Here is a 72,089-nt window from a genome sequence, read left to right as displayed (position 1 = left end):
CCAAGCAGGTTAAAGCAAGAGTGATTACCCCTCAGACTGGTTGCTTGGTCCCCCTACATTCTGCAAGCCAGAAGCTGAAGCTGCCATGCAGCAGCTGCATGACTGTGGCACCTAGGCAGTTTCTCCCTCCAGGGGATAAAGGCTGGACCACACTCCCAAACTTCTGGATCCCAAAGTCCACACTGCACTGACCTCTCACTTTGTCTTTAGCCTCTATGTGTTGATAATTCTGGAAACCACCACAGGTGCTGGTGATCTGTAGTCTCTCCAGGCGGCTGCTGGTCAGGCCCCCCTAAGGCTAAAACCTCGGGCTCGCGGGGGGCTGGGTTCAGCTCCCAGAGCATTGCACTGGCCACTTCCTGCCGGCCTGCCAGGCTGTCCTCAGTGGGAACTTAGCTTCTGTCATTTTGTGGGTTCGGTAGCTCCAAAGTTTGTCTAGAGTCATTTTTTACATGAATTGGAGGAGGTGGAAGCTGGAGCCCCACGGAAGTCCTGTTTCTACCCCATCATCTTGATTCTGCCCCCGCTTTTTAATGCTTTTAATAGGAATGGGTGCTGTATTTTGTCAAAAGCTCTTTCTGCAGCTATTGAGATAATCATATGGTTTCTTCTAGTTTTGTTGTTGATATGATTGATTATACTGGTTGTTTTCCTAATACTGAACCATCCTTGCATTCCTGCAATAAGTCCTACCTTATCAAAGTGTATTATTCTCATGATAAGTTGCTGTAATGTTTTTACTAAAATTTTATTTAAAATTTTTGCATTTATATTCATGAGGGAATTTTTCTATAATTTTCTTTCTCTGTTTTGGCTGTTCCTGATTTAGTTATCACTACCATATTTGTATCATAAAAAGAATTTGGTAGGAATCCTTATCCAATTTTCCCAAATAGTTTATAAAGTATTAGAATTAATTGTTCTTTAAATGTCTGATAGAATTCACTTGTAAATCCATCTGGTCCTGGAGATTTTTTTCTAGGGAGTTCATTGATGGCTTATTCAATTTCCTTTTCTGAGATGGGGTTATTTTACTTACTCTTCAGTTAAACTGGGCAATCTATATTTTTATAAATATTCATCCATTTCACTAAGACTGTCAAATTTATGGGCATACAGTTGGGCAAAATAGCTCCTAATTATTGTTTTAATTTCCTCTTCATTGGAGGCAAATGATCATATATTTTTTCTTTTTTTCTATTTATTTTTTTGCTTTTTGAACTCAGGTCCTCCTGTCTCCAGGACTGGTACTCCATTCACTGTGCCACTTAGCCACCCCTATATACTTTTTTTTTTGCTTTTTGTAGGGCAAATGGGGTTAAGTGACTTGCCCAAGGTCACATGGCTAGTTAAGTGTTAAGTGTCTGAGGCCAGATTTGAACTCAGGTCATCCTGACTCTAGGGCCGGTGCTCTAGTCACTGCACCACCCAGATGCCTCCCCTCCTACCTCCCCCCACTGCCTACATACTTTTTAAAAAAGATATTTTTCATCACTTTGGTGCTACTATACAAAGCCCTCTTAACAATTTGGTTAAACTTATCTGTGAATTTTTTTTTGTTTTTGAGACTGGGTCTGGCTATCTCTCCCAGATTGTTAAGTACAATAGTCATTTGTATAGAAGCTGACCCCTTCTTTATTTTCTAAACCCTCTTTAGGAATCCTGGCCCTTTGCTCCCCAGGGCTCCCCATATTGGTTTTGGAATTAGTATGGACACTCAATTCACTTTAACTCTACTGAAGCTCGGATCTGAGAGCTCAAGTGATCGTTGGTCTCGGCCTCCTTTAGTAGCAAGGATTATATGTGTGCAGCTATGACATTCCAGTAACTAATCCATTTCTTACCCTCTCTTTCCTATTGAAAGTTATGAGTCTTGGGGCAACTAGATGGCTCAGTGAATAGAGCCCTGGCCCTGGAGTCGGGAGGACCTGAGTTCAAATCTAGCCCCAAACACTTAACACTTACTAGCCGTATGATATTGGGCAAGTCACTTAACCCCAACTGCCCTACCTTCCCCCCTCCTAAAAGCAAAAAAAAAAAGTTATGTATTTTTTCTACAGAACTGTGGACATCACATTATCATCTTTAGTACTCAAAGTGTGCACACTGAAACTAAATCACGTGAAACTAAAGAAACTGCTTTCAGTCACAGTTTATATTCTCAAACTGATATGGCTATTTCATAATTGAGAGAGAGCAATTTCAAAGCACTCTCAATTTACTCACTTCCCATCCACATATAGGTGATCTTCATTTATCAGAGAGCCAGTGATAAGTGCACATTAGCTAAAATAAAAACAACTTATTTGACCTGAGGTATTGCTTTCTTAAACAGGAGGATATATGGACCATAGAGTCAAAAAGTTAAACACTTTTCAACACTGAGCATACAAAAGAATAATTGACAGTGTTATTTACAATTAGCTTGAAGGAGTAGATTCCCAGAGGGCAACATTTTAATTAAGGTCATAGAGCTAGTCCTTGTAAAAACCAAAAATGACATTCCTGAAGCATCCTCTTTCATCAGACAAAAAAGGAACAAGAAGGGAAGAACTCCTTGGCTCATCCTTCAACAACTGTCCTACATTTCTATACCAAAAAAAAATCATATGCAGCAAGCTTCATCATTTCGTTACTGCTTTTCCCTTCTTAAACTCAGTTAGTTCTTTATTAAATTTTAAGATAGCATTCTATTACCATTTAGATCATGTTGAGAACAATTAATACAATCGACTTTTATTTCCTGAAAAAAGATTGTACAAATTCCCATGGAGTTTTTATAGGCCTTCTCAGATGGTATGGTGTACACCAAGATTTGTAAGAAAAGCATACTGTAGCTGATGGAGATAGATATTTATCTAGCCTTGCTATTATAATTTTCATGACTGAAATATTTCTCAGTCTTCGCTAAGTGTTGATAAAGAAAAAAACATTTCTAATGCTTGCCATCATGTCTTAACAGTTGGATTAATGAATTAATTTTTTTAAAAAGTTATTAAGTGCTTAATTTGCTATGTGGCAAGCATTTCTGGCACTGGGAATATAAAAACAAGCAAGATATTCCCTGACCTCTTGAAGCTTACGGTTTAACAGAGGATGACAATACATTAAAGGGAGCTAGAACTGGAGGAAAGGATGATTGGGGTATTTGTTGGCATCAAGGTTTGGTAGAAATGTCTGGTCAGGGACATGGTGGCCTGGCTCTGGGTAAGGTAGGGTAAAAATTTACCTAACAGAGTCAGGCTGCTGGGGACAGAGGCATAGCTCTAAGGTAAAAGAAGTATGACCACAGCGTAGGCAGAATTAGTGAGAAGTGGAGAGGTAGCCTGGTTCCAGGCAAGGCATTGGGAAAACTGACCAAATTTGAGCCTAGGGTCTCAGGGACAGATAGGCTAGCACTCCACACAAGTCCAGACACACATTCTCCTACTAACTGGCAAAAATTGTTTCTCACATTCCCCTTAACCAATTCTTTTCGGAAACGACCAGGTACAAATTAGTACTAAGTTTCCATTCAATAATGTAAATTATATATTTAAAATTTACTTCAATTTCACACTTTAGCCAGTAGGTTGCTTAACCATTATCTGTCACAAAATATTTTTTTTCTTGCATCTTACCCTGTACCTATGGATTTTTCAACTTCTTCAAAATTTATCTGTTTAAAATTTCCTCCCCTTTTAAAAGTGTTACTTTCAACTAGTAGGGGAAGAACATGCTGCTAATTATTATATGTTAGTAACATTACATAATAATATATAATATATAGCATATGCAATATATATTTTAATATACATAACAGAATAATACAACTAGCACCTTTCTCCACTTATATCCCGTTGTTAGCAATTATTTCCCCTTTTTTGCTTTTTTTTAAATGAACAATCATTTATTTTCTTTGCTTCCCACTTTCTAACTCTAGTACCACCCCCACCCCCATCCTCCAACAAAGAAAAACAAAACCCTTGCAACAAATATGCATAGTCAAATAATATAAATTCCTACATTGGCCATGCCCCAAAATTTCTCATTCTGAGTCTTGAGTCTATCAATTCTATTTCAGGAAGAGGCTACTATGCTTCATCTCTGGAGCCAACATATGCCAGGCTTTCAAAGATGTCTTTTTATTTTTTGCTTTTTGGAGTGGAAAAGACATGGTAATTGGGGTTAAGTGACTTGCCCAAGGTCACACAGCTAGTAAATGTTAAGAGTCTGAGGATGGCTTTGAACTCAGGTCCTCCTGACTCCAGGGCCAGAGCTCTATTCACTGCACCACCTAGCCAACCCTCAAAGATGTCTTTACAATGTTGTTGTTGTTGAATAAATTATTCTCCAGATTTTGCTCACTTCATTCTGCATCAGTTCTTAGAAGTCCCCAGTTTTTCTGAAGCCTTCTCTTTCATCATTTCTTATGGTGCAACAGAATTCCATTACATTTAGATAGTATAATTTGTTCATCCATTGCCCTTCTGATGGGCACCCCCTAAGTTTCCAGTTCTTTGCCACTGTGAAAAGAAGTGCTAAAAATATGTTGGTACATGGTTCCTTTTCTTCTCACTTTGATTTCTCTGGTATATAGGCTTAGTAGCTGTAGAATGGCATCAAAGAGTATGCATAGTTCAGCAGCTTTGGAGCCACAGCTACAAATCACTTTCCAGAATGGCTGGACCAATTCATAACCCCAATAGTCCATTAATAGGCCTGCTTATGTATAAACCTTCTAATATGTCATTTTCCTGTTTTATAAACTTTGCAAGTCTGATGAGGTAAAACTTCGGAACTTTAATTTGCATTTCTCTAATTAAAGAGTTCTAAAAAGCATTTTTTTAATATGGTCCTTGATATGAATAGCCAATTGGAGAAACAGGTGTTATAAATTTGAACTAGTTTCTCATATATATTGAAATAGGACTTTTTATCAGGGAACCTTGTTGTAAAGATTCTCCCCCCAGTTAACTACTTCCCTTCTAATTCTAACTGAATTGGTTTTTGTTTGCACAAAATCTTGTAAAATTTTATATAATCAGATTTGTCTACCATGTAGTTGTATCCCAGCTAGTTTCTGTGTGTGTCTTTGTAGGCAGACTCCCAAGTATTTTATAAATTCTGTAGTTATTTTAAATGGAATTTGTCTTTCTTTTACTGTAAGGTTTTGTTGCAAGTAAATAAGATTACTCATGTTGATTTATTTTATATCCTGTAATTGCTCAAGATGTTTCAACTGGTGTAGCAGCAAACACCCTAGCATACCCAGAATGGCTGCAAACACAGGTTCTTAGATCTGCTTCTCTAAAAGAAAGCAACTCAAAATGGGTTAATAATCTTGCTTTAATAAATCAAACATCATTTATCTAGCTCAGGGGAAAAAGTCAGCACCCTGCACTTCAGAGTATACAGACAGGTTACAAGCAGAAGTTACAAGAAGACAAAGAAACATTTCAGCAGACAGGCTTCCAAATGTCTGACCATTATATCCATACCTAGTCACAGTTACCAGAGAGGGAAGCACCAACATGGTTTTCAAAGCTGGGGGGCTTGATGGCTGCCCAGAGTCTCATCTGGTCAAATCACACTCTTCTCAAAGTAAGCCCTAAAACAAAGCTTCACATCAAGGTTTATATGGCCTTCTCCTGGCTCAGAGAATGTCACAACCCTCTTGACCCACTGCCCAATTACAAAGCACCAAGGTGTGAGCCCTCCTGAAAACCAATCCTCCTGCCACAGGCTCCAGGTACACTTAAGCCTATCTAAAGGCCTAGGGGCAGGGAAGATCTTAAATTCCCATTGCCATAACAATTGGCTCTTCAGTTTACTCTTTAAAGGAAATCATCATATCATCAGCAAAAAGTGACAATTTCCTTTCTTTTCTGTCTATGTTTATTCTCTCAATGTCAATGTCAATGTTTCCTTGTCTTGTAGCTAGCTACACATAGCATCTCTAGCACTATGTCACATATTACTTTTGATAATGGAGATTCTTGCTCTTAATATGGAAGAGTCTCTGGTTTATCTCCATTCCTGGGAGCTCTTGGTTTCAAATAGCAACTGCTTATCATATTAAGAAAAGATCTATTTATTCCAATTATTTCTAGGGTTAACAGAAATGGATTTTGTCAAAATGCACTGGTTGATATAATCATTATTTTTGATTACTACAATCTGTGATATTTGATTTTCCTAATATTGAACCACCCTTGTATTTATCAGTTAATTTTTAATCCCCACTCTTTTCCCCCTCCCCTCCTGCTTGAATAGAATTAACTCATGTGACTCTATTAACTTGGGTTCAATAGAAGTCTCATGTGTTCATGATTCACAGGGGTAACTTTTCAGGTTTAGGGTGCCTTGACAGTGACTTTCCTCTAGCCCTTGACTTTCTGCCATAGTTGAAAATATTATATTCGGTCTATTTAGCTTAACAGTTAAATGAGCAGTAAATTCGTTTGATCTTTCTAGCGTTTCTGTCCCTTCTCTTTTTTTTTTATCTATTTTTTGCCTTTTGGAGGGCAATTGGGGTTAAGTAACTTGCCCAAGGTTACACAGCTAGTTTGTGTGTGTGTGTGTGTGTGTGTGTGTGTGTGTGTGTTAAGTATCTGAGGCCGGAACCAAACTCAGGTCCTCCTGACTCCAGGGCCAGCACATTACTCACTGCACCATCTGTCTTTAATCTCAGAGTAAGGGAGACAGAAAAAGTTATACAGGCTATAAATGACTATGGTACTGCTGGTCTGTGTGAAAACTGATTGCCTCTTTCAGTAGTTCCATTTATTTATTATACATGTATTTGCTATACTTTTACTAATTAGATAGCATCTAATGAGCTTTTAGCAACTGAGAGGACCACCAACTTCCCTTTTTAAAAACTGCTTCCTAATTTAAAGGGCTTAGAGTTACAAATTCAAATAACACTTTACATCATTTTTAAAAACACATTTAAATTCTAAGATTTTTTTAAAAGGTAAAATGATTGCTCTATATTGAAATTTGTTTTTGGAATAAGATAATCTCATATAATTCCATTCAATTCAAAAAGCATTTGTTAAAACAGCTACTAAATTCTAGGCACTGGCCTAGGCACACAAAGGCAAAAATGAAAATAATCATTTCTTTCAAGTGATTTACATTCTATTGTGGGTTCACATACTCAAATGTTATACACATATATTTTATAGATATAGATATGTATACTGTTGAATAGTAATTTAGATACATGTATGTCTAGATATATACATATATCAAAGGGACTTTTGGTAGGGGTAGGTAGGTGAAGTGGTAATAACTAATTGTTGTTACTGTTCAGTCGTTTCATTGTGCCTGATTCTTTGGGACCCCATGGACACCAGGCCCATCTCTGGAAAGTGTATCTAAGTTCATGTTAAGGAAAGGTAGCACTTGAGCTGAGCCTAGAGTAGAGCTAGGGCTTCCAAGAGACAGAGGTAAGGAGAAAGGACATTCCAGGCATAGGGGACAACCTTTGCAAAGACATGTAAATGAACAGATGGGATGTATGTAGATCAGCTAAGTAGGTCATAGAATACAGAAAATACATGAAATCACTATGGAAAGATAGGTTGGAAGCAGATTATGCAGGGCATTAAATGTGAGAAAAATTTTTATCTTATTCTAGAGGATATATGGAGTCATTGAAGCTTATCTTTGCTTTAGGGATATCAATTTGTCAGCTGGGTACACAATAGAAAAGGCAGATACTTGAGGCTACTGCCATAATCCAGGTCAGAGATGAGAACTAGGGTGGTAGCTGTCCAAGAAGTTTTGGCTCCTAAACTGAGATTGTTCACATGCATAACTACAGTTGATTACAAAGTATTTGCTAACAGAGGGGATTCATGCGGTAAAAAATACAAAATATGGGGCAGGTAGGTGGCACAGTGAATAGAGCACGGGCCCTGGAGTTAGGAGGACGTGAGTTCAAATCCAGCCTCAGACACTTAACACTTACTAGCCGTGTGGCCTTGGGCAAGTCACTTAAGCCCAACTGTCATGCCTTCCCCCCTCCAAAAAGCAAAAAAAAAAAAAAAATACAAAATATTTCCAAATAGCCCTACTGACATTGAAGGGGAAAGAATCTGATAATAGCTCAAAGACCTTCCAATTCTGCTATAGCCATAGGTGTGCTTCTCACCATTCGTTGTTTATTTCTTTTTTGCTTACAGCTTAGGATCCATGACTGGAGTTTTCTTTTTCTCATAACCCTGAGTTTGCTTCATTCAGGCAGGGGGAACTTGGGGCAGGCAGCAGCAGGTAGTCTAGAGTTTGTTTCTATTTCTACCTAAGAACAAAAGAAAAAAGAGGGGCAGATATTGAGGAAGGATTATAAGGGGGGCAGGGCATGGAGGTGGTAGAACATAAAGGGATAAAGCAATAAAATTTTAAAAAGTCCATTCTGATGTAATAACTATAAATATGAGTTTTGAGAGAGACATACACAATGATGGAGACAGAGATGCAGTGAATCAATAAGCATTTATTAAGTGCCTACTATGTGCCAAATACTATATAAAGAAAGGCCCTAAAGGAGCTTGCATTCTAATGGGGATGACAACATGTAGCCAGGTTATCAAGAGTTAAATGCCCAAGAGTTTATATTTGATCTTGGAAGTATAAGGGAGCCACTTAAGCTCCTGGAGCAGGAAGGTGATATGGTCATATCTATACTTCACCAAAATCATGGAGAAACTATCTGCAGCCTAGCTGATTAGAAATAAATATGGTGGTAATGTCAACTATCCAAATAATTAAAGATAAAAGGAAAGTAAAATTACACTCCAGTTATAAATTTTGCTTAATTGTTGTACTAGTAGAATTAATTTTTCTTTAAAATAAATTTATTGATCTATTGTTTTTAGTTACCGACATTTCCCAGTGACTTGCCTTTCTCCATCTCAACGAGCATAAGCTACACATTTCTTGAAAGTCTCCTTGATGAAAATGAGAAACAGACTTTCACAAATCATTTTCTATAGCAAACCACATATTCATTCACAGAAATGACTAAAAAGTACTATGAATACAAAATTTCACATTAATTTATAATTTTATAAAAGGATATCTGATATAGCAGAGCAAAAAGCCTGCGTATACATTGAAATCATGTAAGATTCTTTGAAAGATGAACAGAGACAAACTTAGTGTGATGCTCTAATTATCAGCATAAATCAAGTTATAAAAGAAAGTACACTCACCAAATGTGTTTTCATAATCATGAAGGATGTCCAGTGCGTCAAAATGGAAAAAAAAGGATTCCCTTTAGATAAGGCACTTCAGATGTTCCTTTGTTCTTGTGTTGATTGCATCAAGCCCTAAAACATTACAATCTCCTTAATGATATACAACCACTCAAGAGCTTAGCCAAATGATCCACACAGGGGAAAAAAAGATGAAAAGCTATTGTCCAGATTATAATATGTAAGAGTGTTAGACACTCAATTGAACTTGTCTACCCATAACCAATTGTTGGATAGATACTACAGGTAGACAGTATCCTGGGCTCAGAATTAAGAAGGAAGAAAATGAAAATGTGGGCAGAGGCATGGAAGATGACCCTGGGCAGCACAGAGGTGGCACAGAGGTCCGAAAGATGACCCCAGGTGGCGCAGAGGCCCAGAAGACCACCTTGGGCGGCACAGAGGCCTGGACACCTCAGCGTGCAGAAACCCAGACGAGGCCTGATCAACCTGGCGGCAAGTTGATCCACCAACCACAAGGGCCACTGCCAGGCCTATCACTGCAGGGCTGGGACTGGACAGAGCAGGGTAAGAGTCAAATGCACGGCCCCTGCCAGGGGCAGCAGCTACTCCTGGGACTACCAATCCACAGCCTAGAAATTTACAAAGCCCCTTTCTGGACCTCCAGGGACCAGAATGGCAGAGTGAACTCCAGCTGCTCCAATCCCCCCCTCTGACTCTGAAAACAGTAATTATTGCCCTAGGGCAAAACTTTAAACAGTAAATGTTTGGGAACCCTAGAAGAAGGGTGTGACTAGGACCCTGCCATAAAATGGGTAGAAAGCAGACTACAAAGACAAAGACTCTGGAGTCCTACAATTGTGAGAGGGAGGAACCAAATTCAGAGGGAGAGTGTGGACTCCACACCCACAGCTGAATCCTCAACAGGGAACTGGTCTCAGGCATAGAAAACTTTCTTAGATGAGCTCAAAAGGAACTTCGAAAACCAAATGAGAGAGATAGAAGATAAAATGAATAATTCTTTTAAAATCAAAACTGTAAAATTAGAAAAACATTGCAATGAAGAAAACAGCTCCTTAAAAAGAAAAAATGTGTGATATGGAAAAGGAGCTCCAAAAACTAACCGAGGAAAATAATTCACTAAAAACTAGAATCAACCAAATTGAATTAGATAAACAAAACATCAAGAAAAAGAGGTAAAATATCTCAATGGAAAAATAACTAACCTGGAAAACAGATCCAGGAGAGAAAATCTGAGAACCATAAGCCTACTGGAAAATCATGATGAAAAAAATGAGCCTGGACAACATCTTCCAAAAGCGCATCAAGGAAAACTGCCCTGAGATACTAGAACCAGAGGGTAAAATAGAATCAAGAGAATCCACTGGTCACCTCCTGAAAGAAAATTGAAAAGTCCATGAAATGTTGTGGCCAAATTCCAGAACTACCAGGTAAAGGAAAAAATACTATAAGCGGCCAGAAGGAAACAATTCAAATATTGAGGAACCACAATGAGGATTGTACAGGATCTGGCAGCCTCTACACTGAAAGACTGGAGGAAGTGGAATACAATTTTCTGCAAGGCAAAAGAGCTTGGGTTACAACCAAGGATGACCTACCCAGCAAAACTGAACATATTCTTCCAGGAAAGTGGATGGTCATTCAATGATATAATGGATTTCCGGACCTTCCTGATGAAAAAGCCAGAGCTCAATGGAAAATTCAACCTCCAGTTATGAAACGAAAGAGAGACATAGAAAGGTAACAAGGAAAACACACACACACACACACACACACACACACACACACACACACACCCTGTTATTTAATAAGAGTAAACTGTTTATAGACAAGTAGAGGATATGAGTATAAATTATACAAAATGACGATAAAAAATAATCCTTATTAAGGGCTACAAAGTGACTGCAATAGAAGAAGAGGAAAGAATGAAGTGGAAAAGGATAAATTATGCCACACAAGAGGCATAAAAACAATATAGTAGAGGGGAAGAAGGGAGGGAGATGAGCATTATGAGCTTTTCCCTCATTGGTTCTGGTGCAAGGAGGGAATAACACAACCAGTTAAGCTAGGAAGAAGAGACACAAAATGTATCATAATAGAGGGAAAGAGGTGAGGGAGAGGAGCTTTTCATGAGATCTGTTCCTGTTGATCTTGGTTCGAAGAAGAAATAACATACTACATTAAGTATAAAAATCTATCATATCCTACAGGTAGTAGAAGGGGGGAAGGGCTACGAAAGTGGGGGGGGTTAGAATGGAGGGAAGAAGTAAGGGGGAAGGGGAGGTAAAGAGAGGGGGCTGATAAGAAGGGAATACTGAGGGAGGTAGTGGTCAAAAGGAAAACTCTTAAGGAGGGGAAGGAAGAAGGGAGGAAAATTAAAACCATAAACAGGGGAGGGAATAGGATGGAGGGAAAGAGACAGATAGTGTGAACATGAATGGGATGAACTCTCCCATAAAACGGAGGTGGATAGCAGAATGGATTAAAAACAATAATCCTACAATATGCTGTTTACAAGAAACACATCTGAAAGAGAGGGTAAAGGTAAAAGGCTGGAGCAAAATATATCAAAAAAGCAGGGGTAGCAATCCTTATCTCAGATAAAGAAAAAGCAAAAATTGATATAATTAAAAGAGATAAGGAAACTATATTCTGCTAAAAGGCACCATCAAGAATGAAGCAATATCATTACTTAACATATATGCACCAAATGGTATAGCATTCAAATTCCTAGAGGACAAGGTAAGGGAATTAGAGGAAGAAATAGATAGCAAAACTATACTAGTGGGGGACCTTAAAATCCCCCTCTCTGAATTTGATAAATCCAACCTCAAAATACACAAGAAGTTAAGGAGATGAATAGAATTTTAGAGACGCTACATATGATAGATCTCTGGAGACAACTGAATGGAGATAAAAAGGAATATACCTTCTTCTCAGCAGTACATGGCACATACACAAAAATCAATCACGTACTAGGACATAAAACCCTCAAATTTCAGTGCAGAAAGGCAGAAATATTAAATGCATCATTCTCAGATCATGATGCAATAAAAATCATATGCAATAAAGGGCCATGGAAAGATAGACTAAAAACTAATTGGAAACTAAACAATTTAATCCTAAAGAATGAGTGGGTCAAACAAGAAATTATAGAAACAATCAGTAACTTCATTCAAGAGAATGACAATAATGAGACAATATACCAAAATCTGTGAGACGCAACAAAGGCAGTTCTTCGGGGAAGTTTTATATCCCTGAGTGCATACACGAATAAATTAGAGAAAAGGGAGGTCAATGAGTTGGACATGCAATTGAAAAAGCTAGAAAAAGAACAAATGGAAAATCCACAATTAAATACTAAATTAGAAATAATGAAAACCAAAGGAGAGCTTAATAAAACTGAAATTAAGAAAATTATTGAATAAATAAAACTGAGTTAGTTTTATGAGAAAAACAATAAAATTGATAGACCCTAAGTGAACATGATAAAAAAAGAAAGAAGAAAACCAAATTATGAGTATCAAAGATGTAAAGGGTGAATCTACCTCCAATGAAGAAGAAATTAAAACAGTAATTAGGAATTATTTTGTCAAATTATATGCACATAAATTTGACAATCTTAGTGAAATGGATCAATGTTTACAAAAATATAAGCTGCCCAGATTAACTGAAGAGGAAGTAAATTACTTAAATAACCCCATTATTAGAAAAACATATTGAACAAGCCATCAGTCAACGCCCTAGGAAAAAATCTCCAGGGTCATATGGACTTACTAGTGAATTCTATCAAACATTTAAAGAACAATTGATTCAAATACTCTACAAACTATTTGGGAAAATTAGTGAAGGAGTCCTACCAAATTCTTTTTATGACATAAACATGGCATGGATACTTAAATCAGGAAGAGATAAAATGGAAAAAGAAAATTATAGACCAATTTCCCTCATGAATATTGATGCAAAAATTTTAAATAAAATATTAGCAAAAAGACTACAGCAACTTATCACAAGAATAATACACTTTGATCAGGTAGCATTTATTCCAGGAATGCAAGGATTGTTTAATACTAGGAAAAGCATCAGTATAATTGATAAAACATCCATTCCTATTAAAAACACTAGAAGGTATAGTAGTAAATGGAGCTTTCCTTAAAATAATAAGTAGCATCTATTTAAAGCCATCAGCAAATATTATATGTAATGGGGATAAACTAGAAGCATTTCCAATAAGATCAGGGGTGAAACAAGGATGTCCACTATCACCCCTCTTATTCAATCTGGTACTAGAAATGTTAGCAGTAGCATTTAGAAAGGAAAAGGAAAGCAAAGGAATTAAGTTAGGCAAAGAAGAGACCAAATTATCACTCTTTGTGGATATGATGATATACTTAGAGAATCCTAAAGAATCAAGTAAAAAACTATTTGAAACAATAAATAAATTTGGCAAAGTTGCAGGATATAAAATAAACCCACATAAATCCTCGGCATTCCTGTATATTTCTAATGAATTCCAACAGCAAGTGATAGAAAGAGAAATCCCATTTAAAGTTACTGTAGACATTATAAAATATTTGGGAATCTACCTGCCAAAACAAACCCAGGACCTGTATGAACACAACTATAAAACACTTTTCACATAAATAGTCAGACTTAACTAATTGGAAAAACATCAATTGCTCATGGCTGGGCCAAGCTTATATAATAAAAATTACAATTTTACCTAAATTAAATTACATATTTAATGCCATACCAAATTACAAAAAAATTACTTTATAGAACTACAAAAAGTAGTAACAAAATTCATTTGGAAGAACAAAAGGCCCAGAATATTGAGGGAATTAATGAAAAGAAATGCTAGGGAAGGTGGCCTAGCTATACCAGATTTTAATCTGTATTATAAAGCAGCAGTCATCAAAACTACTTGGTACTGGCTGAGGAATAGAGCAGTGGATCAATGGAATAGATTGGGTACACAAGACTCAGCAGTCAATGACTATAATAATCTATTCTGATAAACCCAAAGACCCTAGTTTTTGGGATAAGAACTATTTGACAAAAACTACTGGGAAAACTGGGATATAGTATGGCAGACAATGGGCATAGACCATTATCTAACACTGTATACTGTAAGCAATCTGGGAAAGCAAGGAATAGTTTACCTGTCAGATTTATGGAAAGGGGAAGATTTCATGACCAAACAAGAATTAGAGAGCAATATAAAATACAAAATGGATAACTTTGATTACATGAAATTGAAAAGCTTCTGTATAAACAAAGCCAATGTAACCAAGATTAAGAGGGAAGTGGGAAATTGGGAATGAATTTTTACAACCAATGTCTCTGATAAAGCCCTCATTTCTAAAATATACAGAGAATTGAGTCAAATTTATAAGGATACAAGTCACTCCCCAATTGATAAATGGTCAAAGGATACAAATATGCATTTCTCAGAGGAAGAAATTAAAACTATCTATAAGCATATGAAGAAATGCTCTAAATCACTATTGATTAGAGAAATGCAAATCAAAACAACTCTGAGATACCACATCTCACCAGTCAGATTGGCTAAGATGAAAAAACAGAAAAATGATAAATGCTGGAGAGGATATGGAAAAATTGGAAGTTAACACATTGTTGGTGGAGTTGTGAACTGATCCTACCATTCTGGAGAGCAATCTGGGAACTATGCCCAAATGGCTATAAGTAATTTCATATCCTTTGACCCGACAATACCACTTCTAGGGTTTGTATCCCAAAGAAATCTTAGAAGCGGGAGGAAGACCCATATGTACAAAAATATTTATAGCAGTTCTTTTTGTGGTGGCAAAGAATTGGAAATTAAGGGGATTCCCATCAATTGGGGAATAGCTAAACAAGTTACGGTAGATGAATGCAATGGAATACTATTGCACCATAAGAAATGAAGAGCAGATAGGCTTCATATTTATCTGGAGGCTTATATGAACTGATGCTGAGTGAGAAGAGCAGAACCAGGAAAAATTTGTATACAATTACAGATACAGTGCGTGACGACCAAATTTGATAGACTGAACTCTTCTCATAAATGCAGGGCTATAAGTAATCTCCAAAAGACTCATGATTGAGAGAGATGTCTATGTTTAGAGAAAGAACTAGAAAGAACTGAGTTTGAATGCAGATTGAAGCAAGTTACCTGCTCTCTTTAGACTTTTTCTTGTTTGGTTTTGTTTCCTCTTTCTCATTGTTCATTCCATCTGATACAATCCTTTATAACCTGACCAATGACTAATGTGAAAGTATCTGTAGATCCTACACCTGAATGTATGCTGCCATGGAGGGTGTGTGTGTGTGGGGGGGGGGGGGAGGAGGGAGGGGAAGAAAATTTGAAACTCAAAGAAATGGGGAACTGAAAATTATAAACTAAAAGTAAATGAACAAATTAATAAAGACAAAAAAGAAGAAAAACAAAGAAAAAAAGAAAATGAAAATGTGGGACCTCCAAGCTGTTAACAGCTATCTAGTCTAGGGTATTATCTAGTCTATTAACCTGAGGTCCAAGAAAAGATTTCAGGGAGTTTGATAACTTGGGCCCTTCAATACTTTTATACTTATTTCAATACAATTTGTTTCCTTTGTAATCACATTTTAAAAGTTTTATGCGGGGATGGCTAGTTGGTGCAATGAAAAGAGCACAGGCCCTGGAGTCAGGAAGACCTGAGTTCAAATTCGGCCTCAGACACTTTACACAAAAACTAGTCTTGTGACCTTGGGTAAGTCACTTAACCCCAATTGCCCTACCTTTCCCCCTCTAAAAAGCCTCCCCCCAAAGCCATCTGTATAATAATGTCACTAATAAAAAAAATAACGTACATCACTATAAAAATGCCTTTGATTAAAAAAAAAAACTTTATGCCTACTACTAAAAGGAAGCAATTTATTATAATAGTGAATACAAAGAACATGGGGCTGCTGGCCCCTGTTCTGCTTGTTAGCAAGCTTTGAGTAGCTATGAGTCTTGGGCACTTGCCACTTATCATCTCTGGGTCTCATTTTCTCTTTGGGTCAGATGATCTCTTTGTCTCCCTTCCAGTTCTAACCATCTTTGAACAAAATTATTTTGGGCTTTCTTAATGCCAAATGCATACAGACTCTTAATAAATATTAAGTATAAGTTTTATTAACTTGAAACTGCATTTGTGGTAAAGAAGATCCAGGAGGCACATAAAAAATAGGAAAGTCATGGAAATTTATCAGATTCAGGGTCTCTGTACATTATGTGTGTACATACATATGTATGTATATACATAAATATGTGTGTGATTGTGTGTATATGCATGTATGTAACTCCCTTAAACTAAATTTAAAAGCTCTTAAAATGCAGGTTTTGAAACTCAATTCATTATTATATTCAGATTTCTGATATACAATAGATGATAAATTGTAATAGCTAATAGTGTTTCAAAATATACAAAAGTCAACTAAGTTTAAGTACCCACTATATGTGCCAGGCACTGTGCTAAACACTGAAGATATATCCTTAATATAGTCTGAGGATGTAAGAGCATGACATACTCTCATTTCACAGATAAGGAAAATGGGACATGCCAGGATTGATGACACATATCACACAAAATCACACACAGCTACTAAATGTCTGTGATCACATTTGAACTCAGGTCTTTCTGACTCCAGGTTCCATCGAGCTATCTAGCTGCCCTAACATAATTTTTGTAGACTAACATATTGGATTTCATACTAAAACTCTAGGTAAAACAAACAAAAAAAAAATACAGGCAATAATTCTTTAAAAAAAAAAGTCTCAGAGATAAGTTTTGATTGTATTCAAAATTTTATTTTTTTCAACAAAAAACTAAAGACAATGATTTTAAATAATAAAACATGGTAAAGTGTATTCTAGACATTTGTTGGTATCTTTAAAGATAGCTTATTAAATTAAATTTGGACTCCTGCAGTTCTGTTGTGATGCTCTCTATAGCATTTGTATTAATTCTTTCCATTTCATAATCAATTCATACTTCCTAAACAACCTGTATGTTTAAGTGAAGCTTTGCTTTTGTGAGCTAGACTCCACTACTGCAAAAAGCACACATGTAGAACAGTAATTTTCCATATCTACAAAACATAAGAAGTCTGTTCAGCCTTTTTTGGTTTTGTTACATTGCCCACACTGAGATCAGCATAAAGCTAAATTTAAGCAAGGCATGGCATCAACCAAACTTCATTAAACACAAACCAAATATAAACACAGTCAGCAAAATTAAGCTGTGTAATAGTGATGAAAAAAGAAACATTTAGTGGGTCACAACTAGACTGGTTTTCATTGTGCAACTCTCCTCAGGAAACATCACTACCTGATTCACATAAGAAATGGAACACGCATCAAAGCCTTTGTTCATGTAGAAAATGCCCTTCAAACAAATTCAGTGATATCATAAGGCAATAGAATATTAAACAAAGTGAAAGCAATTTGGCCCAGAGAAATGCTTGTATATAGTTTATACACAAGATACACACACATATAGTACATTTTAAACTGTGTGTATATTCATCATTAGACAATTAAATGGATTGGCTCAGTGAGGTGAAAAAAGTATCCATTTTCTATAAATACATGTAGTTATTGCTAATATGCTACACATTACACCTTGACAAAGAAACTGTAATAACTTGAAAATTAAAGCTGCCATATTGCCATTGCTAGCCCTGCAATTAGCCAGTAGACATTCATTGTGACATGCCATCTAATTGTGAAGAAAAAGCATAAATATCATTATAAAAACAAAAGGCTTATGCACCGTCCCTTAAATGTTTGCCCATTAAACAAAAAAGTCCAGTTCACCACAAGTTAACAACAGCCTGACAAGAGAGAAAGGCAAGTTTAAGGGTGTGATGGGAAGGGAAGGATGAAGTACAGCATGCATTTACAACTTACATTAATCTAGTCTATTTAGTTATACAAAAATTCAATTTAAATAAGACTAGACTAACTGTAGTAGGCACAAAAGAAAAGCTAACAGTAGACTTAGTTTGATACTGATTAAATTTAACAATAAACTCATCCTGCCCTTCTTAATACTCTACTGCAGTTTTAATTTATTGATGACTAGAATATTTGCTTACTTAAAAAAAGATATCAAATACCTGCATCATGAAATTACATTCTTATTAACAATAAGACATACTGTGTAAGAAAATAGGTCATGTGTGAAATGTTTCTGAAATGCATTTTTTTCTCACAACTATCAAAACATTCACTCATACTAAAACAAAACCAACCCCCCTGAAAAAAGTTAAGGAAAAGTAGAATAAGGATTAGGGGTACAGGGAAGGAAGGGTTAAGCTACACTAATTACAGCACAGTGATTAACAATGGTTCAAGACAGAACCAACAAGAGTTGGCCAAAAAGATGCCTTCGATACATGGCTACCATTAAAAACCAAACAGTCCACTTTTGGTTCATTGCAGTGAGACGAAAAAAAAAAAACCCAATTCTCTCATATATACATATAAATACAAGACTCCAGCTCTTTTTAAATTTTTTTCAGGTTTGTTTTTTGCAAGGTCTAGTTTCCTAATACAATTTATATTTGCTCTGCAGCAACTACAAGAGGTAGTCATAAAACATGAAAAAGTTTCTCCACTAGTTCCTCATAGTCTGCACAATCATATTAGACATTCCATATAGATAGGCATAAAATGACTATCTAGTCCTTTGGTAGCCATTAGGCCAAAGATGATTCCATTCCACAAATTTACCAGACTAGCTTATTGTCAAATCTGAAATTTTCTCTACTGAAGGGTACTGTCATAATGTTTGCTGCAGAGCAATTATATGTTCCTTTCTTTTTTTTTAAGGGTCCTAGAACCAATTCTCTTGATTCTCTATTTGTACAAAACAAGGTACCAGTTGGCCAAGATGACACGTATTTTTTTTCCTTTTTCACAGATGCAAGTGCCATGCAAAATAAATTAAAGAACAGATACCAAAACATACAAGTAATAAAACTATTGAAGGTAGATTTTTAAAGCATTTATATAAACATAATTTATAATACTTCTTTCTCTTTTTTTCTTTTTATTTTCTTAAATACAGTCACAAAGCTGTGGTTATACGTCAAGGATTTCCTCTGCCGTGCCTCCACAGCGTAATCTGTAGCGTCCTGTTCGCCAGCTTATAGTAGGGTCCCACAGTGCCGATAGGAAAATGTATATTGTCATGGATTCTCGGATGAACCAAGCTACTGCATAATCAAGTTTTGAAAAACATAGAGCGCCACCCTAGGAATTACAAAAATTAACATTTAATATTTCCTTTCTTTATTGCATTACATATCAAGAATTATATTAGAAACAAATCTCTGTTTTTATCATTACAAGTATACTTTAAGTTGTAATTTAATTCTGTGTAATTAAAAATTTTTAAACATAAATTTCTCATACTCTCTAATAATTGCTTCTCAAATTTAAAAAAATTAAGTACAAAAGAAAATCATGGGATACTGAAGAAACTGTCATTGGTCCTTCCATCTATCAAATACTATATATATTATTATATACTATATATAATGTACTTCCCACAGTCCACATTTCATTTACAAGGAATTGAAATAATTCTAAATTTAACACTCAGACTCAGCAGAAAACTGATGAGTGTTTCTAACCAAAGAGTATAGAATTTGTTCAATTCCTTAAGCTTAAAAAAAAATTGTCTTGCTCAACTACATACCTGGACACCCCTGAGTTGAATATAGTCAAATATAAACCAGGCCAGGCAATGACACATGAAAAATACCATGATATCCCATCGAAATACATGGTGAGCTGCCCATCCAATAATTAAACTGGCAACAAAACATTCAGAAATTGGTTCACAAATTATTGTTGCAGGAAGCATATTGATTCGTAGTTTGGTCCACCTAAAAGAAAAAGACTTCTTTAAAAAATAAACAACAGCTCAATTTCAAGATTAATCAATTTAATGTCTAGTCAGACCATTTTTTGGAAATTCTACTCCTTTTAGAATTACAAGATTTTTCTCTCATATTATGTAGCAACACAAACTAAAAAAAAAAAAAAACATCAAACTAGATTAACTATAATGGTCCACACTCTGACAAATAATATATAATATCTAAATAAAGTTTTTTAACTGAATATTTTTAGGTGTTGAAAAGATCAGAGCATTTATTTTTCAAAGGACACAGACATACATACAGGTATATGTATATATGTATGTGTGTGTGGCGGGGGGGAAGAAGGGGGGATGTCCATCCCTCTCAAGGAGAATTAAACTATATATCTGGCAAAAGAAAAAAATTTAACTACATCACAGTGTAGAAAAATAAGCACAGAAGGTGGTTTTATTTACCTGATCATTCTGGACTGAAACTGAGAAATCGAATAGGACCCAGAATTTTGCATTGCAACTTGAGTGGCCATTGCAAACTTCCAACCTCTGGAAATTAATATAATTATTAAATGAAAATTACTTGTGGCTCCTTATATTAAAATATAATTGGTTACATATTTATCCACAATAATTTGATATCAGTTGTAGTTCAGAAATCTTTTGTAAAACTGATATTGAAGAAGACTAGTAAACCAGAAAGAATAACCTAATTGAGGCATAGTATTATCTATGAGTTGTTTTAGTTAAGCAAATGTTTCTGTTTGCTATACTTAATTTAGCATGTGAAATATAAACTACAGTTATGTAAGTACAGTAAGCTACACATACACAAACAATTATGATCTGAACTTGTAGGACATAAAGCTAGATGAGACCTTGGAAATCACTTAGTTCAATTCCCCTCAATTTTACAGATGAAGAAATTAAGGCCACAAGAAGGTAATCTGATTTGCCTATAGTCACACAGCTAGGACTCAAACTCAAGTGCTCTGATTCCATATGAAGTGTTCTTTCCATTGTGCTGTTAAACGAGAAACTGTCACTAAGTCAACAATATAGCCTATGAATTGAGGTTTGGGGCACCAGGTTTGAAAAAACGTAATTAGACAACACATTAATTTCTGTGGTAAAATTAGAGGCAGTTAAGTGGATAGAGTGCTACACCTGAAGAGACTGAAAATTCAGATTTGGCGTAAGACAGTTACTAGCTCTGTTGCCCTAGGCAAGTTGTTTGTTTCCTTCATCTGTAAAATGGATATTATAATGATAGAATACTACCCCCCGCCCCAGCATTATGGTGGAGAAAATGAGATATTTGTAAAGTATTTTACAAATCTTAAAAAATGATATCTAAATGATAGCTATTGTTAATAAGCGGCATCTCATAGCATAAAAATTTAAGGTCAGCTACATAAAAAAACTTCATATAAGGGGCGGCCAGGTGGCTCAGCGAGTAAGAGCACCGACTCCAGGGTCGGGATGACCTGGATCAAATCCGGGCTCAGATACTCAGCACCACACCCAGAAACAACTGGCCATGTAACCTTGAGCAAGTTACTTAACCCCGACTGCTTTAAAAAAAAAAAACTTCATGTAACTTTTAAAAAATAAAAACATCAAATAAACTATGGATCATTTCTGAAATCACACTCTATACATTTTCATCTAAATTCTAAAAGGTCAAAACATTAAGGCTATAAAGTTACAGTTAATGTTACAAATATTCTTTTAAATACACTAGTAACTGAACTCATACTTTTTCTTTTTTCTTTTTTGGAGGGGGGCAAGACAAGGCAGGTTAACTGACTTGCCCAAGGTCACACAGTAACATCAAGTGTCTGAGGCCGAATTTGAACTCAGGTTCTCCTGACTCCAGGGCCATATTTACTGCACCACCTAGTTGCCCCACTATGCATTTTCTTAAAAGAAGATAAGTAGGAGAGAATAGGCTACAATGAGGTAACATAAAAAACAGCTTACGTCTTATATACGTTATTTTGCAACTTTTAAGTCATGTCATGCACAAATTTTAGGAGAAGAGTAGCATATTTTAGGGTTTGATGAAAAAAGAAACCAGAAGCTCAACTTCTACCACAGACATATTAATTTAGCATTTTAAATTGCTTCCCATTTAAAAAAAAATAAAATGCCCTCTCCTATGGTTCCCTAATCAAAGGCAAACAAAAATTTCTTTAGAAGACTCATTTATTTCTTCACTTTAATAATTTGAAAGATCCTTGATTTTGGTAGCATGAGCATTCCCTCCACTAACAAATCTATCCAAAATGAATGCCACAAATGGAGTTCAGTCCCTGATGGCCAACCTTGTGCAGATAAACCTCACTAAATAAAAAAAGATGAATCCTTGGACAATAAACACTAAGTCCCTCTCTGGAACTTTTCTCAAAGCCTTCCAGTTTGGTTAGGCCTTGCCAGAGCTTGTGTCCTACTAGAATAGTCTTTAAGAATCCAGGAATAGCAACTGAGTAAAATTCTGGTGGGAAGAAATGTGTGTACTCATTTATAATCTTTTTTAGAAATTATTTTTCTATGTCAAATACAAATACTACTTTGTGCTGCTAATAAAAACACTGATTTAAATTAGTTATCTTACCGGTCAGCTATTGCTTTAGCCATAAAATAATCTTCAGCAATGTATTGAGCAAAAGCTATAAGCCCTCCAGCTTGATCTAATACATCCTTCCTCATCAAACATGACATTCCTGTCACACATTTGAACCCAGTAACATTAGCTGAGATATAAGACCTTGGATGTGAAGTTCCAAAATAAACCTGTAAAATAAAAACCAAAATTAATGTTTTATGGTACTGAAACAGGAAGTGTAAACAATTTTCCAAATAAATTATCTGTAAACATACATTCTATCATTTTTTTGTAGGCAAATATTTAGGCTCAAAATGGAAGACACAGGTATTTAGACATTTACTCAGTCTTATCCTTCTTGATCTTTATGCTTCATCTGACACAGCTGACCAACTCTCTCCTAAACAACTTTTTTCCTCTCTGGGTTTTCACTGATATTCCTCTGTCTTGATTCTCCTCCCACCTATCTAGTCAAAACTTCTCCATCTCCTTTACTGGATTATAATCCATGTCCTACACCCTCAAACAATGGGTGCATCCTAATGCTCTATCCTAGACCCCTTTGGGTTTCTCTCAACACCCCCTATGACCTTATCAGATGCCACAGACTCAGTTATCATCTATTTAACAATGATTCCTAAATCTTTATGGCAAGCTGAAGTCTCTCCCCTGAGCTCCAGTTATACATTCCCAACTAGTTAATATAGGTTATGAATTTAATGTCCTGGGAGTATCCTCAAGATTAACACACCTAAAATAGATTTTATTATCTTTTCCCCAAAATCTACTCCTCTTATAAACTTCCCTATAATTCCAATCAAGCAAGTTTCCAACTTTGAATCACTCCTAGCTATTCATTTTCCCTCACCCCATATATCCAATGAGTTCTACTTCCACTTGCCACTCACAGAGCCATCACCTTCATTCAGGCCTAAATAACTTCTTGCTTGAAGTACTGCAATAGCTTCCTAATTAATCTCCCTGTCACAGGTGTCTCCCTTCTTGTAATGGTAATTGGATATCTTCCCTGCCCCTTAATAGGCCAAATGCAATCACATGAAGCCTGTGGTGGGAGGAGTTTGTTGAACAGGCAGAGCAGGAAGTTAGAATAGTTAGTACAGTAGGAGAAAGATGATGCAAGCTTGTGAGTAGGCTTTGGGACGGTGTTGTGCCCTGCTGTGTCTATGGTGTATTAACTTCTTTGTTGCTATGATGGATTCGATTTTCTGGTGTTGGGATTTGGCTTTCTGGTGTCTGGATAAATGTTTTGCTTCTGTCTTATATATGAAGAGTCTGTTATATTTTACAATTCAGAATTATGCCAGCATATTTATAGTCACCATATCATGTTGACATTACACTTCTCTAATTCAACTTATGCACAATTGCCAAAGTGATGTTACTAAAGCAGAAGGAAACACCCAACATTCCATGCTCTCTTTCCATGACTGTACAGGTCTATGCTTCATACATAAAATGTAATCCCTTCTCAAACCTCTTAAAATCCCTAGTTTCTTCCATAGCACTGCTTAATGTACTACTTCCTTCATGAGTCTTCCAAGATGCTAGCTAATGCCTCATAAATTTTGCAACTACTTGTTTTGTACAAACTGATATGTATCTTCTCCCACAGTACTTAAGCTCCTTGAGGGTACAACTGTTTTATTTTTATCTTTGTATCCCCAGTACCTAATACAGTATTTGAAATACAATGGGAACTTAATAAATGCTCTTGAAAGCTTGGCCCCAAAAAGGAGATATGAGAAGACTTCTGCTTCTTTGCAAGGGTCTGGGTCCATGATGTGGATAATTGTAACAACATCGTCAGATTTTTTTCAATATGATGATCCGTTTTGCTAAATTTTATTCTCTTTTTCTCTTTAAAAATTATTTATTATAGGAGATTGTTCCCTGGAAGGGGAAGAGGAAAGGTTATGGGGGAAAATTGAGGTAATGTAAAAATAAAAGCTATCAATAAAATGTATTAATAAAAATTACTCATTGAGTGGGAAATACTTGTTCTAATAGACTGCTCACTTATAGTTTCCTTTTACAGGAGGCTTGTAGGAAGGAAATAAAGAATATATTTTGTTCTCTGATCAACAAGAGCAATTTTAAAATTTTACCTATTAGTATAAATATTAATCTTTCACCAAGTATAGATCCCACACATAAAATAAGATCTCTTGGAAAGAAAAAAAAATGTACACTATATACATAAATTTGCACAGAGGTCTATATGACACAGGTTTTATGCAAACTGGATAAGGGGTAGGGAGATAATGGCCTATATTCAGCTCGAGATAGTACTTTAATATTTAATTTAAATAAAAATTAAATGGTTAAATCACATATATTTACATATGGGATACAACCTGACATCTTCAATGCTTCATGTTTTTCCAAAATTCGCATGGGGGAAAGAAAAGATAAAAGTAATATGTTATGTGCATACCCTGAACCCTTGCTTCCTTGTTACAGATCCTGTCATAATCAGACACTTCCTATCTCCCACTAATCCCCAATGTGAACTCTCTCTTACCTAATCTCATAACAATCAGTTTTATTTTCTTAATTTGTCTTTATCTTTTTCATACAAAAAATACAAAATGAAGCTTAACACAGACACATAGACAACCCATATCTTAGCTGGTTCCTCTCCATCTCCAAAAACTGTATTACATAGGTCATAAAAGATAAGTCTGTTCAGGGAGTGTCAAGAGGGAAAATATGAAATAATAAAGCTTTTTACTCTTAACCCCTTTGAGATAATCTACTTTTCATTATTTATTCAAATGAGTAGAAAACAGATTTTCTTAGAAAATCCATGCATAGTTCTGGAATTTTTATGCAAATAGGATGAATTCAAACCTCCTTCCTACACCTTATATCCAATGAATCCCAAAGTTTGGGTCTGACCTGAACTCAACTCAAAATACATTTGACAATATATTAAACAACTCAAGCAGTTACAAAGAGTAGTACATAAACCAAGCATAGCAAAAGACAATTCCCTAAACCTGCCTAAGTTTTAATAAAGACCCATCAAGGGTTCTCTGGTGACTTAGGGACAACATTCACATCAATGTCTATGAGAAGCCTTGAAGATTTGATGGAAAGAACCAACAGTCTTAGAAACAACTAAAATTTAAAGAGTTTACCTTAGAATGACAATAACACACAGTAGGCACATGCATTTTGTAGTTTCCAAAACTAGGAAAATTTGCATGGTACATAAGGATATTAAGTATTTAATTTTGCAAGAGTTCTTCAAGACTGTTTTACTAAACCAAAACCAAATACTTTTAAAATGGCTACTGTACAATTTCTTGCTGTGAGGGAAAAATGCTGCCATTCTATATTAAATGTCGCTGTCAAAATATTCTAAAATCCAAATAAAAACATGGCAGAGCAAATTTCTATCTCCATCTCCAATCTTGAGATCCGGAAGACCTAGGTTAAGTAAGTCCTGCCTCTGCCCCATGAATGAATCCTGGGCAAGTCATTTAACCTCTTGGTGCTCCCAAGTACTTTTAAGGCTCTAAATTGCAGACTAATTATGATTGTGTTGGTAGAGAAAATTTTATCACTATAAATTTTCTACACTAATGAAATGAAATCATAAGTCTCAAACATTTTTTAAAATGTTATTTTTATCCTCTCCAGTACAGTTATTTTAAATAATTCTGAGGAACTTAACTGCTACAACATTTAAAAGAACAGCTACAATTTAAAAACTATCAAACCAAATTTACTTCTTATTAAACAATGAAATGAAAGTTTCTCAGAAGAAATATTACCTATCAACACAAAAGAATTTGACAGAGTTTCTATTGATTAATATATGTCAGGAAAAATCAAGGAAGGCTTCCACAATGTTGGGCAGAGCTGTGGCAAACATGGGAATATACCATAAGAGTCACATAGAATGGACAGGCATGAAAGGGTTTTTTGATTGGAAAAAACTCAAAGGATATATGCATGAAAAGCCTTCCTTTGTCAAACAGCAATGTTTTCTTAAGACTATATTTCTAAGAACCTACTGTATCCTATAATCTTCCTTCCAACATCCTATTTATTCACAATACTGGAACCAACAAGCAAGGAGCAAAGAGAAATGAGATGCCTTTATTCAACAAGAAGAATAAGGATTCACTAAAGTTTTGAACTTAAAAAACATGTGATATGAGTGGAAAAATTGAAGAAGTGAAGTTCATTTTACAACTTTACTTCATCAAAATTACAGTCTGCTAAGAAACTGGGATTGTCAGTTATGGGTGAACCTTTTAATTCTAGTTTTACCCCAAGCTGTATTCCAAATCCCTCAGGTACTGTATGAAATCTGCAAATCAACCAAGGAGCATAGGACAGATTTTAGAGACTCTTCCCATTATCAAGGCCAGGATAAATAGTCAGAAAGGTCTCCATAGCACTTATTCAATGCACTCCAGGAGAGAAGCAAGGAGGCCAAGGAGCAAATGCAAATCCTAGAAACTCCTAGGGTGGAACAGTTTCATCCTTTCTCTAGCTAGATGATTCTGCTTTTTATCAACTGTCCTTTAAGTCCAAGTATTTACCAGATATATCAAATATCAGGGGAAGATTCAGGTGTTCTAGGTTCACCCTAATTCTAACTCATACCCTTAGAACAACCCCAAAGTACTTTAAAGAATTTTGAACCTTGGCAACATAATGTCACTCATAAATACCACACTCACCTGTTCTAATGTAGCAGCAAAACCCTGTCTGTCTGCAACATAGGGTAGACCATGAACCAAGCCCACTTTTTCTGTCATTTGATTAACCATGTCGGTTAACGTGTCTGGAATTACTAGAAAAAAAGAATGGGAAGATTATTTTTCTTTAATTAAAATGCAAAAGACACTAAAATTTTCTTTGTGAATCATAATATAAATATAAAATATTACTATATTTGCATTTAAATAAATATAAATATAACTATCAAATAAATTGGGCTGTGTGCCAAATTCCAAAGAAGTATTAAAACAAACAACAAACCTAAACATTTACAATGTGGATTTTACTAGTAACAGTGGAGTAGAGTTCACATCAACATATAATTAATGAATGCCCACTAATTGGGAGACTATATTGAGAATTATGGAAAATAGCTTTATATGAGAGTTTTAAAGCAGTAATGATAAAATTTACAGATCTGGGGGCGGCCAGGTGGTGCAGTAAGAGCTCTGGCCCCAGAGTCAGGAGACCTGGGATCGAATCCGGGCTCAGATACTTAGCACCACACCCAGAAATAACTGGCTGTGTAAACTTGAGCAAGTTACTTAACCCCAAATGCTTTTAAAAAAATTTTCAGATCTGTGGCCCTACTTTAAGAAAAACTGCCTATTAAAAACTTACAAAACAAAGTTTTCACTCTATTAAAAAACCTCACAATAGCATTTCTGAAAACAGTAAGCTTCCCAATCACATTCAAAAGGATTTGAAATTTAAAATTTTAATTTATAACTAACTTGTAAGACATTTTCCATAAAATGGGAGCACACATATTTTAAAATTAAAAATGAAAACTGAGCATAAGACAGAGATAATGAGAAGATAACCTATTTCCTTCAAAACCAATGCAAAATATATTATGACCTGTTTGCTACAGAGGAAAAAATGGGATTTAGGAAAATTTCTAAAATACCTGACCAAATAATATATGGACTTTTTCAAAGCAATAATTAAGTTTCAAATTTCACTATTACCAGCAAGTGCTTGATTAAATCATTTACATGTGTGTATGTGCATATTCTAATAAAAAAGGCATTAACATGGCATACTTGATAGAAATAAAGCCTGAGAGTATGGATGATTCAGTAGACAAATTTTTTGATGGTAAAAGTCTTCTCACAGAAGGTTGTGCACATTAATGAAATTAGAGGTCCAGACTACTACACATACACACACTCAAAAATATTCCAGTAAGAAATGTACCTATTGTCCTTAAATCTCCATGTACACAAACTATTCTTTAAATAAAAAATAAAATGGAATAAACAGATGGAAACATAAAGATCTAGACATGCAAAAGTTATTAGGTTATATAATAGTCTTTTTGTAATTAGGAACACACATTAAGGACACTGATCTTAAGATAAAGAACTGCAAGGTAATTTACACATCTTTTCAAAAGGCGAACTTCTTTGCCACCTCTATGCTATCATGTAATAACGAAGTCACTTTTCCAACTCAAAAAAGAGGAACTTGCAGTAAATTACAGTTCAATTATTTACGAACAAATAAATGTATAAGATAAAGAAAGAAACACCTCACCTTTAATTCCACTATCACAAATCCATATAAGGTCATATTTTGCAACTTCATACCCTGGCATTAAATTATTAATTTTGGGATTAATCCCAACTTTCTTGCCTCCTAAAAATTTAAAAATACAGAAATGAAAGAGATCACATGATATATACACTAACTTCTACACTTTACATCACAGTCAATGGGAGAAAAAGACACCACAGACAACCCTATAACACACTTTTCAAAATATATTTAAAAGCTGGCTTAGTTATAAAATAAAAATAAACACTGAAAATCTCAACATTAATTTTATCTTACACAATTCAGAAATAAAAGGTGACAAACTATAAGTGAATTAGGAGAGTAAGTAATAGTTTACCTGTCAGATCTATGGAGAACAGAAGAATTTATGACCAAATAAGAAATATGAAATGTATAATGGATAATTTTGATTACATTAAATTCAAAAATTTTTGCACAAAGCCAATGTAACAAGGTTAGAAGAGAAGCAGAAAGCTGGGAAACAATGTTTACAGTCAGTGTCTCTGATAAAGGCCTCATTTCTAAAATATATAAAGAACTGAGTCAAATTTATAAGAATACAAGTCATTCCCCAGCTGATAAATGGTCAAAGGATATGAACAGGTAGTTTTCAGAGGAAGAAATTAAAGCTATCTATAGTCATATGAAAAGTTCTCTAAATCACTACTGATTAAAGAAAAACAAATTAAAACAACTCTGAGGTACCATATCACACCTATCAGATTGGCTAACATGATGAAACAGGAAAATAAACAATGTTGAAAAATGGAACACTGATGCATTGTTGGTGGAGTTGTGAACTGATCTAACTATTCTGGTGAACAATTTGGAACTATGCCCAAAGGGCTATAAAACTGTGCATATCCTTTGATCTAACAATACCACTACTAAGTCTACATCCTAGAGAACATAAAAAAGGGGAAAGGACACACATGTACAAAAAACATTTATAGCAGCTCTTTTTTTGGTGGCAAAGAATTGGAAATTGAGGGGATGGTCATTGGGGAATGGTTAAACAAATGGTGAGCAGGCCAACTTCAGAAAAACCTGGAAAGACTTGCATGAACTGACTGAAGTCAGCAGGAGAACACTGTACATAGTAAAGCAACATTGTGCAATGACTGACTTCGTTACACTTTGCTCTTCTGAGCAATGCAAAGATCTAAGCCAATTCCAAAAGACTCATAATGGAAAATGCTATCCACATCCAGAGAAAGAACTGTGGAGTCTGAATGCAGATCAAAGTATACTATTTTCTATTTTTTTGTTTTGTTTTTTCCTCTTTGTTCTGATTCTTTCACAATATGACTATATAGGAAATATGTTTAACATGATTGTACATGTATAGACTATATCAGATTGCATGCCATCATGGGCAGGAGGGAGAGAAGAGAAATTTAAAAACTAAAAAAAAAAAAAAGAAAAAAAACAGATTTAGGGGGGGAAATTTTATCTTATTTTCTTCAGGATAAAAAAATTTAATGATATAGGAAGAAGACCTTTTGACCTTTGTGAACTTTGTGGCATCAAGTTTCCAGTTCTAAAGTCAGTCCTGCTTTCCTTTTATTAGTTGAATTCCTATCCATCCAGTAAAGGTCAAATTAAATAGCCTTCCTGATTATTCTATAGTATATTGGCTTAGTCCCCTAAAGACTGAATTCTCCAAGAGAAGGGACCAACTCTTATCACACTATTACCTATATACACAGTTGGTGCTTTAAAATGTCATTCAATTTGAATGGTTCCCTAAGTACATTAAATATTAATCCCAACTATCATAGCTATGAATTTAGGGGCTACAGTTGGGTTTCAGAAGCTTGTTTTTCTTCTACTGAATGACAGTGTATTCTTCCCTACTTGACACCCAATTTAAGTCTTGGCTATTCTAAATCAGTGAGATAAAGGTAAAAAGCAAACATACAAAAAACAACCTCCCACCTTTCACATATAAAGAAAAATTTTAAAATGATAGGCAAACATTTTCTTTAAATTACAAGACCATCCTATGTGAGATAATCTTACTCTTATAGCTCAAGTTTCTTTAAGAAGTTGACACATATAGGGGCGGCCAGGTGGCTCAGCGAGTAAGAGCACCGGCTCCAGTGTTGGGACGACCTGGAGATCGAATCCCGGGCTCAGACACTCAGCACCACACCCAGAAATAACTGGCCGTGTAACCTTGAGCAAGTTACTTAACCCCAATTGCTTAAAAAAAAAAAAAAAAAGAAGTTGACACATAATTCAAACTGAGCTGTGTACTTTAACAAAGAGCATAATGAGGGAAAATGGCAAAAGGTTTTTATTTGGAACAATAAGACTCCAAAATGTACTTCAGAGATTAAATTGGTATCTGTAATCTAAATACAATTCATATCTATCTACCTATATTTAGCTATCTATGACTACATAAGACTATAAAACATTATAGGTATTTTACACTACAAAGAACTTTAAAGTGGTTATACAAACAAATCAAAGAATTACTGTTACTTACCTATAAACAATCTAGCATCCACATTTGGGTACTTGCCAAGAAGCTTTTTACATACATCAATGGCTGGATCATCATGATCTTGTACACAAAGAAGTACTTCATACTAATCAAAGAAATTATTGCAAGTTAACTAGCAAACTTTAAAAATCAAGCATGTTATATCTATCATGACTAATTGATCAAAGCATAAAGAAAACAATTATATATGTTAAAATTTAAGAAATCATCATTGGAGACAGAAACAACATATGAATGAATATTAATGGAACAAAAGTACAAAGATCATGCATTTCTTCAGAATTTGACTGATATCCAAGTAGAAAATGGAAATAAATGGGCAGGCAAGACCCAAGATACTTAAGGCTTATCATTTCTATATATGCCTGGCCTGGGATCTTAAATTAAATCCTAAGAATTTCCATCTTCTTCAGTGTCACCTAAGTTCTTTTGAACAACATGATGTTGAGATTTATGATAAATAATACACAAAGTAAGCTAAGCAATAAAACCTCTATCTTGTAGAAGCTTACAATTTTAAAATTAACATTTGTTGAAGATGAAATAATTATGTCAAGTCCTGCTACAATTAATTTCAAGAAAATATTAATGATTTTATTACACTAAATACTGATTATTAAGTGAAATTTACTGAAAATGGGGCTGGAACTCATGTTTTATGAGTACTTTCACTAATGAAATTTGATGTATATAATATTCTTTGCTATAAAAAAACCACATATTCAACCTAATAATTGTGAAGACATCTACCAGGGGGGTAGCTAGATGGCACAGAAAATAGAGCACTGGAGGACCTGACTCCAAATCCAGCCTCAGACACTTATCACATGCTAGTTGTGTGACCTTGGGCAAGTCACTTAACCCCAATTGCCCTGCCTTCCCCTCTCCAAAAAGAAAAAAAAGGCATCTACTAGTACTAACCAGTACTTAAATCTACTCCTTGGTTGTAAGATAAGCCACAAAGTTATCATTTAATACATTACTAAATGTATTACTATTTTTTGTTGTGTTTTTTTAACCTTCATGCATAATGCTACTGACAAAATATTGAAGTATTATACAACTGATCTATCCACAGTCTCAGGCTCCTATGTAATCAATGTCATACATATATGACCTATTTCAAGGAGTGGGGAGGATAGCTGTGACCACAAAACTATGTTATGTGTGTGTAGGATTAGAAGTATATTATCTCACTTATTAAGAGACTGAAAGGAATTTTCTTTGCCTAATGCCTAATATTTGCTGTCATTTTTATTACCTATGTCTCACAACCACTCCCATTTACCCTATTAGTAGCTGAAAGTTATGATTAGGATTTGTTGTCCACATGAAAACTATATTAACTACTCTGATGTTCAGATAGCTAACAAAAAAACTGAGAATGGAAAAAAGACATCTATATGACAAGAATCTCTATAACTTTTTTGGAATTTATGGGCTTTTTTGGAATTTATCAGCAAACATGTGTAATTGAACCCACTAATCTTTTGTTTTCACATTAAATTCTTTCCCAATATATCCTTCCTCTCACACCCAGTGAGCCATCCCTTATAAGAATGAAAGAAAAAAGGGGCGGCCAGGTAGCACAGCAAGTAAGAGCACCAGCCCCAGTGTCGAGATGACCTGGGGAGCGAATCCAGGCTCAGACACTTAGCACCCACCCAGAAACACCTGGCCGTGTAACCTTGAACAAGTTACTTAACCCCAATTCCTTAGGGGCGGCCAGGTGGCTCAGCGAGTAAGAGCACCGGCCCCAGTGTTGGGATGACTTGGGGATCGAATCCAGGCTCAGATACTTAGCACCACACCCAGAAATAACTGGCTGTGTAACCTTGAGCAAGTTATTTAACCCCAATTGCTTTAAAAAAAAAAAAAAAAGAATGAAAGAAAAAAGAAAAGTAGTTCAGCAAAATTAACCAACATATCAACCAAGTCTGACAATTTATGCAATGTTCCATAACTACAGTCCCCAACTTTTACGAGCAAAGGAAGTACATTTTCTCAACCCCTTTTCTTAGTCTAAACTTGTGTCATTAAAATTACAAAACAGTAAGGCCCTAAAAGTACCATCTTCCCTTCCTGAGTTTCAGAAAATTTTTTTTGAGTGAGCCACAAAGTATACAAAGAATTCATAGAAAAGTTAAGAATCTTTCCTCAGAAGAAACTAAAATCATTAAGATCCTTATAGCCAAATTAAGTTGTTCAACTATAATACTCTAAAAAGTTGTAAAAATTTTCACAAACATATTATTTAAATAGATTCAAAAGCTACTGTGATACCTTTGTTATTTATGCCATGTAGCTCTGTAATTACAAAATAGCAAGAAAATATTTATAAAGCAGATCAATTTTTTAAAAAGCTACTTTTTAATAATGGCAATATAGTGCCACTAATTTCTCTACCAAAAATATTTGAGATATAAAATACTAGGAGAACAAGGAAATTTTCCTTTTTATGTAGACGCAAAGGTTTTTAAATACTATTTTCATTAACTAAAACTTCTTTGACCTACTTTTGAAAGCAAAACAATTATCAATACCTTCTGACATCTCAGATTATTACTAAAATTCAGGTTGGTATGACTAAATAATTTTAATCCTTATTATAACTCCAGTTTGATTATGTTTCTGGCACTTAAAAATGATACTAAAATCAAGGTGGCATTTCAAGTAGGTAGGTTCTAAAGAACTGATAAACAAGCATCTTCAGTTTTCAACTATGATAATCAATCATCTTTGTCTTTTAACAAACATTGGTTGCATTTTAATATTAACTTTATATTCTATTATACTAGATTCATTTGTTTTAATACTTTTTACCTTTAATATTATGAAGGCATAATACCTCTGGCTTTCTTCACTTTTCCATTTGCTCATTTCCCTACAAAACAGCTCCACCTACTCCTTTATTCCTGCGTCAACTGTCCCCTCCCTCAAAAAAAAAACCAAAAACCCAGCAATTTTTAGTCATGAAAACATTCATACTTCATTTTGGCACATAAACCATCAGGGCTGACAGAATCAGAGATTTAGTGTTGGAAAGGATCTTTTAGGTCATACAATTCAATCTCCTCATTTTGTAGATGAGAAAATACAGGATCAGAGCAGTCAACTAGCTTGTTCAAGGTTACATAAAAAATAAAAAAATCAGGATCTGAATCCTTCAAGGTAGGACCCTGGACTCAAAAATTCAGTCTCTATTATATGAGACTTGAATTCTACAAAGGATTTAACTAGTATAGAAAATACGCTCTCAAATTCTAATTTTAATGACATATAGCAGAATTACTCTAATGTAAAAAATAAGACAAAGTTGCTTTAGTGGCAGATAATTTTTATAACACCTAAAACCCCATTAAGTTTTTTGCTGTTGTTTTTAGTAAAATATAATGTCATCTGTCTTTTTTTAAAGGTCACATAGTTGGATTAAGTGAAGAAGGAAATTAACACTTTCACAGAATTTTAAGATCTACAAAACACTTTCAGATTCCACATTGCTTGTGTCCACTATAAGCCAAGATATAAGAAAACTTTAATTTGAGATATGAATGTATGCTTAATTTCAAGACTATCTGTCTTTCTCATCATAAATTAAAAGGAAAAAATTATTTTGCATTTCAGCTATTTGGCATTAGCCTGTTATTAAACTTGAGTCAAACCCCATTGTTTTTCCTTTGTAACATATTTGTTTACTTATTGTCTCTTTCTTGTGAGGTCCTTGAGGGCAAGGACTTTCTTTTGCCTCTTTTTGTATCCTCACTGTTTAGCAGTGCCTGGCATAAACTAGGCACGAAAACTTAAATGCCTAGCAACCTATTGCAAAGAGCACTGTATTTGGACTCAAAGAATATGGCTCTGAATCCTGGCTTTATCACTAGATTTCTCTGAACCTCAGCTTCCTCACCTGGAAAAGGAGAAGCTTGAATGACCTCTCCAAATCATGGAGTTTCTTTTTTATATTGTTCTACATTTAAGGACCTATCCAGAGACACCCCCATCCCCACCTTTTTAGCAGCCAGATGCTAAGATTCATAAGACATTAAAACTCTCTTTAGAGCCTATAGTTCATCCTCTTGATTTCATCTATCAATTTAAATGATTGCCTCTCAATCACCTTAACTTAATGATAAAACTATGTTGGCCCTTGTCTAAAAAAAATTCAACATGACACCAAAACATATAAATAAAAATTCTAAATTAACTCAAAAGAGATTCAAAAGAATTTCTTCTTTTCATCACTCTCCTGTACTAGCACAAAAGTCTCCTGATTGGCTTTTCACTCTTTCTGCAGGCTCTCCTCCTTCCCTAATTCTTCCTTCACACAGCTGACAAAACCTTTCCAGGACACTGCACTTATAAATCAGTCACTCCACTGTTTAAAAACTTTCTGTGACACTATAATGCTAGGAAAAAATATACAGACCCTTTCCCCTACCTAGTATTAAAAAGACCCTCTACAATTTGGCTCCAAACTAACTTTCCAGACTTATTTAACAATACTTTCCTTAATAAAATCTGTGTTTTAGTCAAACTGGTCTACTAGTTGTTCCTTAAACTCAAAATTCCATCTCCCATTCTTATGTAATCACATAGGCCATCCCATCCCTGGAATTCATCTCATTTTCAACATGTCCAAAGCAGGACTCATTATAACCCTCCTAAATCAACCTCTTCTATCAGCTTTCCTATTTCTATTGATAGCACTACCATCCTCCCAGTTAACTGAAGATCAAAATCACAGAAGCATCTTTGCCCATTCCCTTCTTAACACATATTCAAACACTGTGTCAACCATTTCTGTTCCCTTGTCCCTATTCACACTGTCACAAACCAAATTCAACCTAGTATTTTCCTTTCATTTGTCCTACTAATTTCTATGCATCTATTCTTTCTCATCTCTAATTCATCCTTCACAAAATTGCCAAAATTATCTTTTAAATGTATAGGTTTGACCACATTGCCCCATGTCTGGAATTTTCCTTTTTCTGGGTATTTCAATTCCTCCTTACATCAATAATTTCCTTTTGCAAATCTCAAACTCAACGTGTCCAAAACAGAACTCATTAACTCACCCTTCCAAAATCCACCTCTCTTCTAAACTTCCTTATTTCTCTCAAAGGTATCACCATCCTTTTAGTCTTCTAGGTCCATTACCTTAGAATTATCCTCAAATATTACTCCCTCACTGTACATGTTAATCAGTTTCTACTTATACAGTTGTCACCTTAGTTCAATTACTCATCAACTCTCATTTACATTACTGCAACAGACTCCTGAAGGGTCTTCTCAACTCAAGCCTCTCATCACTTCAGCACACTGCTGCCAAAGTAATTTTTTTTAATCAAAGATATGAACATATTACTCCTCAATTCAATAAACCAAAATAACTGACTATTATTCCTAAGATCAAATATAAACTGCTCCATTAACTTTTCAAGACTTTCACAAGGTTGTCCCAGCCTATCTTTCGAGCCTAATTACTCCTGCTCACACTCTATGTTACAGCAAAACTGGCCTTCTCTATTCCTCACACAATACTACATCTCCCGTCTCCATGCATTTTCTCATGTCTGTAATGTGATCTCTCCTTATCTCTGGCCTCACAAAAGCTTCCTCTTTAAGACACAGCTTTAAGAAACCATCTTCTATGTGAAGTCTTATCTGATCCCTGCAACTTCTAGTCCCCTTCCTTTTAAACTACATTGTATTTAACTACTTTGAATTTATTAGTATTTGTTCTCTTTATATTTATTTTATATGTACACACATATGTCTGCCTGAATGTAAGCTTCTATGGATAGGGATTATTTCATCCACTTCATTTGCATCTCTAGCACAGTGCCTAGCATATAAGAAGTATTCAGTAAATACCTGTAAACTGAATAATTGATTGATGAGCTGTTTTTGTTGTTCAATCATTTCAGTTATACCCAACTCTTCATGACCCCACATGGGGATTTCTTGGCAAAGATCCTAGAGTGGCTTGCCATTTCCTTCTCCAGTTCATTTTATAAAAAACTGAGGCAAACAGGATTAAGTGACTTACCCAGTCTCACACAGCTAGAAAGTGTCTGAGAGGTCTTCCTGACTCCAGGCCTGGTGCTCTATTACACCACCTAGATGCCCCAAGAGTTATAGCTACCACTATGTTTGTTATTGTCAAAGTATCCTTTCCTTGTGTTCTCCAAGGAGTTGGGGGAAGGGAAATATGTTTCATCCCCAACCTGATTTAAAAAAAAAAAAAAAAACAACTATAACATTGTACTTACCTTGGGATAATCCAATTCAAAAAATGTTTCTAAATTGTTGATTAAATTAGGATCGACACCTTTCAATGGTTTCAAAAGCGTAATGCCAGGAAGTTTGCTATATGGCTGTTTGTCTGTTGCCTTCTTGTTGAGATGCAAACGTCTATAAAAGGTAAAATATAAATAGAGATGTTTAATATACATTATATAAGTTCTATGATACAAGTGAATATTGAGTTATAAACAATAAGAAATGCCAAACTTGCAAATAAATTATTAAACTGGAGTTACAAGTAAATATTTTAATGTTATGATTTGTAGAAGATAAGTTAATCATAGAAGTTAGTAGCACTTTTGTTGTTTCCAGCCACAAAAACCAGTTTCAATGCTTCTTCCATCCCTTACAAAAAAAAAATTAATAAACAAATATATGCTAAGAAAATGGAAATTTTCCTGTTGAACTGTATTTTACATAAAATCAAACAAGTACTTATTATTAAGCTTTTCCAAAAATTAAGTATCTACTATAAGCCATATACTGTGTTAAGCCCTGATGTTGCAAAGACAAATATGAAAGAGTCCCTGCCCACAAGTATCTTGCAATCTATCTAAGGGAGACACAATGTAGATACAAAATATATGCATAACAGATAAAAGGTGACAGGGGAAGGAGTACTGTATAGAATAGTGGTTCTGCACTTCTTGGAGTAAAGAGATGATAAAAATGGAAAAAGGTCCCACATGTACAAAAGTATTTATAGTAGCTCTTTTCATGGAGGCCAAGAATTGGAAATTGAGGGGATTCCCATCAATTGGGGAATGGCTGAAAAAGTTGTGGTATATGAATGTAATTCCACAAGAAATGATGAGCAGACAAACTTCACGAAAACCTAGAAGACTTACATGAACTGATGTTAAGTGAAGTGAGCAGAACCAAGAGAACATTGTACATAGTAAGAGCAACATTGTGTGACAATCAACTTTGACAGACTTTGCTCTTTTCTCAACATTATAATGACAGATTGTATACAAAGACAATTCCAAAAGACTCGTGATGGAAAATGTTATCCATAATTTTTAAATTATCTCTGCTGGATCTATTTTCCAGGTCAGTGTCTGAGTTGTAGGGGTTGAATGAAAATAAAGGGAAGAGTTTATGGAGATTCTTAATTATCATTCAACAATAGGATTAAGAAGCTGAGAAAGAATGACAAAAATGAATTACAAGATCAAAACTGTTCATAAATTAAGCACCCCATTTTCTGAGTATTATTCTCAAAGTTCACATTACTTCTTGAAACTGAAGACTATTAGCAACTAAAATGATAGCTTAGCTTCAACTATATCCCAAATGTTACCCTTAGTTCTAATTAAAAGGAGTTACAGAGACTTCAAAGGTCACAAAGACCCAACCCTCTTCTTTAAAAGTAAACATCTTATTTTTTTAAATGTGCATAATTTTTATATCATGGCATGAAGTACTAAATTATATTTAATACAAATGTTTTACTGACTCTTTATAACTTACTTTTTATAATTCTCTTACCTATTCTGAGAAATAAGTCAGAGAAATATTAAAAAGTGATGGAAAATTTTTTAAAAGTATATATTAGTGAGAAAAGTAGACAAAAAATGTCATTCTGCAAGATCAGAGGAAAAGTCTATCCAGTTTAGTCCTTGAGGCTTTCTACCACATCACTACTAGAATAAAATTGTTGGCTTGCTTTTATTGATTTACTGAGAAATATATTAATGTAATATAATGTATTTATGTGGAGAAGAAGCTTAGTAGCTTTACTTAGACTGAAATAAAGCTTTCCCTTAATGCTACCTGATCAATGACTGGTGCTATCACAAGTTATGGAATTTCAGTTAAATTAAAATTCTATTCACTCAAGCTACTTCAATAAGAACAAATATTTTTACCACTCAATTCCCATCACCTAAGGCAATTTCTTCACTGGCAAGATGGTAGACTGTACTTAACCTCTAAAATTCCTTTCAGTTTACTATCATTTACAACACATTCTTGAAAAATACCATGACTACTTAATTATCTCTAGTTTCATTAAATAACTGGTGGTGTAGTAAATCAAATTTGGGAATTACTTTTTTTTTAATTTTTATGCTGTTGTTGCTGCTGCTAAGTTTGATAGAGGGATTAAAGCTTCCTCCTCCTCTCCCCCCATACTTTTTGGTGTCTAAAAAATTGAGTCAAGGAGAGGCTGTGAGTATAACATAACAAATGGTGGATATCTTTTGTGAATTTTGGACCCTCTCCAGGATCCTAGATTAATAGGGAAGAGGGTTATCGAGATAGCTTTTTAAAATTAACTATATCCTAAAAGCATAAATTATCTGGGAGTTCTGGTGAAGACAGAGAAACAATTAGAGGAAACAGGGCACCTATACCCAGGGAACTAAACAGAGGAAGACCTGTGGGGAAAGGAAAATAAATAAAAAAAATTTTTTTAAATAAAACTGATATAAAACTCACAAAATAAAACCTGTGCTAAGGTAGAATGGGTTCTAGGTTATCCTGCCCCCCCTCCCCCATCTCACTGTGACCTTGTTAATGCCTAAAATAAATTCCTTTAGAAATGATAGAGTTCTTTTTATCCTACAATACAGGAATACTCTGCACAAATTTTCCCTTACCAGCATCATGATCTTAATAATAAACAATACCCAAATAGCCCCGTTCTGTCAATTCCAGATCAGTTCAGTTTAGATCTGGTACCTAATTTGAGTCCCTTTTCTTTACTTGTATGGTAAACACTTTATATAAGCAGTTCACTTTAAAAGAGTTACCTATCTCCTTTATCAACATCATTCTCATTCACACTAAAAAGCCATGAAATTTATTGTGTGTAGCTGATTCAGGAACAAAAAGGAAGAAGAAAATGCGGTGAGGGGAGACTTGAGGGTTTTTTACATTTTGGTAGAATCATAATATAAGCACAGAGGACAGCATTTTGGTGAGTATTTCTACAAAATATCTAAACAGAAGGAAACTGATGAGTCCAAGAACCAGACCCCAAGACTGGTATGGAAGCATGAAGTTAACAGTGCTATTTATCAATTTGTCTTAAAGTATTTGATTCAGTAAGGATAAAACATAGCTTTCAAGGTTCTCTACCCACAAGATAATTTCCATGTATGTGCATATACATCATTTTAAAAATTAAATGAGCTAATAATTTCATGATTTTTTTTGATAATTTCATTATTCAAAAAATAGAAGCCATTGATGGTAATTACTCTGGATTCTTACTAGCAAGAAGGAACTAGTTTCTTAAGCAAAAATGAAGGCAACTTTGGAGAAAGTCTGCTCCATTTTAAACTTATTAGAGAGAATATAAGCATGGCTTGACAAGTGCACAAAATTCTTGGACAACATACTTTCAAATGGTTCAGAGAATGATTAAAAATTTCAACAAATACAGCTTCAGACACTTAACACACACAAACAAACAAAAAAAAAAACACCTAGCCGTCTGACCTTGGGCAAGTTACTTAACCCAAAATTGCCCTCCAAAAAAAAAAATTTTCAACAAAGAGACCTTAAGAGTCAGAGGGACCTCAAGGTCTCTCTGAAGAACTTTAGGATAAATTGTAAGATAGGAGACACTGGCAGAGGACTGCCTAGCATGGTGTGCTTGCATCAAAGCAGAACTGCAGTAGCTCAAAAGAAACACAAGATGCACAAATTTAGAGACATCTCCACTCCAAATGTTCACATGGACTATTTGTGCCTGACATGTGGTAGAGTCTTCTGAACTCATACTGGTCTGATCAGCCATGGCTGGATACACTATACAATGACCCTGACATAGTGATGTCATTTGGTCCTCTTTGAGCATGAAGGACAACCAACTAGGATTTCAACAACTTAAAATTCTGCAGGGAAAGCCAGCCCAGGAAGAATGGGAAACAAACTATACTAAATAAAGGAGGAGTTGTATAAAAAAAAGGGAATTCAAAAGAAATATCAACCTAATTTTTAAAGAACATCTATAAAAGATGAAAATGAGAGGATTTAACGAATAATCATTCTTTAAAGGATTTCTTTAAGGAAAGGTAGCAAATTCTATAAGACTATCAGAATTAGTAAAGCCTGCTGATGCACGAGGATGACAGTGAATGAAAAAGACCACAAAAGACTTATTTACTTTTTTAAAAAGTTATATTTAAGAAAAATGAAGAAAAAACAAGTGCTGCACAGAAGATAGGATGATGCAGATAAGAAAAGAATGAAGAATTAAGCTGAAGTCTTTTGTTTTTATAAAAGAAGGAGATTAGAGCTGCAATAGTAAATTCCAGGCAAAGCACCAGCATTTAAATTGGCAGTTATATATTAATCCCAAAGGTTGGGTCCCTAAAATACACACTATTGTGTATATAAGAACTGGCTCATAAAGATCATAGATTTAGAGCAGAAAGGAACCTTAAGAGTTTCCTCATCTGTAAATGAGGAAATAGTATTACATGCCTCTGCGGTCCCTTCCAGCTATAAATCTATGACCCAATGATCCTATGAGGGGAAAAAAAAAAAGAATAATCTAATCTAATTGCCTCATTTTAAAGAAGAAAATGAGGACCCAAAACTTAAATGACTTGCCTAAGGGCACATAGAAAGTAAATGGCAAAGTCAGAATTCAAACCCAGTTCTTTTGACTCCAAATTCTGCATTATTCCTATTTGTAACACACTCTTGACAAAAGGGAAGAAAATAAACTAAGTTTTAAATAAAAGTTTTTGGGGCGGCCAGGTAGCACAGCGAGTAAGAGCACCGGCTCCAGTGTTGGGATGACATGTGGATCAAATCCGGGCTCAGACACTTAGCACCTACCCAGAAACACCTGGCCGTGTAACTTTAAGCAAGTTACTTAACCCCAATTGCTTAGAGGCGACCAGGTGGCTCAGCAAGTAAGAACACTGGCTCCAGTGTCAGGATGACCCGGGGATCAAATCCGGGCTCAGATACTTAGCATCACACCCAGAAATAACTTGGTGTATAACCTTGAGCAAGGTTACTTAACACCAATTGCTTATATATATAATAAAATAATAAATAAATGTTTTTCCCTATATCAAATTAACCCCCAAACCCAAGCCTACTTGCTGTCTCTTCATCTTAAGTATGGTTGCAAGAGTCAAGTAAACGAGCAATAATGCAAAGCTACATTACAATGCACTTCAAAAAATTAATCTTTAAAGAAGAAAAAATATCTATTTTCAAAGTTGCGACAAAAATCTCATATAGAGATATAAAATTTTTATCTAATAAACTAGAAAACATATTAATATTTGGGAGGGAGGTTTAACAGCATTATTCAACTGTAAAAATACTACTCTGATACCTTTCATGATATGGAGATAGTAACCCTTGGGTTCTCAAAAAGCTATAGAAAAGGAAAGCAAGTGTGAGGAAAGTTCTACCATGCTGCAAAGGATATTATCCTAACATCAGATTATATCCTAGTGTTAGATTATTTCTGCTTTTGAGGACCTATTTCACTAGATACCAAAAGCAGCTTGTAACAATAATAAGATATAGAATGGCACTCAACCTAATCTTCTCCTTGTTCCAAGAACAATCAAGAATGGCAGAAAAAGGATAGAGGATGCTCAAAAAATGAATTTTTATACCAACTAGAAATATTAACTGTTTATTTTCTAAATGTGATAATCTTATCTAATGCCTCAAGAAACTGACATAGTGCTAGAGGAATTGAATCATATCAGTGTTGACATTGCTGTAAATGAAAAGAGAAGACAAGCAAGTTGTAGGTATAAAGAATGTCTTACATATTCTCCTCAGAAGCAAATAAAAAGTGTTGATAGACTTGGGTTTACTGTTCATACAAAGGCAGCAAACATTTCAGGAATACTTAATCATCAATTTTGATTAATTAATTAATCATATTATATTATATATTATTTTATATTATATAATATATTATATATTAAATAATCAATTTATTTATTTATTATGAGCCTTGTAGTGCTCATAATGAACAGAATCAAAACTATTACTGAAATTACCACAGCCTGGCTGACATTTTTTTTCAAAGGTTAAGATAAAGAAATTCTATAAAGGAGTGGATGAGAAACTCCAAATTAACTCAACAACATATGCATTAATACTAGATCATGTAGATGCAAACAAAAGCATGGAAAAAAGAATATGTTGGACAGTATAGTTTAGGATCAAGAAACAAAAGATGGCAAATCTTGCAGACTATATAAAAGTCTATATAAAAGACAGGCACAAGCCTGTCTTGTTAGAACAAAGATAAAAATTACTACCAAAATTGAAGACTAAAAATTAAAATCAGAAGAGATGAATTACTTAATTTCTATAATCTAATGATCCTATGATTCTTCAGATATTAGAAAGCAGGAAAGAATCTGATTAGAAAATCATAAACTAGAAACAGTGAATCTTCATGGAAAATTTACATTAAGGATATAAACAAACCCTGGATAATAGCCAAATTCTCCCCTTTAAACAGCTCTGTTATCTACAATTTGGTTTTCATGGTAGCTCAAGGTATCAGGTCCAGGGCTGGGAGCCAAGTTAAAGCAGGGAGGTGGGGGATGGGATGGAGTCCCATAGTCTCCACAGGTCATAGAGAGGTCAGAGAAGAAAGAAAAAAAAAAGTTTTCAAATTTCATAGGCTTTAAGAATATTTGCTAATAAATATCTTTGTATCCCAGGTAAAAATCTGCCATAGACAAGTAGTCAGAAAACACAAGTTCTAGCCCAATCCCTTCATTTTATTAGTGAAGAAACTAAGCAGCAGAAGTTAAATCATTGGCCCAAGGTCACAGGACCAATTAGTGGCAAAGTGTAAATATAGTCTAGATCTCAACCTCTGGATCAGTTTAAATCACCAAGTCCAGATAAATTACACCCTAATATAAATAATATAAATTACACCCAAAGAAACTTGAAAGTGTCCCTAGTGAGGCCTTCAATTATCTCTCGAAGAAATACTACAGGATTAGTGAAGTGACTTCAGATTAAAGAGACTTCCCAATTAAAACAAATAAAAAAAAGTCTGGACCTTACAGGGTATTAAGGAAGACTTTGATTCCTGGCAAAATTTGGGGATATAGTATTAATGGCATAGCTAACAAAACAGATAGAAAAGGAATAAGCACAAAAAAATCAACATGGCTTTAATAAGAACAGGCCATGCCAAATTGGTAGATCAAGACTATGTACTGACATGGTTCACCTATGTTTACCTAGATTTTAGGTAAGCATTTAACAAAATCTTTTGTGATATTCTTGTCAAAAAGATATAAAGATGAAGGTCAGGTGAAGCAGAATGGATTGAAAGGCCAGGCCCAAAGAATAGTCACTAAAGGTTCAATAATGTCAATTTAAAGGTCAATGGGTAGAGTGTTTTGCCATGTGCTTTTAAATATATTTTTTTTTGTCAAAGAATGGGTTAAATGTAAGATGACATCTTTTATCAAATTTACAGATTTTACAAAGCTAGAAAAGGCAAATTAAATATTAAATCATAGGCAAAAGTCAGAAAGATCTTGACAGTCTGGAATAGTCAAATCTACAAAGGGATAAACATGGATAAGTAAATATAAAGCCTTTCACAAGTAAGAAATGGCTAGAAAACAATTTATCTGAAAAATGGCCCAGGGATTTTAGTGGATTTAGAGATTGCACACTCAGCAATAGTCAACAGTAAAATACAAAAACAGTTAACATGATCTTATATGACATTAAAGATGCATAAATCTAAGACTAGGGAAGAGATAATTCTGTTGTCTTCTGCCATGGACATACTATTATCTGGAGTGTTATATTCGGTTCTTTGCCAAGAAAACTCCAAATGGGGTCAATAAGAGTTGGACATCAACTGAAAAGTGACTGAACAATAGTGTAGACTGAAATTTTCAAGTCTGAAGACAACACTAAATTCTTGTTATAAGATGCAAATCAAAGAGACAAGCTGCAGGAGATTTTCACAAGACTGAGAAAATTTAAGAGTAGCAAATGAGTTTCAAATTGAGCAAATGCAAAGTAATACAGTTGGGAAAAATTTAATCAACCTATACTTAGAAACTAATAGATTCTGAGGTCCATTTACAACTCAGGAAAGATCTGGTTCAGTGGATAGTGCTGAAATCAGGAAGACTTCAGTTTAAATCCTGGGCACTCAATAACTAGCTGTGTGAACCTAGGCAAGTTACAAAAACCTGCTTTAACCTCAGTTTCCTCATTTGTAAAATAGGGGTGAAAAAAGCTCCTTTCTCACAAGGCTGTTGTGAGAATCAGATGAAGGTAACATATATAAAGTGTTGTGCAAACCTTAAAGTACCACATAAATGCTAGCTATTAATATCATCTATCATTTTCTGTGGACTGTGGATTACTCAAAATGCTGACTACTATCAAGCAGGGTAACTTTGCCATTCACCTCACCTCAAGAAAAACAATACAGGAATGGAAAAGGATTAAAGAACAGTAACTAAAATGAACAAAAGGAGGATCTTCTATATAAGAAGAAACTTCTTCCTTTAAAAAAGGCTCTTTGGGGTGGCTAGGTGGCACAGTGAATAGAGCACCAGCCGTGGAATCAGGAGGACCCCAACTGCCCTCCAAAAAGAAAAAAAAAAAGGCTCTTTAATCTGAAAACTCAATGATAAAAGTCTGTAAGCATGAATATAGACTTGGTCACCAAATCAGAGAATTCCAGAAATAAGGGGCAACCGTTTTTTTTTTTAATGCCTGAAAAGGATAGTTTTATGGGGTGGTGATGGGGGGGAGGGGGGAAGGATACTGTGCTGCTTTTTGCAAGTCAAATCTATACAATTCAATGGTTAAGATTATGGAACTAAACACTAATATAAGTAAGAGTAATAAAATAATTTCATTGCTTAAAATGAGCTCAAGAATCCAGGACTAGATGAATTATCTCTAAGAGTACTAAGAATTTGATGGTATCTTCCAGTAATTGCTATCTATAGCTTAAGAAAGTTTTGGAAAACAAGGATGTCATAAAATTAGACACAAGAACATGGTCTTAGCTTCAAAAAAAAAAAAGTAGAAAAAGAGATAACAGCAAATTCCTCAAAAGTACTAAACTAAAAACAGTAGAACTGATATTGTAAATCTCCATCAAAACTCTATAATGATCTATTAAACAGCTTGTAAGCACTGAGAATAGAAATCATTAGCAGGAGTCAGAATGGGCTCACTAAGAATAAGTCATGCCACTTGTTGCTGTTCAGTTGTTTTTCAGCGATGTCAGGGATGTTTCAGAAAAATTTCCTAAATTTACTGGGATAATAACCTTGAAAATTTTTAAAATTACTTTTAACTTCTGATTCTATGATTCGTAAAGAAATCATAATATCTTACAAAATTTTCCTTGATGCCATTGTCAAAAGAAAAAAAATTAATGGAATGAATGGGCTCCTGTACCATCTCTCTCTCATATTTTAATATACATACATATATACATACACATGCATATACATGTACACACATTACATGTATGTACACATATTACACATATCACACAGAATCATAGATCATAGCTAAAGGATATCCCTTTTTTGTATGTAAGGAAACCAAGGCCCAGAGAAGTTAAATGACTTGTCTGCAATCACACAATAAGTGGCAAAGTAAGGATATAAACCCCAAGTCCTCTGCTTTTTCTCCCAAGTGCTCTTTTCACCATTTCTTATTATTGAAATTCTAGGGACGGTATTCTCAAACGGTAAAACAATGGATGTGCCACTCAATGACTGACTTTAACAGCTTCATCAATGGCATTACTAGAATTTCTAGCAAACAGGAGTTGATGATGTAAATAATAACTACAACACAGGATGATTATGTCTTTAAAATGAAGCTAGAACTAACTTTTTCAAATGGAGAGGCATCTGGTATAGTGGACAGAGAGATTAAAATCAGTCAGAAAGACCTAGGTCAAACCTATAAAATAGAATGACTTTATGACTTTGAGTAAATCAATTAACACCTTTAGTGCCCCCAGAAAACTCACTTAAGACTATAAAATGCAGAGGCGGCTAGGTGGCACAGTGAATAGAGCACTGGCCCTGGGGTCAGGAGGACGTGAGTTCAAATCTGGCCTCAGACACTTACCACAAAAATTAGCCATGTGACCTTGGGCAAGGTCACTTAACCCTAATTGCCCCGCAAAAAAAAAAAAGGCTATAAAATGCAGAGGTGATGACCTGCAAGGACAGTAATAATTTCCTTATGTGGGGAGTTCCCTATCAATTAAATTATATACTTCTAGCAACTTTGCTTATTTTCTTAAATATGGGCTCTTTAGTATAACAACTTTTAAATTATGTTCTCTAACAGATGACACGCACAAATCTGAAGTGGACAAGAGACCTTGCCAAGTAAAATACTCTTCTTGAACTGTTCATTCCAATATTTTTAAGTCTCAAAATGAAATGGCCAGGGGCCACTAGGTGGTGCAGTGAATGGAGAATTGGCCCTGGAGTCAGGAGGACCTGAGTTCAAATCAGGCCTCAGACACTTAACACTTACCAGTCATGTGACCTTGGGCAAGTCACTTAACCCCAATTGCCCTGCCTTCCCCCCTCCAAAAAGCAAAAAGTAATTAATTAATTAAATGGTCGTCTACTACAATTATTTAACAGGCCAAACAGAGACATAAAAGATGGATTAGGGCTGGGTCATATGGTTATATTTCCAAGTGAATCCAATGAACAGTCTCATTGTTTTGTATCCATACCATGTATATAAGTAGAACAAAACTGTTAACCTATTTCATTCCTTCATCATACCACTTTATGGATGAAACAACTCATTAGGAAGTTTTTCCTCATATGGAGCCTAATTTCACCTTTGCAACTTCTATGCATTGTTCTCCTACCCAAGCCCACCCAATGGTTCTTCCACAGTACTGTTAACAAGAACCTCCCCCCAAAGCATCTCCTCCAATCTAAACATTGAAAATTCCTAAATCAAAACATTCAGAATACCTAAAAATGATAACCACATGCTTACTTTCCAATCAGTCTTTTTGGTCCTACTCAGAAAATTTTTATTTTAGATGAAATTTCAGATGAAAGGCACAGATCCCTGAGACACTCCACTATAGACTTTCTTCTAAATTGGTATGAAATTATTAATGATCACTCTGTGGGTATGGCCATTTGACCAGTTCTGAATCCACCTGACTATATTATTTTTTTTCACTTTTTCTTTTTACTATTCTGATTTTGAAAACACCAGCGAACATTAATATTTCCATATACAAGGAACAAAAAAAAACAATCACACATGAAACAGCAAATCTCATTACTTACAAGAATAACTCATTTTGAAAGTGTCATTCATTCATTTCATGTCGAGTGTTCTCTGGTTTTTTTTAAATAAAATTTTATATTTATTTTTAGTTTACAACATTCATTTCCACAAGATTTTGAGTCACAAATTTCCTCCCCGTCTGTCCCCTACCCACCACCCCAGAACAGCAATCCCACTTAATACACCCTCCCCTAATATGCTCTCTCCTATATCCTCTCCCATTTCTCATCCAACTTTCAAGCAGGGCAAGATGGATCTCCATACCCTGGTGCCTATATATCTTATTTCCCAGTGCATGTAAAAATAATAATAATAATAATTTTTTAAATACTTGATTTTAAAACTTTGAATTCGAGATTCTTTCCCTTCTTCCCTCATCACCCACCCTTACTGGGAGAATAAGCAACTCAATATGGGTTGTACATGTGTAGCTATGCAAAACATTTCCATAGTGGATAATTGTGAAAGACTGACTATATTTCCCTCCATGTCCTGCCCCCTTGTTATATATTCTACTTTGATTCTTTCCCTTTTCAAAAGTGTGTGCTTCTAACTACCTTCTTCCTCCCCCCAATCAGCCCTCCCTTCTATCATCCTCTCTCTTATCCCCTTTCCCCCTACTTTCCTGTAGGGTAAGATACCCAATTTAGTGTGGATGGTATTCCTTCCTTAAGCCAAATTCAATGAGAGTAATGTTGACCCATTCCCTTTTGCTTTCCTGCTCTTCCCTCCATTGTAACATTTTCCCTTGCCTCTTTTACATGAGACAATTTGCCCTATTCTGTCTCTCCCTATCAACTCTCATTATATTACTCTCTCACCTCTTAATTTTTATTTTTTAAATATCATCCCTTCCTAATCAATTGACCCTGTGCCCTCACATACACACCCACATATGTATTCATACGCCCATATACCCTCCTATATAGACATATATATGCATGTATACATATATACATTTATATTCCCTTCAACTATCTTCATACTGAGAAAAGTTTCATAAGTTACAATTATCGTTTTTCCATGCAGGAATGTTAATAGTTCAACTTTGATAAGTTCTTTATGACTTCTTTTCCCTGTTCACCTTCTCATGCTTGCTTCTCTTGCTTCTTGTATTTGAATGTCAAATTTTCTATTCAACTCTGGTTTTTTCATCAAGAATGCTTGAAAGTTCTCTATTTCATTGAATGACCATATTTTCCCCTGAAACACTATTCTCAGTTTTGCTGGATAGGTGATTCTTGGTTTTAATCCTAGCTCCTTTGATCTCTGGAATATCATATTCCAAGCCCTTCAATTCTTTTGCGTTGTCCTGATTGTGTTTCCACAGTATTCAAATTGTTTCTTCTTGGCTGCTTGTAATATTTTCTCCTTGATCTAGGAACTCTGGAACCTGGCTATAATACTCCTAGGAGTTTTCCTTTGGGGATCTTTTTCAAGGGGTTATCAGTGAATTCTTTCAATTTCTATTTTGCCCTCTGGTTCTAAAATATCAAGGCAATTTTCCTTGAGAATTTCTCGAAGGATGATTTCTAGGTTCTTTTTTTTGATCATGGCTTTCAGGAGTCCAATAATTTTTAAATTATCTCTCCTGGATCTATTTTCCAGGTCAGTGTTTTTCCAAATGATATATTTCACATTGCCTTCTATTTTTTCATTTCTTTAGATCTGTTTAATCTCATAAAGTCATTAGCTTCCATTTGCTCCAATCTAATTCTGAAGGAATTATTCTCTCTCTCTCTCTCTCTCTCTCTCTCTCTCTCTCTCTCTCTCTCTCTTTTTTAAAGCAATCAGGGTTAACTAACTTGCTCAAGGTTACACGGCCAGTTATTTCTGGGTGTGGTGCTGAGTATCTGAGCATGGATTTGATCCAGGTCATCCCAACACTGAAGCCGGTGCTCTTACTCGCTGAGACACCTGGCCGCCCCTAAGCAATTGGGGTTAAGTAACTTGCTCAAGGTTATATAGCCAGGGGTTTCTGGGTGGGTGCTAAGTGTCTGAGCCTGGGATTCGATCTCCAGGTCTTCTCAACACTGGAGCCGGTGCTCTTACTCGCTGTGCTACCTGGCCACCCCAGGAATTATTCTCTTTAGTGAGCTTTTGAAATTCTTTTTCCATCTGGCAAATCTGACTTTTTAAGGCATTCTTCTCCTCATTGGTTTTTTGGGCCTCTTTGGCCATTTGAGTTACTCTATTTTTTAAAGTGTTATTTTCTTCAGTCAGGTTGTTGATTCTCTTTTCATGATTTTCTTACATCCTCATTTCTCTTCCCAATTTTCCCCCCAATTCTCTTACTTGGTTTTCAGAATCCTTCTTGAGCTCCTCTATGACCTGTAATCAGTTCATATTTTTCTTGGAAGCTTTTGGTGCAGGAGTTTTGACTTTGTTGTCTTTCTCCTATTCCATGCTTTGATCCTTTTTGTCCCCAAAAAAGGAATCTAAGGTTTGATTGCTTTGCTTGTTCATGTTGCCACTCAATTACTTGACTTTTGAGCTTTTTGCCACAGCAGAACTCTGCTTCCAGAGAGCTTTGTCCCAAATTGCTGGAGTTTTCACAGCTGTTGGAGCTATTAGTTGGGTGCCCTCCCAGAAGCCTCCACAGGCTCTGGCAGATGGTCACACACCCCAGGACCTCCCCACAAGACAGGGATCTAGATCCAAGCAGATTAAAGCAAGAGTGATTACCCCTCAGAATGGTCACTTGGTCAACCCATGATCTGCAGGCCAGGAGTTCTGGAAGCAGCGGAGGCTGCACAATCGAGCTCCTCTGCTATTTCTTGACCTCTCACCCCGGGGACAGAGGTTGGACTGGAATCTTGGTCCCCTGATCCCACACAGTCCACACTGACCTCTCACTTTGTCTCTGGCATTGATGGGTTGATAATTCTGGAAACCACCACAGCTGCTGGTGATCCACCCTCCCGAAGTGCCGCTGCTGGTCGGTGTCATCCTGAGGCTAAAACCACAGGCTCACCTGGAGCTGGGCTTTGCTCCCAGTGTGCTGGGATTGACCCTTCCTGCCAGACTGCCAGATTGCCTTCAGCGGGAGATTTGTTTCTCTCTGTCACATTGTGGGTTCTGTAGCTCTAAAGTTTGTTTAGAGTCATATTTTATAGGTATTTGAGGTGGTTATGGGGGGAGTTCAAGGAGTTTTCCTGCTTTTACTCAAGACATCCTGGCTCTGCCCTAACTGTATTATTAATATTTTACATAAGTCTACCTTTTTCAAATGTATACCAAGAAACTTTATTAAATGTTTTGTTAAAATCTTGGTAAACTCTATTTATAGGAGTTCCCTGGTCTATCAGTTTAGTGACTTAGTCATAAAAGGGGGGGTAGGAGGGCAAGACTATTAGTCTAGCATGGCTTTATGTCCTTTTCCAGGTCTTACTGAAAGAATTAGTAATAAATATGTTCAACAATTTTGCCAGAAATTGTTGTCAAGCTCACTGACTAGTATTTTGAGAATTATACTCTTCCCTTTTTAAAAAAAAAATTATGACAACATTTTCCCTTCTCCAGACATGTAACATGTCTTATTCTACACTCTACCCACTTTTTTTATTTTCAAAGATCACTGGCAATAGCTGTGCATCCACTAATGATCTTTTAGTATCTTCATATGTATCTCAAGTCAGGTGACTTGAACTCAAATCAAGTGTAGCTGGGAGCTCTTTTACTTATCTTGAGTTTTGACACACTATTAGTCATTTTTGTGGTGTTCTTGCTAGCCCCAAAGTTTTTCTTCTTGGCAGAGAAAACAGAAGCAAAATAAAGTTAACTAGTATTGCCTTCTCTGTTATTATCATCCCATTCACCCTGAACAGGTAGGTTCAATTCCCTTATTTTACAGATGAGACATGTTCCTAAAGAGGATGACTTGCCCAAAGTCACACAGATAAAAACAGAAAGAGCTAAAATTTGAACCCAGGTCTTTTAAGTTCAAATCAACTTTTTTTTTTTTTTTTAACTATGGCATGCTGCCTTCCTTGGTAGCATGAGAAACTCCAAAAACACAAACATGCAAGTGACCCAAGTCACAGTACTTCAGAAATCATTTAGTCACCTGAATGTCTGATATCACCTGAAGTCAATTACATGATTTTTTATCATTTATACCAACTTTGCTAATTAGTATTTTACTATTCAAGAATCTATTATTATTTCATTGGTGTGGGTATTACTTCCACCAAAACAGATAACATCCTCTATACCTTAGTTCATTTGGATTTCATAGATACCTATTTCTATATTGTGTGAATAAAATCTGGTGGCCAAGATGGTAGTAATTACACTTGTATGAATTTAGTTAGGCTTTTCTTTGGGCATACTCAAAGTCTTCCCAGTTTTGTTGAATCTAACACTTTAAATTCTACTGGTATTTCCTTCATGAATTGAGAATCACCTTTATTCTATGACAAGGAATCAGAGTAGGGCTTTAATAAGGGCTTTGTCAAATAATACCATTTAATCTATTAATCTCTAAACCTATGATTTCATTGGCAGGTAGAATTCTTAGTGAAGAAAGTCCCTCTACTGAAGTAAACTAGAAATGATTCTGAAAATGAATAAATGTGCATGTGTACAGACCTGTGTCTCCTTGGAGAGTTGCTTAGGGCACTACAAAGTTAAGCAAATTCCTCAAGGTTACATAGCCAAAGTGTCAGATACGGAATTTAAATTGAGGTCTTTCTGACTCTGAGGCTGCTTCTCTATCCACTATGCCATGCTGTCTCTGTCACAGGATATAAAAGGTCCAGATTAATTTCTAAACCAGGAAGAGCACAATATGAAAAAATAAAAGTTCTGTCCCCAAACTAGTTTCATTATAACCTATAACAGAGACAAATAGCATTTCTTAGGGCTTTCCCCTCACAAATAAATTGTAATCTCCTTCTGTAGGTAGCTCTCTATTTGGCTTCTTCCATTCTCTGGCAGCTTTACCAGGGTAGGGAAAGTACATTGCACTAAAGTTCAAAGACTTGGATTTTAATCCTGCTTCTGCTACTTGTTAGCTATTAACCCTTGGCCACATCATGTCTCTAGGCCTCAGTTTTTCTCACTTGTAAAAGGAAATAGTAAATCTCTGCTTCACTCAAAAGGGTGAAAGCACATATGAAAGTACTTTAGTAATTGCAGGTAACTATGAAATATAAACTACCAGAAAGAAAAATCAGACTCAGTCTCATTATTGTTGTACTTAAAATTCAATAGGCATATAAGTGTATATACATCTTTAATATTAAAAATCATGCAAAAAAATTAGAAGAGAAGCAGATCATCTAAATTCCATAGCCATGGACAGGAAATGTATTCTTAACCAAACAAAAGATAGAGGCAATTACAAATTATAAAACATAACTCTGATGACATGAAACTGAAAAGCTTCAACACAGAAAAAATTAATGCACCTAGGATAAGAAAGGAAGTGATTTAATGGGGAAAAAAATCAAATATCTCTGATAAGGGTTTGGTATCCAAGATATATAAGCAATGAACAAATATTTTAAAACTAATAGCCATTCCCCAATATATAAGTGGTCAAAGGATAAAAACAAACAGCCCTCCAAAAAAAAAAAATGCAAAGTATTCACAATCACATCAAAGAATGTTCCGAGCCACTAATATGAGAAAAGCAATCAAAACAACTGAGGTTCCACCTCACACAACTATTGAAAAGAAGAAAGTCCCTATATATACCAAAATATTTACAGAAGTACTTTCTGTGACAGCTAAGAATTGGAAAAAAGAATATCCACTGATCAGAGAATGGGTAAACAAACTGTGGTATATAAAGTTAATGTAATACTACTGTGCTTTAAGAAATCATATATGTGATAAATACAGAAAAGCATGGAACAATCTATAATTTTTGCACAGTGAAGTAAGCAGAGCCAAGAAAACAAAATACACAATAACTGTAACAACATAAATGAAAAAAATCTACATTCAAAAAGTCAAAAGTGAAGATAACAAAATTATATCAAGCATGACTTGAATGAAAAGACATGAGACACCCCCAACTCACTCTTCTGTAGAAGTGTTAAATTCACAGGTGTGAACAATGTAATTCACACTGCACATGCTGAACTTTTTCAATGTATTGATCAGTGATACTAATCTTTTTTTCTCTTTAAAAAAATATTATTTCCTATATGGGATGACTCCTTAGCAGGGGAAGGAGGAGGAATACTGGGGATAATTATAATTTTAAAATAATGACATCAATAAAAATTTTTCTTTAAAAAAAACCAACAGATTATAAATAAATAAATATACACACACACATATACATACACACACATATGTCCAATTCAAAAATTATTTGGACAGGCATGAACCAAAAAAAAAGTTAATCTAATTAAAAGTAAATTTACCTTAGATCAAGAACAGAATTTTTCAACTTCTATGACTTAAGTCCAATGGCACATCAAAAGTTATTTCCTATGTTAAATATTGGTAGCAATTATGCTATGGCAGAAACATTGAAAACTTTAAAAAGTTAAGTTTTTTTACAGAGTGCTTTCATATATCTAAGACCTACCTTCATATCTAAGTCCCTCTCATTTCTCACTTAAGCTCCAGGTAATCTCCATCTTCATGCTTTACTGCTCCACCTAGATGTCCTAAACTCATCTCAAATTCAACTTGTTCAAAATAGAATACATCATCTTTCACTCTGAACCCATCCTTCCTAACTTTCCTATTTCTTTTGATAACACTATCATTCTTCTAGGAATCCAATCCATTGCCAAGTTATTATTTTGTTTTCTTTTACTCCACCTCAACTTAATTACTACCTCTGTGACTTTAGCCAAGTCACTTTAACCTCTCTGAAGCCTCAGTTTCCTTTTCTTTAAAACTAATGGGCTGGATTAGATGGATTCTAAGGTCCCTTCCAGCTCTAGATTTATCATCCTATAATCATACAAACATTTCCCACATTCATCCCCTTCTAACTCACAGCAATCACTCTAGTTCAGGCTTTTATCACCTCTATTGTTCTCTCTATATCCAGTTCTCTTTTCTCCAGTTCATGCTCCAAACAGCTGCCAAACTGATGTTCCTAAAGCATAGCTCTGAATATTATTTCCCTGCTCAAGAAACATCAATGGTTCTTCATTGCCCTTAGGACAGGCCTGCACAACATACAGCCCATCAAAGAATTTCAGGAAGCCTTCAAAAAATGTAGAGGATGTAAATGAAAGTAAACATTTAATGAGTGCTTTGTCCATGCCCCTCTTAACCCACCTTCTACTTGTCACTATTATGCCCGTCATGTGACTTGGCAGGTGGCTTGCCACTGTGTACCATCTCCTGTTTAACGTGTGAACTGTGGCAACCAACCATTGTCAGTTTGCTTCTAATCTGAAAGGAGTGAGAGTTGGATCTTTTCACTGTGTTTTCAGTCATTACTAAATGTACGAAAACCTGAAAAACGCATTAAAACTTGTGCTGCTTAGCAAAGCAATTTTTTTTTTGTTTTTTTGGAGGGGAGAAGGCAGGGTAAACGGGGTTAAGTGACTTGCCCAAGGTCACACAGCTAGTAAGTGTTAAGTGTCTGAGGATCTGAACTCAGGTCCTCCTGACTCCAGGGCGGGTGCTCTACTCAATGCACCACTTAGCCGCCCCATAAAGTAAATTTTTTTAACATTAATATGATTTCATGATAAAAATCTGAAGTATTAAGTGTAATTAACTGATATTAATTGAAATTTCCCTTTTTAAAAATATGGTTTATTTGCAAAATAGTTTAATCATTAATTATACCTTTACTTAGAAAGATTTGCAGCCTGAAGTTTATTATTAGTGTGTTTTAATTTGGTCCCTACCTACTGCCAAGTTGTGCAGGTCTGCCTTAGGATAAAAGACAAATATCTCTGTTTAGTATTTTAAAGTTTTCACAATGTGGCTGCAGGCTGCTCTCTTGCTCTCTCTCCAAATTGATCACACATGACTCCCCATGCATTTTAGCTATACTTGCTGTTCCATACAAGCCATTCCATCTCTGCACAGGATATCCCTTCTCCCCTTCCCCATCCCTCTACTGCTGGAATATTCTCCAAATCTTGAAACCTCGTAGCTCCCTTCAAGATTCAGTGCAATTACCACCTCCTCTAAGAGACCTTTTCTGATTCTCCCAATTTGTAGTGGCCTCCCCCACCACAAATCACTGGGTATTTTGTATACAGCCAATATGCGAACCTACCTCCTCAAAAGAGAAGCTCCATGGACAAATGACTGCCTAATTTTGTATTTGTACCCCCAGCTGTAAGCACAGTTTTTGGTACATAGTAGTCATTTAATAAATGCTTATTGATAAACATTAAAATTAGCTAAGTTTGGCAAGGAAAATTAGAAAAACAATAAAAATGGATCTGAGGGTATAGTTTTGTATTATGTTTGACTGGGAAAAGGGATGAATAAGAGTAAGAACTCCTGCTCATTATAGACTGGACTATAATAATGGATGAGAGAAGTCACAGCTGTTCAACTCCATTCTGCTTCTGTTTTCTTTGCCAAGGAAAATTATCTTTGAGATCTCTGAACTGAAAAGGATGTAACAAAAAATAGCTAACAATCAAGTCACACTCAACATAAGTAGGGAGATAATAAGAAAGCACCTAGTTACTCCTGATGAGTTCAAACTACAAGGCCCACAAGAAAATCATTCTACAGTTGTCAAAGAACTGGCATATGTGATGGACAGTACTGTAAGTTTTCCTTGAAAAATTAGGGAGAATGGGAGAGCTGTTGCAGGATTGAAAAATGTCCCAGTTTCCAAAAACAGGGCAGAGGTTAGAGTCTGAAACCACAGGCCAGTGAGCTTGAAAGTTTGAGTTCTGGCAAAATTCTACAACATATTTTTGAAGGGACAGTTAGTAAAAAATCCAAACAAGAAGGGATGATCATAGAACAGTTTAATTAACCTAATAGTAGTATTTACCTACTATGTACAAAGCAGAATGTAATAAACAAAGTGCTATGAGAAATATGAGAAGAGAAAAAAAACACTTTTATCTGGGGGAGTCAGGAAAGATTTCCTTAAAGAGAGAAAAGAATGTCCACAGAGAGAGATGTGGAGAGAGTACATTCCAGATATGGGATATTCTCAAAGTAGGGCAGGGCCAAATCAGGGGAAAGCTGGTAGCACAGTCTGGCTAAAATAGAAACTGAATAATAATAGTAACAACAAATAGCATTTATATAGTTCTTTATGTTTTAAAGAACTTTATTTGATTTAATTTGGTCCCTAAACAATGTTATTTTTTTATAGATGAGAAAACTGAGATTAAATTACTAGTGTCAGAACAGGATTCAAACTCAGAGCATTCCTAACTAGAAGTCTAAAATTCTTGCTCCTGCCCCATGATACCTCATGTAGAATGAAATAAATCTAAAGGTAGACTGAAGCTACCCTAGAGGGTCTTAACTTCCAGGCTGTATTTATCATTTGAGCAAAGGAAAGCTATTGAAAGATGAGAGTGATATGACCATTATATGTTAGGAAGATTGTTTTCACAGATGTGTTAATGTTATATTGAAGAGGAGACAGATACAAAAAATTCTGGGGAAGCAGAACTGACAGGACTTGGTAAGTAGATTTTAGGAATGGGTGAGAAAGAAATCACATAAATGCCAAGTTATCTTTGAATATTGATCTGTACCAGAAAAAAAAACACCTCAACTTTAGGATTCCTAAACTGTAACACTTAATACTCTTCACCTTAACAACCTTCATTACTAAAGTCAAATATGCCATAAGTTATGCTGACCTTATATTTAACCCAAGGGGGTTTAATTACTGAAAGACTTCATTAAAATGTTACCCCTGAATGCTTGAAAATGTAACATTTAAAAAGTTTCAGTGCTCCTTATTCTCGTATTATCCAAGAGTTTTGCTTTGGGGGATTTTTTTATTTAAGAAAATTTGTTGTCAGCTGAACTTCTAAGACTCACAAATAAAAAAATATTTTGAATCCTGTAAGTATAATTTCAAGCAGTAAATTTTTACAAAGTAATTTTCTAATTACTAAAATTCACAACTATTCACAACTTTTCTACATGGGTTCTACTACAATCATCCATGGCATTAACTTCCATAGAAAATGAAACACAGGTTTTAAAATTCAAAGGTTGAATCAGCTTGGGTTAATAAAAATTGCTACAATAAAAATGTTGGAAATAAAAATAAAAGGCAGTTGTTTTTTTAATATGAGGAAAGAAATTTTTATCTAATTAGAAAGAAAAAAATTATGTAAGAGAAAAAGCACAGAATTTGTACATACTAATTGGGTTCTAATTCCAGTTCTACTTCTTAAAGTCCACCTGAATCAGAGATTCATCTCCCTCATCTAAGACAAATGATACTGAAGGTCCTTGACTCACACTTAAGAATTGTAATAAAAAAAATAAGGTAATACAGTTACAAAAAATATTCTCAATTGGTAAGCAAAAAAACTGATTAAAATTATCATTAAGTATGAGGTCAGGCTGTAAAGAAGAGGAGTTCCAATACTAGAAAAGAAGAAAGGAGAGACAGCATTCTTTGGAAATTCTATTCTTTCACTAAAATGGTCTTGAATACAAGAAACAGAAGGATAGCAAATTAGGATAGCCCCTTCTAGGAAGAAATAAAGCTCTAACAATTGCCATAATGTAACAAGATGCAATAAAGAGTCACTCCTTTTCACTAACTTTGATTGTCACAGCATTGCATAGCTGTTTGTTGCAACCCAGTCCTAATATTCTGTAGAACTGTTTTGTAATAAAAAAAAAAAAATCAAACAACCTAATAAAACTTAATCCTTATATTTTTTTAAGCAGGATTTAAAATCTTGCATAAAAGTTCTCCAGACAAATTGTCCAAACAAAGTAGTAACTTTTGCATTTTTTAAAAAACCTGCAAACATTTTATCATTGGAAATTAACACCAGTTTGTCTACATACGTATCTTGATCATTCCAAATTTTCCACAGTTCAGAAGCAAATTTAGAATGGGAAGGGACCAAAGAAAGCATTTAATCTAACACCCAACATGCTTCACTTTACAAAAGAGAAAATCGAGGTTCAGAATGGTGAAGGAAGTTAACTAAGGTCACATAGGTCAGTGATTAGCAGAGTGGTCTTCTGACTCCAAATCCAAAACTTTCCACCAGTCATAGGCCCTGGGTAAATACTGTGTAGTTTGAGTGTTTCAAAACTTACTCATAAAAAGGGAATATACAGTAGTACTATTCTAGATAAATAAAATTCATTCATGAAAAACTGATTATCAGTATTCAAAGGCTGTCATAAGTAGCACTTAATCAACAATTAACTAACATGTATCTACTTCAGGGCAAGCCACAGCCCTAAGTCCTGATGACACAAAGACAAAGATAATAGTGTTGAGACTACATTTTATGGGGGTGGGGTGGGAGAGGGAGAGTTACACATATAAATATATACAAAGTTAACATTTTTTTTGAGGGAAACAGTATCAGCTGAAGAGCACTGGAAAGAAAGGCCTTATATGTGGTTGCACTTGTACTGAGCTTTGAAGAAAGGCATGGCTGAAAAAAGTAGAGGCGAAGAGAAGATACATTTCTCACACAGGAGACAGACACCCTTGTACAATATTTTCATCCTACAGATGTATCATGAGATATGAAAAGGGTACTTTTTGACTCACAACCATACAATTTTTTGACAAGTAAAGAATTTTACTACTGTGGTATTCCATTCATTTTAGTGACTCTAATCCTAGACTTTTCCTCCAATGTGGTTTTTGTCTTTATTCTTTAACAATACTTATAGAGTCCTTCCCAACATGATGGAGACTTTCTTATAATATTTTGTGGAGATTTTGCTGATTTTCCCCATCTATTTCTTCTTTTAAAAACATATTTTGGGGACGGCTAGGTGGTGCAGTGAATAGAGCACTGGTCCTGGAGTCAGGAGGATCTGAGTTCAAATCCGGCCTCAGACACTCAACTAGCTGTGTGACCTTGGGCAAGTCACTTAACCCCAACTGCCCCTCCAAGATGCAAAAAAATATTTTTTAATAAGGGGGCTGACTCTGGCAGGAGGAGAGGGATAAAAGAGGAAGTATTAACTGATATAAAAATTTTTTTAATAAATTTCAAAATCTATTTTTAAAATTTTGTAGCTATCAGTGTGACATTCATACTGTCCATCTTCAATATATCCTCAATCTCAATAGTTGACCATGTCACATTCTTTTCTAGTTATACATGGCATCACAGGATTGAGAGATAAAGGGACTTCAGATATAGAGATCATTAGATCTGATTTCTTTATTTTGCAGAAAAGTGACCATCAGACAAGTAAGGTAGGTGCCTTAGCCAAAATTCCATGCACATGTTCCCTGATGTTTTTTACTCTACTTACATTGAAATCATTTTAAGTAATATGCTGCTGTTATCCCACGTGTCCTCCAATACTCTTTGGATCACTTCAAATTTTGACCATTTTTAAACCATGTGGCTGTTCCATGCTATACAACTACATAATATATTGGAGGGAAGAAGGGGAGGGAAAAGAGGAAAAGGAGGAGGAGGAAGAGGAAAAGAAAGAGGAGGAAGAGAAAGAGACAAGCTATTGTAGTGGGGGTAGCTCTACATCATTGAAAGTGCTACACAATTTCCCCAATAAAACCCGATCAATCTGTTCCTAATCAATTCTTAGCCCATTTCACTCTATATCTTTGGCCCTGTCACAGATTCACAGAAACTAGAATTTGAAGGTACCTGAGCAGCCATCCAGGCCAACACATACCAGGAATGGAATCTTCAGGTCTTCACAGACCTGACAAATGGCCATCCACACTCTGCCTGAAGAACTCCAATGAGGCAGAACCCATCAGATCTTTTGTTTTTAATCTCTTCACTTCTTGAGGTACCTCAATCCCACTTCTGCACGGGTATCATTAGGAAGTTTGTAGGTTTGTTCCCCCTCCCCCCTCAAATTTGCTTCTTTGCAACTTCCTCTCTCCTGCTGTTCTGTCCCCTGGACCAAACAGAACAAGTCTACTCCCTCTCATGTTCCCTTAACTTTCTCTCTATGTTCAACATCCCCAGTTCTTTCAACATGGACTCAAGCCTTTCATAATTCTACTTGCCTTCCTCTGGATGCTCTGTAGTTTATCAACATCCTTCTTAACTTGTGGTGTGCAAAGCTGAACACAACATTCCAGATGTCATCTGACTAGAACAGATTACAGACTATTACCTCTTTATTCTTGGAAGACATAACTCTCTTTATGCAGCCCAAGCACACATTAGCTTTTCCAGCTGTTCCATCACACTGTTGACTCATATTAAGCCTGCTAACTACTATAATGTTCAGATCTTTTCCAGATAAACCATTTTTGTAACTATTACTCCCCTAACTTATGTTCTGAAGTTTGTTTTATTTTGGTAATCAAGTATAACATTTGACAGTTACAAATCCAAGACAGATATCAGACTATCTTTAATGGGCACATGCCCACAATCCAGGCATTGCATACTCTTAATCACTTGGGTTTTCCTCTATATATGGCTAGATCAATATATTGAGTAGTCACAGATTTTAATTAAGGAAGTGTTATAGTGTTTTAGATCTTAATAATCAGTACAATAATGTGCACAAACAAATTTCTGAAAAACTTCAGAGTCTATAAAAAAGCCGTCTTATATTTAAACTTCATGTAGGACTTTATCCATAATGTAAACCAACATCTTTGGTAAGTATATAATCTGCCTGGTTTAATGTTTTCTTTTATCTTGACAATTCAAGAGGATGGTTGTATAAAGTTCACATTTATCTTATGGTCACATTTATCAAGGAAAATTACATAATCTTAATATAGTACAAGGTACATCTTGTATGAAGAGAACCTTTAATGATAATTTTATTCCAGTACAAAAGTGTTTTTCTTATCAAAAATCAGGAATTTGTTATACCTCTCAGTTAATTTACTAGGAAAATGTTGTCTTCTAAAGAAAATCATTTGTAAAAGTTTATTAGTTTCATATTTTCATCAATAGACACTTTTCATGAAGTTTTTGTAGATATGGGGGGAAATATTGTTATATTTGATTATACACTTATTATTACATTATATATTAGTTGAAAGTTGTTCATTTCTTCCCCTTTTTTAATCTGTACTACTGTCCATGATCTATTTTTTTTTAAATCTATCTTCTGAGATAGATTTTGAAAATGGATGCCTGAATGCTTTAAAAATGTGTCATCTTTGGCACAGATTTTTCCTGTGTGTATTTGATCAGGTATAAGAACTCTTCCTATCTTGAATGCCTTTTCCACTTTCTCACTGAATATATGTAGAGTCCAAATGCTGCAATTCTACTACTGGTATTAATGATGAGAGCGGATCTCTATAGAAATCCTGAAAATATTTTCCATTTCATTTCCATTTGTTTTCCTTCCAGTTTCAGCTAAAAAGTCTCTCAGGATAAGCCAGATTAAAAGACTTGATGCCAAAATTTCTATAGATTCACTTTCCTTTCCACCACTTTTTTATCTTTTCTGAGATGAAACTACTCATAATTTTTCATCTCCTCCATAAATGTTATACAAATGAGATATAGGATCACAGATTTGGGTTACATTCTAAATTAGTGTTGCCCCTGGCTGTCATACCTCTCTACTAGGCAAGGAGATAAAACTGAGACAGTTCTGGGTTTCTTTTACCTTCTTCATATCAGTGGTTATTTTATATCTGCTAAAATTCTCTTTAAAAATGGCACTAATTGGGGGCGGCCAGGTAGCACAGCAAGTAAGAGCACTGGCTCCAGTGTTGAGAAGACCTTGGAGATTGAATCCCAGGCTCAGACACTTAGCACCCACCCAGAAACACCTGGCCATGTAACCATGAGCAAGTTACTTAAACCCAATTGCTTAGGGGCGCCAGGTGGCTCAGCGAGTAAGAGCACCAGCTCTAGTGTTGGGATGACCTGGATCAAATCCGGGCTCAGATACTCAGCACCACACCCAGAAATAACTGGCCATGTAACCTTGAGCAAGTTACTTAACCCCAATTGCTTTTTTTAAAAAATGGCACTAACTGGGGGTGGCTAGGTGGCACAGTAAAAAGAGCACTGGTGCTGGAGTCAGGAGGACCTGAGTTCAAATTCGACCCTTATCACTTACTAGTTGTGTGACCTTGGACAAGTCACTTAACCCCAATTGCTGTGCCTTTCCCCCTCCAAAAAAAAAAAAAGGCCAAAAAAATGGCACTAATCAGTCAGACTGGCTTTTTTTTCCTATTCCTTTCCCATTTTTTCAGAATCAATTAACAAGCATTATTCACATACTTTTGTATCAAGTACTGTGCCTTAATAATAGTCCTTGTCTCAAAGAACTTACATTCTGTCATAGAGACAACATGAACATATATAAATATGTAAAGAATACAAAACAAATAAAATGTAAGTTAGTTAAATACAAGTGAAAGAGGAGGACACTACCGTGTTTCCCCGATAATAAGACACTGTCTTATTAATTTTTTGGACAGAAAAACACCAGAGGGCTTATTTTCAGGGGAGGGCTTATTTTAATGAACATTGACAGCAATTTTAATAAACAGGTAAATGTGAACAAAAAAAATGTACCTTTATTCAATAATGAATACAATAAAGAACAGGATGACACGCTCACTGCTGCAGCTCTGACTGGATGCAGCTCGGAGCGCAGCGTGCGTTTGGGTGGGGGGGGGGGACAGTGCATACAGAGGGTACCGTAATGTAGCGCACAGGGGATCACCTTCACTACAGTAGCAATCTCAATAGGGCTTATTTTCGGGAGAGGGCTTATTTTAGAGGAATCTTACACAGTAAGGGGAGGGCTTGTTTTCCGGATAGGTCTTATTATCGGGGAAACACGGGTAGCAGTTGAAGGCAAAAATCAGAAAAGATTTTGTGTGAAAGGTGAAGATTCAGCTAAATTTTGAAGGAAGTGAAAGATTCTATGAAGTATAGGTGAGAAGAGAACAGGAACCAGGACAGCAACAGCTTATTTAAATAGGTCAGGTTGTCCCCAATTAATAAACGATCAAAGGATATGAACAGGAAGTTTTCAGAGGAAGAAATTAAAGCTATATGAAAAAAAATACTCTAAATCACTATTGATTAGAGAAATGCAAATTAAAACAACTCTCAGGTACCACATCACAACTATCGGATTAGCTAACATGAAAAAACAGGAAAATTGCAAATGTTGGAGATGTGAGAAATTTGGAACACTAATGCACTGTTGGTGGATTTGTAAACTGATCTAACCATTTTGGAGAGCAATTTGGAACTATGCCCAAAAGGCATATAAAGGCATATCCTAAAGAGATCATAAAAATGGGAAAAGGACCTACATGTACAAAAATATTTATAGCAGCTCTTTTGGTGGCCAAGAATTGGAAATTGAGGGTATGACCATCAATTGAGGAATGGCCAAACAAGTGGTGGTATATGAATGCATACTATTGTGTTATAAGAAATGATGAGCAGGCAGACTTCAGAAAAACTTCCTGAAAAAACTTATATAAGCTGACACTGAATGAAATGAGCAGAACCAGGAGAACACTGTACACAGTCACAGTCATACCTTGTAATGACTGCCTTTGATAGACTTGGTCTCAGCAATGCAAGGATCCTTGTAAGTCAATTCCAAAAGACTCATGATGGAAAATGCTATCCACATCCAGAGAAAGAACTTTGGAATCTGAATGCAAATAGAAGCATACTATTTGTTCTTCTTTTCTGTGGTTCTTCCCATTCCACTTTCTTAAAAATCCAATTTTAAAAAATTAGTTCTAATTTTTCTTTACATCATGACTAATGTGAAAATATGTTTAATATGAATGTATAAGTAGAGCCTTTATCAGATTGCACACCATCTTGGTGAGGGGAGAGACAATTTAAAATGCAAAATCTTGTGGAAGTGAATGTTGAAAACCAAAAACTTTTTTCTAATTTTTTTTTTGGAGGGGGGAAGGTAGGGCAATTGGGGTTAAGTGACTTGCCCAAGGTCACACAGCTAGTTTTGTGTTAAGTGTCTGAGGCCGGATTTGAACTCAGGTCCTCCTGACTCCAGGGCCGGTACTCTATTCACTGTGCCACCTAGCCACCCCCAAATTAATTATTTTTTAAAAAATAAAATAAATTCTTAAGACTAAAAAAAAAATAGGTCAGGTTGGCACTACTATGATAACACACAGTGTCCTCATCCTTTATTCTAATTTAGATTTTTACCTTTTTTTCTAAACAGCTGATGATCTACCTAACTTCACACAAAGAGCTGATTCTGAAATGATGACCACTATAGTAATGTCATTTTCAGTCAATTATATTTTTGGTAATGTTTTTCAATTCTCACAACATCCATTATTTTCCAACTATCTTAAAGTGTTCACAACATACAGTTTCCTTTCTTAATCCTACACTTTGTTTTCCCAGATATTTTTCACCATCTTCCTATATGCACAGCTGGCGTAGTAAAGTTATCAAGTATCAAGGCATATGTTGATTTGGTTTGAAGGATCTTATCAGGTTCTACATATTATTTAACTTCTTGTTGTCCTCCTTCGAGTTTCATCTAAAAAGTTTCTCAGGGTAAGCCAGATTAATAGACTCTGATGCCAAGATTTCTATAGATTCACTTTCCTATTCATAGCTTTTCTATCTTTTCTGAGATGAAACTACTCATAATCTTTCACCTCCCCCATAAATGTTTTACAAATGATGTTCTGAAATAGCTGTTGGCATTAACTGCATTTACCTTCACAATGCTGTTTGCTTACTTGCATCATGAGGACTGACTGCCAAGGTGAAATGACCAAGTGTTCCATAAAATGTTTTCTGTGGCCTTTGGGTATATGAGAAAAACAACTCCACCAATTTCTTCCCTGCAGGCCATCCTTACATTTAGTTTCAACTTCATTATGTCTTCTGGTTTTATGTACCTATGTAGCATTCCTACAGATCTGGGTCAGTTAGTTCCTCAGCAATGTTTCAGCTTAGAGGTCACTGGACAAATTTCTTTGGACAAATTTCACATATACTGTTAAATTAATGTTTTTAAGTAATCTAAAAACAATGTAATCTCCTCCTCTTTTTATGACTGTGCAAGTGTCACTGAAGAAATGTAAAGGGTTCACAGAATGGTAAGGATCATTTTAAGCTTAATTTTTTCCCCATGGCTCATGATGGCCAAAGAATTAATTTATCACTTACTCGCAAATCTGCTTGTGATAAGCTCACCCAGGCTTTAGAACTGTACATAACATCTATTTCCAAGACCATATTCAAAACCTTTCCACTTCAGCAGAACCTCCCAAAGACATAAAGTCACAACTGCTAAGACAATGGGGCAGAACTATGTAGATAGATGGGTAACAATTATTGGGAAAACTTTTCCAACAGCAACATTAATAACAAACACATAAAAAACATTTATCAGTGTATATATATATATATTTACTTTCTGATAAAATCGGAGGGAGAACATCCATTCAAACTAGTCTATAAGTTAGAATGCTTTAAAAAAAAAAAGCTAGAAAGGTGGGAGCATTTTATATAGCCCTATGAGTATGCTAACATTTCGTCAATGTTGTATCAGGTCACAAATATCATACCCAATGTCAGAAGAATGACATGGTTTCATGTGCCAAAATACTCTAAATCACCATTTTTTTCATATTATAGACAAAATTTTAAGCCCCTATTTTGCTGTCTGGATCTAAAAGCTTTTTAGCAAAGTTAGTTAAATTACTAAGGATCATTACAAACTCCTTGTTTAAAATTTAATGAAAAGTTATTAGTTGTTTTAAAGGGGAGAAATCCTTAATCTTTTCATGATTTCATGCAATTTTTGAACTTTTCGTCCTCAAGATATTAAAAGAACGTTAAGACTGGGTAATCAGAAAATGTCATTTATGTTATAGACTATGGAAAGTCAGACAACTGAATAGAGACTTAAAAATTTTTTTCTCAAAGAATAGAACTTAATTTTGTTAGTCCCAAGAATACTAACTTGAAGTGAACAAACTCTCTTGGTTTAATACATTTAAGCTAATTGCAAAGTTTAAAATATAAACAAGGTGAAAATCTCACAGATAATGAAATGATCTAACATTATGAATGTAAAGCAGCATATTCGATGATTAAGAAAATATTGGAAATACAAAGGACTTAGAAATCATTTTGTCCAATCCTCAGATTTTATCAGTTAAAAAAAAAATAAGACCCAGAACTTGCCCAAGGCTACAGAGCTGGTAAAAGGTAGATTGAGGGTTGCAAAGAAGAGGAAAAAGGAAGATTTTGAATCCCACTCCAGAGCTCTAGACTACACAATAAGAAATGACTTCATTATTGAATAAGGAATCATGTAATTACAAATTAGTATATTGTTTCAACACAAAACTTTAAATTATCTTCTATCCCTTTAATTATATATGTATGTGTGCATATGATAATACTTAAAACCAAAGCTAAGTTGATTTTAACTGCCAGTATTTAAACTCACAATTTTAAGGTTCATAAATATATGAAATGCCTTTATGTGGAAAAATTAGCACATATAATATGTATTATTAACAGAACTGAGCAACAATTTGTTACCAATACAACTTTTAAGTTTAGTTGTCAAGGATCAACTAAATTCATGTTATTTGCAATTCAACTAACCACCAACTCAAAAACCTTGGAAGAGTGACCCTCAAGTTCCTTCACTGATCCAGGAAAATCACCACTGCCTAGCGTGGAATATATTCCTTTATGTTTTAGAAAGTTATCAGGAATTGTAGCACTGTTCTTTAGTACTAACAAATATAGCAATACAATAACAATGAACATGGGGAAGAGAGACAAATCCGATTTTACTGGAGCAGGGCCAAAAAAGTAATAGAAAAACCTGTAATGGAATAAAGCTTTTTTCTTACCTAAACATGGGTACCTGGCAGTAACTACACAGGACTGTGGTGGCAGTCCTAAGTACCTTGTAGAAAGTGGGGTATTTTTCCTCTAGAGAAAGGATGAATTCGTTAAAAAAGCAAAACAAAACCCTTAAGGATCTTTCTTTTCTCCACAGAATTGTATTTAACTATATATAGGCAGCTAAGTGGCACAGTGGATAGAGTGCCCTGCCTGGGGACAGGAAGACTATTTCTTTCAAATCTAGCCTTAGACACTTAGCTATGTGACCCTAGGCAAGTCACTTAACCTTATTTGCCTCAGTCTCTTGATATGTAAAATGAACTGGTGGAAGGATAGATGGAAACCACTCCAGAATCTTTGCCCAGAAAAACCCCTGAAGGGGTCAGGAAGAATTGGACAAGATGGAAACAACTGAACTATGGAAGATGAAAACAAAACTTCTAAATTAGACACAAAATTTAGGTCATCTTTCCTATCCTTATAAGAAGACAACAACTACAGAACATTTTAATCTCTCTAAACTAAGTCCACTTTTTAAAAGGGAGAAGAGGTTTGATTTTTGAGAAAAGAATAATTCTCACTGGGGTTTTAAATTACTTCCACATTAAGATAACTAGGCTCAATTGAAGCCAAGAAGAAGACGAAAACTATCAGCTGACTTGACATATCCTTGATAACTCGGAAGACCTGTACTGGGGCATTTTTCAAGGCAGACAGGGGCTACACCTAGGTAAACAGATCAGACTCTTCCAGGAAGAGAGAAATCAATAGGGTGACCAGCAGGTGGCTGTATGCAACTCCCAGAGGAAACGATCATCCCCTCGAAAGAAATATGAACAATGACAAGTGGAAAAAAAAATCCACCACACAATTTTTGTTCCAAAGAGCACCCAATCCCTAACTCACACTTGACTCTAGTTGATTCTGAGAGTCACCTACATGATAAAGCAAGTCACATTCTCCCTTTCCTTATTCTTAATGGCAGTCACCCTCGGACTTCCCATTCCCCAACCGCGGTTAGCAGGTACCCTTCGGCTCTGCACTCCACTGCAGCTGCAGTCCAGCATCCATACAAAGACAAACCTCCTCAGGCCACTAGTCATTCATTCACACACACACAATTAAATAAAGAAAACCTCAATCTACTTCCCCACCCCCACTCACATACTATTTCCCCCATAGTTCCCGCTGCCTCTCAAAACAACCTTCTCCATCCTCCGGCCCCTTTGGAGGGTACCACCCCTGCCCCCTGCCAAAGCCACGCAGTTCGCCGGAGATTACAGTTGCCCATGCCCAAGAGCCCCTACCCCACACAGCAGTCCTCCCCTCAGGGTACCCTCTGCTGAGGGTCGCCAGGGCACGCCATGCCTTCCCACCCCCTCTTTACCTCCACCATATCAAAGAGGATGCGAGAGACGGACTGCACAGGATGGATCCCATCCCCGGCCTCAGCCACAGCCCCCGGCGACCCTCCCGCCCCACCCCCCACCTCTCGCTGGTCCTCGACTCACGTGTAGATAATGGACATGAAATGCATCAGCCACAGCACGACGAAGAGGGTGAACCCGAAAACGGCCATTCCCTCTTGGGCCAGGTCCAACACCGCCATCACCAGGACCGCCCAGCCCGGGCCACCGTTCCGGTGCCCGTCGACTTCCCTTCTCCCCGCGTCGTCGTCGTCGTCTCGGTCGCCGCAGCCGCCACCGCCGCCGCAGCAGCAGCCACAGCCTCGGACGCGGCTCGCGCGCACGGGGGGAGCGGGGGAGGAGCCGGGCCCGGGCGGGGAGGGGGCTGAGGATGGAGGGGTAGGGGGAGGAGAGGGGCGGGGACGGCCCGGCCAAAGCAGCCAGCCGAGGGCGGGCGGACGGGCAGGCGGTCAGCCGGCCGGGGCCAGGGCCAGGCGCGGAGAGCCTGCGCGCCCCTCACCGAGCACGGGATGCCCGAGCTCCCAGCGCTGCGGCTGGAGCCGAGAAGACTTCGGCAGACCCCTCGGGCCCCGGTGTTCCCACCCCGCCCCCGGCTAGAGGCTGCGCGCTCCGCGGCTGCTCTGGCTCCTCCACCGGCCTCCTCTTCCGCCTCCTACGGTTATCTGCCGCCCGGCTCGGCCTCGCGCGAAGCTTCTCCCGGCTGCCACACGGTCGCCTCGCACACTAACCGAAAGCGGCTGCTCGCGCCGCAGAGAACCCGGTGCGCCCCGCCTCCTCCTACTCCCTGCTCACCTCCCTCTCCCGATCCTGCCCAACCCCGCATCGCAGGCCTCCCCAGCGCCCGCCCCGACACCCCCCACTCCTGCCACACGACCGCGTGACGTCACCCCTCAACGCCAAGAGGGGGGCGGTGCCAAAGCTCCGGAGCTGCCCCTCCCCCGAGGCTCGAGCCCCTGGGCCCGGCGGAGCTGCTTCTGCTCTGGGGCGCTCGCCTGCCAGCTCGCCAGAGGGCAGGTGGGCAGAGTCTCGGTGTCTGGAACCTTTATATTTCCCCCTCCATCTAGAAGAGATGATTGGGAGAAAAAAAAGGTCTCTCTTTTTATTCCTCCTAGCCCACAAAAGGATAGGCGGGATGTGGAGCTATGAAGGTGACCGTTTAGGAAAAAAAAGGAATTAGACTTATTATTGCATATTTTCGAAAGGAACTCTCCCTCCTCTGTCTCCGCCTCCTGGTTTCCCTGGCTTCCTTCATAGCTCAGCTAAAATCTCACCTTCCACTGAAAGCATTTTCTACATCCTCCTTGGTGCTGGTGCCTTCCCTCTGTTGATTATTTTCAATTTATCCTTTATACTTGGCTAGGTAGATACCATCTATCTTCACAAACATATATGTGAACGTCTATACATACATGCGAAATATAGGCGTATTGTGAAGATACACACATGCATATATATGATGGTGTGCACATATGTGTATTCATATATAGAAATCTATATATGTATGTATGTCTTCTTTGTACATGGGTATTTTCCTGTTGTCTCCCCCATCAGA

At 35.9% G+C, this 72,089-nt stretch overlaps 1 protein-coding gene across 1 annotated transcript; it reads right to left on the bottom strand.

Annotated features, from left to right (window-relative positions):
• Nucleotides 1-17,039: 17,039 nt before the first annotated feature.
• Nucleotides 17,040-70,877, bottom strand: UGCG (UDP-glucose ceramide glucosyltransferase). The gene is made up of 9 exons (XM_069085314.1): nucleotides 70,622-70,877; nucleotides 37,848-37,989; nucleotides 31,558-31,660; nucleotides 29,043-29,144; nucleotides 27,464-27,576; nucleotides 22,755-22,933; nucleotides 20,600-20,686; nucleotides 19,958-20,147; nucleotides 17,040-19,509 (listed from the first exon to the last, which is right to left on the bottom strand). The coding sequence occupies exons 1-9, from the start codon at nucleotides 70,717-70,719 to the stop codon at nucleotides 19,339-19,341; spliced, it is 1,185 nt and encodes a 394-aa protein (XP_068941415.1). The 5' UTR covers nucleotides 70,720-70,877; the 3' UTR covers nucleotides 17,040-19,338.
• Between the last annotated feature and the right edge of the window lie 1,212 nt (nucleotides 70,878-72,089).

The sequence above is a fragment of the Petaurus breviceps genome, unplaced genomic scaffold, assembly GCF_028583685.1.
Source record: "Petaurus breviceps papuanus isolate PSGF00001 unplaced genomic scaffold, PetGlider_PUasm1.0 175, whole genome shotgun sequence".
Classification (NCBI taxonomy): Eukaryota; Metazoa; Chordata; class Mammalia; order Diprotodontia; family Petauridae; genus Petaurus; species Petaurus breviceps.
This window is presented reverse-complemented; position numbering and strand designations above follow the sequence as displayed.

Excerpts from the sequence above, each read along its gene's own strand:
- UGCG (XM_069085314.1), bottom strand. The coding sequence starts at position 70,719 with ATGGCGGTGTTGGACCTGGCCCAAGAGGGAATGGCCGTTTTCGGGTTC. Across the intron at positions 31,661-37,847 it reads TTGAATTGGATTATCCCAAG|TATGAAGTACTTCTTTGTGT; the intron begins GTAAGTACAATG and ends TTCTTTGATTAG. Across the intron at positions 20,687-22,754 it reads GCTAAAGCAATAGCTGACCG|AGGTTGGAAGTTTGCAATGG; the intron begins GTAAGATAACTA and ends ATTAATTTCCAG.